Genomic DNA, 72,089 nt, shown 5'->3' with positions numbered 1-72,089 from the left:
ACGGGTCACTGTTTCTGGACTATAAAAATAAACTGTTTCTAGATTTTAAGTAACAATGTGTCTGGAATCTAAATCACTGTTTTTGGAATCTAAGTCACTATTTCTGGATTTAAGTGAAATAGACACACTATTTCTTAAATGTAAGCTATAAAAGAAATAGTGAAATTCACTGTATTTGAATTCAGAGAAAAATAAGCATCATGTTTCTTAAATATAATCAATTGATGCATGAAAGAAATGAAACAGTCAAAGGTTAAAACATAGACTATTTCTGGAACTAAGTCACTGTTTCTGGAATCTAAGTTATTGTTTCTGGGATTTAAGTCACTGTTTCTAGAATTTAAGTCACTGTTTCTGGATTTTAGTTCTGCTCTTTCCTGATACATTGTTTGTAAACAAACACTATATCTGATTTTTTTTTTCTTTCCAGAAACAGTGTTATGTTGTGGGTTATCCAGAAACAATTTTATGTTTTGGTTCTTTTTTGTTTCCAGACACTTTTTCACTAGTTTATGCCATTAAACTTCTTTGAACTTGTTTCGGCGGCTTTGTTCCGATGAATGCTTTCTTTTTCAACTTTGATTTGGTTGTTTTTGAAATGGGGGGAATTGGATTTGATAGGAAGACAGGGAGTTATTATGGCAATTTCGTGCTGGTTTGAGGTTGGTGAAGAGTAAAGACAATATCAAATTATTTAAGGGTATTTACGGAAGTTTAGATTTGTAGTGGGTTGGGCTTGTAAGTTTGACCCATGGACAATAGTTTTGGATGATATTTTTATTAAATTTTGAGCCATTTTGATTAAATAACATTTTGGGATGGTTTTTTATTAAATATTTGTTGGCTCAAGCCCTTTTCATTAAAGCTCCCTATAATAAAATATATGTCAAAACATTTTAGACAAAAATCAAAAAATAAGTACACAATGACAAGTACCCAAATATTATACCTCACAAAAACCCACTAAAATTTCAAAGCACCAATTACTGAAAAAGACTTATAGCTTCTTTGTTGGGCCGTTTCCCCAACTCAATCAATGAAGAAATATACAAAACTTTTTTTTTTGTTGGGCCTTTCGGACCCCATCAAACCCAATTAAAAAACGAAAAAGATTTGAGTATTTCTGAGGACCATTGACCGGGAGCAAGGTATAAAATATCGATGATATCAGAAATATCAGTAATTTAAAAATACGGAAATTTTGATGAAAATATCGGGATATTATCAATATCAATAAAAATTGAATAAAACCACGAAAATTGTAAGAAAAACTTGGAAATTTTTATTGAAACTTTGCAGGATGTTTATTTAGTCAATTATCTATTAGTTTATCACAAAAAATTGGAAGGAAATGCATTGCATGATGGAGTAAACTAATTTAAGTTGATTATATAGCGAGCTGGCAAACATTGTGAGTGTAGAAAATATGTAGTAATTAATTAAAGAAGTTTAAACACACCATAATCATTTATATATAATGAATTAGTACAATATTTTACACTTTATACATTGCATGGTAAGATACATGAGTGACTTAGTACCACATAGAGTTCCTATGAGGTTCAAAATTTTCACTATCTTCATCATCTCTATGTGTAGATTTGTTTCTCGCAAAAAGAATTCAAAACAAAACCATATATATAAATATTTTAGCATATTTTCACAAAAACATAAGTGATATGGTGGTCAAGGTGTTGAAGGAATAAAATGGGAGGGGTTTGAATCCCTTGGTGTTTTTTTTTTTAATATAGAAATTTATCCTAGATAATAAATATTAGGGTAAATTACACAAAACTACCTCAACTATTAGGGTTTTATTTATTTATTTATTTCTGGGTTGCAGGTAGTGGGTGCGGCGTGTAACACCCCAACCCCCAATTATATGTATAATTTCGTAAGTCCCCTAAAGTTTTATTGAGATTTCATTTTGCCCCCCTCCCCTATTTTGATTAAATCTGGACCCTTTATCTAGATTCCTAAACATTCCCAAACTGCCACGTGGCAGCACCATATCACTCCTTACTTTTCTCTCTTTCCGTCCCCTACCCCGTGACCCTCTTTCCTTTCTCTTTCTTCTTCTTCTTTCTCTGCACTCTATCTCTCTCTCTCGAAACCCTCTATCTCTTCCCTCTCTGTCGTCGAGACACACACACGGCAGCACCATCATGCAAACATCATTACCCTCATCATCATCGTCATCAAACATCGTCTTTCTCCCTCTCCTTCTCGTCTCTGCAACTCGGCGAACGTAGGAACTCTCTGGCAAGCTTCTTAATCTTCTCCAGTTAGGTAAGCTTCGGGTTTACCTCTTTCTATTCTAGATTGAAGCTTAGATGTGAATTTTTAAGTTCTATCTCGTGTTTTTCCAAGGTTTTTGGGACGAAATCGGCTTGAGATTAGGCACACCCATCTCCGGCGAGGTCGTGAGTGTCTAGAGGTGTTTCGACCACCACAGGTCATTTCACGGCAAACGAAAATGGTTCGAGTGGGTCCCGCTGTCGAATGAATGGGATCCGATGACTGCCACATCGTCGGGAGTCGTTCACCACCACAGAGAACGACGCAGCGGCGGCCGAGGGTCTTCAAGTCACCGATCTTGTTGAAGACGAGGAGGAGGAAGGAGTCCAGGAGGCAATCGAATAGGTCGTCGTCAATGGGGGAGTAGGGTTCCAGAAGACAACAACGAATTCCTCCGATAATATCGATAATATCGCGATATATTGACGATAATTAAGTGGATACTCGTGAAAATATCGCCCTCTCACAAAAACGATATTATCGACGAAATATCGCCGATAATATTGATATTTTGGTCCATGACCAGGAGTAAAAAGTATTTTCAGGACAGATAGCAAGATATGTGTAGAAGTATGATTCCCTATTTTATAAACGAGCCCTATAAGATTAGAAAAAATTTATATGTGGTAAGATTCTTAGCTTAATTATATTTGGTATTTCTTAACGTACAATACAGGTAAACTTAATCTAAAGATAGAAATCCAGAGACGAGAAGATTCGTCTCACTAACAATGGAATGCTGGGCAAAGTGACTCTGGAGGCACCCCCAAATTTCCGAGGCAGTTTCATAGCCGATAGTAAGAGTGGATATTCTCAGAAATCGCACTGCTATTATACGTACCTAACAAGAAGATGATCTTGTTGAATCCATAAAGGGTGATCGGGTTGTGTTTGGGATCGGGTATGTGAGAAGGAGGTAGCGGATGAGTTTCGTCATCGAACTTTTACAGATCATGGCCAGCGAGAAAGAGCTTGATCTGACAAAGCCAAACTGAGTAATTGGATTTGGTGAGTTAATCATGTTTTCGAATGAGATGTCTAAATTCACATAAGCAATAACAACAATTGTGTTTTTTAACCAAATTTTCAATTCTTACGTGGCATGACGTCAATTGACATCAAAAATAGTAGTTGCCAAAATTGACAGCAACTTCAAATTCATTTTTAATTTATTAAAAAAAATTTTACCCATTATTATCATTATTATTATGTTTTGTTCTAAAAACGTTTATTACAATTATAAATAAATAAATAAATAATCAATTTAACATATCAAGTTGAGAGCAAAATTTTTTTTTAAAAAAATTGTCAACTGATCTTTTTGATCGGACCTCCTGTATCCATGTTCCTAGTGGACAACTTACACCTGACTTTGAGGTACAACAAGCACTACTCAACGAAAAATCATTGTCCTCAATAGCAAAGGAAACTAAATAAAATAAATTTATAGTTTCTAATGGCACCATCTTTTTATAATACCATTTCTCAATGCCTCCTCACCAGTGAACCCATAAGGCAGTCTGGCCACAACATCCTGAATCATCAACTCTTTCACGCTCGAGATGCTGGCATGGTAAACTTGTAGCCCTAGGCCTTTGAGTGCATTCATCAACTTAGCATATGGGTAGCCTTGATCCGGACACTGAACATGTATTATGGCTTCTGACCCCAGAATCTTTACATCCACTTCCACAACCGCAGCAGCTCCCCTATCACTATTAATATTATTATTATTATTGTTATTACTATTAATAATATTACCATCATTATTATTAGAACAATGACGCTGTTCGACTTTGGAGCTGGTGCTTTGGCCGGAGTGGTGGTCAAGACTGTTACTTGCATTATTGCCCGCTTTAGGTTTTTGTGGTTGTTCTTGGACTTTGGCCTCCAATTCCTCTACTTTTGATTTGAGTTGATTGATGTACGCCACGGCATCGGCAAGCAAAGAGGACCTGTCCATTTTAGACACATTGGGAACAACTGACCGGAGGACATAGAATCGGTGGTTGAGCTTCTCCCTCCTCTGTCTCTCTGCCTCAACGTGGTTCAACAATTGTGATTCTCTACTTGCAGATCCATGGTTTGATGATCTCCCTCGCTTTTTTGTCCGAGTCATGCTCTCCGTATTCTCGGAGGTGAAATTGTCAACGGAGTCAGAAGGTGATTCCGGTGACGACCGTCCTAGATTGATAGGTGCAGCTTCGTTTATACCACCTCGATCTGGAAAAAGAAAAAAAAAAAAAGTATTGCACCTCGATGTTAAATTAGGTACATTATTAAGATTATACACGTAGGCAAACGCAGTATAATGCACTAATAGACCTACGCAACTAATATGTACTTAGTGAATGACCAAAAGGGAAAAATTGTTTGGTAAGTTGTATTCGAAATCATTGACCATACCATTTTTAGAGCTTGATCAATATTTGGTAATATCGACAAATAACCAATCAAGTTCGAACACTGTGCAAATTAAGTACTGTAATTTTGTATTTGGTAAGTACCAAAAAACGAATTACTCTCGAATTTAACATAGTTTTTGGTGCATACCTTGTCGGGTGAGTTCCTTTTGAGCTGCTGAAAACAGTCCATTTTCTAGGATAGGAGCAATTACATTGCCGTCATGGTTGGTCTGCTGTGAGAGCGTCTTGTTGATGTTGCCGTCTGATCCGAACAGCGACTTTGATAACTGCACTAGACCCCAATCTTCTTTGATCACATCCAAAGAGGCCAGTTCAAGTACCCCACAAGGAGTTGCAATGCAAACCAAAGTTTGGATCCCATGCATTCTTGCTTCTTTCACTCTCTCACACTCATAAAATTGAAATTCATGGTCAGCTGCAAGCCAAACAAACCCACCAGAACCAAATGCCCTGCCGAGAATATTGTCACTATTATTACCGTGGCTTGCAGAGAATGACTGGGTTAAAGAAACGGTGTAAAAGTAAAACCACTCGGTGTCAGTATCCACCAACCTCATGTCCAAATCCACCATGTCATCATGCAAAAGAGCCTCAACTTCCCGGTTAATCATCTTCTTTCTCCCCACATTATTGAACCCAAATTTGGGTTGGTAACTGTTGGTCACTCGGTTGCTTCTTTTCGATGCCAAGTGATCGCGAGTGTCCTGGAAATGGCCGGCAGCCCACGACAGGGAAACTTGATCACTAATGCTGTCTTTGGAGGCTTGCCAGAAAATGGAATACACCCACCACTCAGGCCTATTCTGAATTATGAACTGTAGGCTCTGTTGAAATTTGGAGGAGGTTTCTTGGCAGAAATTGGGTGGAGAACATGAGGATATGATTTCTTCCATAGTATTTGCCCTAATTTGGTTTTGCTACAGAAGGGGACTTTATGTAACAAGAGAGAGGAGGAGAGTGAGAAGCAGAGCAGTGGAAGAAGAGAGTCAAGAAACTAAAAGAGCGAGGTTTTCAGTGAGTGGTGTGGCTTTTAGGATTTGGTTATACGGGCATAAATATAGGACAACCAAAGCCTGGCTTTATGCCTTGCACAGTTTGGACTTTGGGCTAGTGGTGCCAACGTTATAAACATGGTGATATGATAGATTTTTTTTTTTTAACAAACAATATTATCTATTGAGGTGAGGGAATGAGTTAAGTCTCACGTTGGGCAGCCATAATAATATGGTTCGAATTAGCATTTGACGAGAATCGAATCTAAAACATTTTATAAGTGAAGAGGAATATCATTCGATCGTAATACTAAGTGGTGACTTTTGTGTATTAGCTTACCACATGGTAAAAATGAGCTGAGCCATTGCATGACGGTAGTTAATCTAATATCTAATTTAACAAAATCTATCATTTGACAAAAAATAAAAATAAAAATGTTTTTCATTTGGCTAATTTAATCTCATTGTTTTTATCTAGCTAATTTGATCTTTATGTGTTTTTTACTCCCTTAGCTAATGTAGACCATTCCATTAAACTACCGTTAATTAATCAATTTCTAATTATTTAATAAATATAAAAACTCATATAAACGATATGATAAAGTTCAATTTTAATAAATAAATATAAAAAAATCCCCAATCATGAGGTCGTGAAAGGGAATGGATCAAAGGGGAAAGCCTGCAGGGCCGATCTATGCGATGAATATGGTAGGTCTGTAGATGACATGGCTGGAGGCAAGGCGATTGATAAAAGTGTGAAGGTAGGGTTCATATGGAGTCAACGACGGCACAGAGAGGGGGAGGAGGTCGACGAGACGTAGCCATACAGTTGGAGAAGCAACGCGGAGAGGTAGCAGGCCGTGGGGTGAAGATTCCCAGAGAGAGAGAGAAGGGGGTGGCTATTGGGGCAGTCACGGTGGTTTTGTGTTGCGGAGGATCATTGCGTGGTTGGGTAGGCTAGGGTTTCAATTTTTATTTGTAGTACATAGTTTTTAAGGATATTTGGCCTAAAGGTTAATAAAAATTTCACTAATTAATCATATATCAATGGTCAATTTTATTTTTGGACATAATCAATGAAATTTTATAATAATTATACATAAGTCTATGAAATATGTCACATGAGTTTAAGCTAGTTATAAAATAACTATTATATCATTCTCTCAACTTTATTCTATCCTTATCTCTTCCACTTTCTCATCCGTATTTACTTTATTCTCTTCCGATTTTCTATCATGTTTCTCTCTTCCCTTCTTTCTCTTCACTTTCTCATGTTTATCTCTCCTCTCCCTGACTCTCTATCTTTCTCTCTCATCCGTCAAACCTGAATAAATATTTTGACTAAAAAAATACCCTTGTCTATTACAAATCCCGAAAGTGAAACAGAAATTCAAAAATATCCGCCCCTGCCAAAAACTCTCAGCAACCATCCACTTCCTGCCACCATGAACTCCCATCAACGACTAAACCTCTATCGATGGTGATAATTTCACTGATGACACCCCATTAATTTTCTCACTCTTGCCCTTCACTTTCTCTTCTTCGATTCTTACCTTGTTATGGAGCCCAAGGATGATCGATGACAACTCCAACTTTCTGATCTGTTGTCGCTAACTTCTAATCAAAGCCCAAGGGTGGTTGACGACAATTTATAATATCTTTCTTTGACGTAAGGGAGGATTAGAATGAAAAATAGGGAGGGAGAAGGAGATAGAAAGAGAAAGGATTGAGGGGAAGGCAAAGATGGGTGGGGGCAGAGGTCGGAGACTCTAAGAGAACTATTTATTCGAGTTTGATTGAAAAAGCCGAACCAGGAAACAGACACTGCATTCTGAATCCAAAAGTACAAATAATGTAAAAAACAGAACTAGGAAATAGACATTGCATTGCAGTGTCAAATGCAAAACTTAAGAGTTGCTGAGGTGTGAAGAATAGGAGATGTGTAAATGATGGGAAAAAAAAAACAAGAAAATGGACACTTAAGCAGCATCTGAATCCAATAAAACCAGATGCAATGTCTGCATCCAAATGTAAAACTAATGTAGAAACAAATACACAAATTAAGAGTTGCACGATGAGTGATTGAAAAAAAAACGAAATTAAGAAACGAACATTGCAACGCAGCGTCTGAATCCAAACGTAAAAAATTGAATTAGGAAACACGCACTGTGTTGCAGTGTCTAAATCCGTATTGACCTATTCTCAAATATAAAAATATAAGAAAGGGTGTGTCAGTTGAAGTGGGTGACAACTGTAATGATAGATTTTGTATTCATTTTAAATGCATTTAAGTATCATAATACATGATTGACCTATTCATAATTAACATAAATATTGTTGATATATTGTAACTTTATATTGATCTTATACAAAATCACCCTAAAAAAAACTTGACAGTTATTGAATAAAAATGATCATATTGACTAATGGTGACATGGCCCGACCTAAATCACGGCATGCTAGCCGTCACGTGAGAGTGATGTAACCATGTGCACAATGCGGAAGCAAAAATTGATATAGAGAAATATGAGTAAATAAAAATCCAACTACCAGTACTAATTACGATAAGGTGCAAGTGCGAGATTAAGTGTGAAATACACCATCAGAGCATAAATAGCCTAAGTGCAGTCTGACTGGACAAGTACTAATTATACAACACCTAAGGGTGATCCTACGTTTATGATGTTTTGTCAAAACCACCATCGAAATCCCAATGAGCCACCAAAGCACTTCTACTTAAAACCTGGAAGGGCACAAAACAGAAAGTGTGAGTGGGCAAAAACAAAGCTTTTCAAAATCATTTCATTTCTTAAAAGTTCTAACCCCTCGCCGTAAAACATGTATAATTTCCCAAAAAATATATATACCATAACAGAAATCATGCTCAAGATGAAAACCATAGAAATATACCATGCCAAAGTATCTCAATGAAATGTCATAAGTAATCTAGATAAAATATATCAATGCCATATATCATATCAGCCAGACCCCTTTAACTGAAGCTGTACGGCTAAGTCTATAGCTCATAACCAATCTCAACCATATCAAATCTTGCACACGAGTCGGGACCACCTAAAGAGGTCTGTACGACAAGATTAGGTGTAAAATAAATATGTTCTAGTACTACGATCACGTGAAGACTGTGCGAATGATCGCGGGTCACCTATGAGTCGGAACCACCTAAAGTGGTATGTACGACAAGCCTGTGCACCTAACTTGGATCCAAGGTGAGCATATGACGCGGGAGGTGAACATCACGTGAAGGACTGTGCCCTAACTCTAGGCGGGAGCACTAACACCGGGGTGCAGGTTTATGAGCTCTTAATACATCACATCATATCTCGCATAACTGAAGTAATCTCGCATCTTTAATTTATGAACTTACCTAGCACTTACCTGTGCTTCCGCAACACCAATCATAAATATATGCAACTACTAATGCATAAATAAAATAGACAGATACTTTGCATGGCATTTCAAAAAGTATAATCATTCAAATTCATTTTCTGGGAAAAATCTCAAGTATATAGGTACATACGGAAAACCAAAAGCCCACTCACTGATATGTCGAAGGGTCGTAGCCCCCGAGCCTTGATTGATGGCGCTTGTCCTCCGGATAGATCTCACCTATATGCTAAATAACTAAATAAACGTTATTTAAAGAACATATACCAAACTACGAAATAACTTATCATACATTGCTCAAATGGGGAATTTGAATATACCACCATGACCTACTTAACCTTAGGAACATCCCCATATTTTCAGAAAAATTTTCTGACCACCCATGTACCTTCACGCGCCGGCCAAGGCACGGCCAGACACACGACTCACGCGCAAGCACGTGCCTAGCACACCAAACAGATTCCCTAATGGCGTTATTCCGTTAAATATAAGCATATACAGTTAAATATACCTGACGCCGTTAATTGTCGTTAGGAATATTCCGTCAAAGTTGACGAAATATTCGTTTTCTTCTCCGGCGAGTCGCTAGATTCCGTCGCCATCGCCAGAATCTGGGAAATTTTTCTAAACTTCATATCTTTTTCATTTTTCAACCAAAATTCATGAAACTTAAACCAAAATGAAGCTTACAACGAGCAGAACAAAACCTTACCAATTTTAATCCCTAAAATCCATGGGATCTTGCCGAAAAAGGCACGATAATTTGGCCACCTCTGCAACTCGTCAAACTCGAGCTTCCCGACGTCCAAATCACTCTAAAGTTACTCTTCGAGCTTTGTGAAGATGTTTTAAGGATCCCTATGACCTTAAAACCCGCTGAAAGGTCCACATTTACGACTGCATGAACAGTAACCCAAAACTGGGTTATCTGGTTCTCGGGAAAATGAGGTCTTCACATCCAACCAAGGGTATAGATGAGCTCCTGAGCTCACATGGAACACAAAGACCACCTTCACAGCCTTGATCCACGACTTGAATGGAAGGTTTGAAGTTTGTCCATACGCTTATACGGAAAATGGAAGAAAACCGAGAGAGGCAGGAGAGAGAGACTCAACGTGTGTGTGTGTGGTCTAGATTGGTCCCCAACCAAAAACAAGAAAATAACTTAAGTTCCAAACACTTAGGAATAAAAGAAATGGGTCCAAATTCTAAACTTAGACCCCACAACCCCACAAAACGTTCAAGGGTACTTTAGTCATTTCATGCCATAAAGAAATTATTCTGGACGGGCTGTGACAAATGGAGTAAAACACCAGGACGAAATCAGCCAAATTAAAAGCACGAGGACTAAATTACCAAAGGAGTAAACACGGGGACCAATTTAACATTTAGACCTTGTTTACTTAATTAGATATAGGTTTTATTTTATTTTTCAAGGGATCAGATCTTGACATTTTTTTAATATTAAAAAGAGTAATATCACTAATGTCACAGCCCGTTCCGGATTTTTACATGTTGGGGACGTGAAATGACGGAATTACCCTTGGCGAGTATTAAGGTATGCGTGTGTGTGACATATTGGACATATTACATTCATTCCTAAGCTTTTGGAAATAATTTAGGTTGGATTAAAAATGTTGAGTTGTATGTTTTGTGTGGTTAGGGAGATTAGGAAAAAAGAAATGGATGGTGATGGGTTATGATGGACCACACACACAGAGTCAATCCTTCTCTCTCCCTCCCCCGTTCCTCTCTCTCTCCTCCCTCACGGCTTTCTCTCTCTCTCCCTCTCGAATTGTACAGACAAGGGTCAATACCCTCAAACTTTCACGGATCGACACCAAAAAGGTATGGTTCTTCATCCTTTCGACCTCCTGAATTGTTTGGTACTAGTTTTAGGACGTGAAACCTTCGAAATCACGTGAAACCCGAACCCCCATTTTATGTCACTATTCATGCAATCGTAATATGTCGATTTTCAGGGAATTCTAAGCTTATAGTGAGCTTAGTGAGGTCCCAAGGAAGCTCGGAGTGCTTCGTTTGAAGGTTTTGGACTTCGGGATCACTAGGTTCGAATTTGGCCAGTTTTCTTGGAATTTCTCCGATGAGATTTTGTAGTTTTTAGATCCTTAAAGTAGTATAACGTGAAACTACATGCTTAGGGCTTCATTTTGGTATAAAATACGAAGAAAATGGTTGAGAAACGACGGAGAATAAGGAGATTGAAAAATCTCCAGTTTTCCGGTCATCGGAAAAACCAGTCCGGCGAGCCGAGGTAGGAGACGCACTTGGGGGGCGCGTGGGTCTGTGCCCCTCTCGGCGTGTGCGGCCTCAGAATTTTTTTCTAAAAATTTCTCGACGTCCGTGACGTCGAGTAGGTCGATGTGGTATATTCATATACCCAAATTGAGCACCGTATGAGAAGTTATTTCGAATTGTCGGTTATGTGCTTAAATTAACGTTTTTATAGTTGTTTCGCATATAGGTGACACCTATCCCGAGGATGAGCGCATCCAGGGATGTCACGGGGGTTACGACCCATCGACTTACCAGTGAGTGGGCAGTTTTGTTTTCAGTATATACCTATATACTATTGCTTTTCCCAGAAATTGAATTTATATGAAAGTATGTTTTCGAACGCCATGCATGCATATTATGAATTATATGAATTGATATTGATGCATATATATATGTGAATTGGTGTTGTGGACGCACAGATAAGTATCAGGTGAGTTTTATGTTATTCATGTGAATCATTGATGATGTGAATTGTGTTAAGAGCTCATAACCTGCACTCCTGGTGTTAGTGTTTATATTATTCACCGCACCGTACGCTCACCTTGGATCCAAGTAGGTGCATGTCGTACAGACCATGAGAGGGTTCCGACATGCTAGTCGTACAGATCACTAGAGGTGGTTCCGACTAGTAGGTGACCTTAGATTACGCGCGCAGATGATTGATGAGAGAAGCACTAGAGCGTATTATTACACCATTCTTGTCGTACAGACTACTTCAGGTAGTTCCGACTTATGTGCAGAGTAGTGCCATACAGGTCACCGTGGTGACTCCGGCTGGGTTGGATATTGAGCTATGGAATTAACCGTACAGGACCAACTGCAGGGTCTCCGGTTGATTCATTATATCACCTGTTATTTTGATGCATCCATGTTTTGTTATTGACATTTATGGCATGGCATATTCTTGGATTTGTGATAGATTGGTGATTTGTGACGTATGAGGTTTTATATACTATTATGTTATTTTCTGGGAAAGTATACAGGTTTTATAGTGAGGGGTTAGAAATGTTTTTAATGAAATGTTTTGGAAAAATTTTGGTTTTGACTGACCCACTCAATTTTGTTTTTGCGCCCATCCAGGTTCTAGTTAGCAGTTGGTGGCTCACGAGGTTTTCTTCGGCGTTCTGACAGACTTCCTACATGTAGGACTTACCTGCGGGTGTTGTAATTTAATTATAGTCCTACTTGACTACACCTAGTTTTTATGCTCTGAAATTGTGTACTGCACACTTAAACTCACTCTAGCATGCTAGTTGGATATTACTGCTAGTAGTTGGTTTTTATTCCTTCGTATTTCTCATATCCTTTGCTTCCGCATCGCACTTTTGGTTACGTCACTCACGTGACGGCCAGCACGCCTTGATTCTAGGATCGGGGTGTGTCAACTAAACTAAGGCTAGTTAACACATGGTTGTATATTTGAGAATTAGACGATTGAATGCTTATTTTAGGCTAAATTGTAGCAAAGGTCCTTAAACTATACCATAAGTTTAGGTTTGGTCCCTGAACTCTATTCTATCCTCGAATTAAGGCTCGTCTTGTACTTGTGGATATATCGTTAACTTCGTCAACTTTTCTGTTAAATTAAGGGTAAAGGGGTGTTTTATCCAAAGATGAACAAAAAATATAACATGAGAGAAGATGAACAAAAAATATAACATGAGAAGATGAAACAATAAAAAAAAATATTAATCTCTGCTATTATTTATTCTTTACAGTTAACTGAATTGTATTTTGTTCACACTGAAATTTTTTTAATTTAGTTAAAAAGAGAAGAGTTTGCCTTTTCACGGTTAAGTGTTCATTTTCAAAACACTTGATGATCTATTTATAGAATTTTGAGTTTATAATCATAATCGTTCATATTATAAATCAATATGGGAAGATCAACTTTACAAAAAATAAATTAAATCTAAGACCATTTAATCAATCCTTAAGAATAATATCACTAGACTAAGATATATAGGACACAATATGACATACTAGAGATTGACAATAGCATATTCCAAAGTATGAAGATGGCTCCATTTTCCTGCGAAATACACTGGAATTGGATCTGTCCCCACGTTCACGTCCTTATTTTATTCTATTTTAATTATCTGGCAACCTAATTCTCCATTTCGAGTCTCCTCATTCGCCAAAAATTAAATCTCAGTCTCCTCAACCTCACAAGTCAGAAACCACGAGGACCACGAGGACAAAAAATTATTATAAAAATTGGAAGAGATGCCATTATTTAATCGAATTATTGTGGTTACGGCATGTGTTCTATTTGATTTTTTTTTTCTTTTGCTGTTGAGCTAATTTTAATAAGTAATGCTAGAGAAATTTAATTTTAAGATTAAATTTTAAAAATTAAAGGATATGAAAGTTGATGATTGATTTATTATTTAAGTGTTGATAAACATGCTCATTTCTATTGATAACACATTATTTAGTTTACCATTTTAATCTTTAAATTTAATTTTTCTAGTGTTACTCAATTTAAATACTTTTAGCTTTGAGCACCTGTCAAATACGCATTAGATCCCACCTCTAATAAATAATTTAGGTGAAAAATTTATTATTGAATCGATTGCATGGTGGCATTATCATCTCTTTTCTTTTGTTCTGGTCCATCTGGCACCCAATTAAGGGGCTTGCATGGTCCAATGCTTATCTGTAATCTATTAACTATATTATATTCTCTTTCTTTGTCTGACTAGTGTTAGTTTTGGAATAGGATCCCATCTGGATCCTATATTATGCGATTAAAAATTATTTTAAAATTTTTATTTAAAATTAAATATAAGCAGTACATAACGAAAATTGACCGCACGATGAACGGTTGTGGTTGATTGATCCTCTGGATCCCCACAAAGAGGATCTGAAGAGGATCCTCGTCCGTTAGTTTTAGCGCTAAACACTTTTGTTATATATTGTTTAGATAGAGGATCCTCTTTGTGAGGATCCCAATGATCCTTCAATCACATTCGTTCATCATACATGGTGCAGCCAGTTTTTGTCAGGTACTGTTTATATTCAATTTTAAATAAAATAATTTACAATAATTTCTGATCGCACGATATACAATGAACGAATATGATTAAAGAATCCGGCGAGAATCCTCATGATATTGTTCATGCCAAGAAATTTAGTTATATGATCTGTTTGGGCAGGAGAAAAAGTAAAACGTTCACTTCTTGTACAAACCGTTTGGCCCCATTCAATTGAAAGCACAAAATATACAGGTAGATTTCTCCCTCTGCAATTATTGTTGGCACCTTTCCGGACCTCAACAGACACGAAGCTAAAACCAAATGAGTCTCGCTTTGCCGCGTTCCTTCTCTCATGATCTTTCAAAAATCGAAAGAATAACTTTCTCAACCCAAAAAAAAATTATAAAAAAAAAAAAGAATAAATACATTGAATTTTCTTTTTTTTTGAAATGTCAAATGAAACTCATACCTTTTTTTTCTTTTCTATTTGTCATATGAATTAGAATTTTAAACGATTTTTAAAACTAACTTTCCAAAATTATTTATTTGTTATCCCATTCTAACTTCATTAAGTTTTCATCCAAAATAAGTATTGTGTCTTGCACATATAACTTGTGTTCAGTGTTATTTCGACATTTCAACATAAAGAATATCATCCAACTTTACCATAGATTGGAGGGTCCCCAATAACTCTATATTTTGACTCATCTTCACTTCGAAACACAAAGAGGTGAAAACTTAATCAGTTCATCGTATATAAGTCATGTGCAACTTAGTTTGGATGGAAAACTTAACAGAGTTAGCGTGAAATGACAAATTAATTATGATTTTGAAAAGTTGGTATGACAAATTGCTTTTAGTTCATATGACAAATTATAAAATGAGAATAAGTTCATATAACATTTCAAAAAAAAAAAATTTCCTATATAAATTTTATTTGGTAACAAATTAATGTATTTTTTTTAGTTTTATATTTTATAAATTCGTTGAATCCAACGGGTAAGATCTAATATGATCAATTTCAATGGTAAAAAAAAAGATTTAACAGTCCAATTTGAATCAAATGGCTAAAATAATTTAAAAAAAAAATGTTTTCATGTGTTTCATATTCTTTCATAGTGTTCCATGAGTTTCATGGTGTTGGTTCAATAATTTTTTAATATTTGTCGAAATCTAATATTTTTAGGTTAAAATGTTCATAAAGATAGTCTACATAAATTTTTTATTTTAAAGTTACTTGAGCTAAAAATTGAACCCAGAAAGGTGGAAGCAAAAAAACTGTTTATGAGTTAAAACCTAAATTTTCTAGGTTAAAAATTTTGAGTTTTAACCTAAAGGTTAGAGATGGTCTAAGGGTGGATTGTAATATTTTTCCCTTTCATGAATGAACTATAATGTTCCCTATAAAAAAAAATAAAAAAAATAGCGCTCTGCTTTGTATTTTTTGTCTAATGATAAATGTTGTTAGATTAGTTGTTAGATTAGCCACTAACGAAATTTGAACTCACATTATCATGCAAATGCTCAAGTCATTTCCACCACTGTAATAAAGACCACTTGTTATATTCTTTTGTTTGGATTGAAACAATAAAGAATTTCGCTGCTTTAATGAACAACAACAAAACTTCGATATGTCCGAATCAACGTTGAAAGGTAGGCAAATCCAGAAATCGAAACTTGCATTATTTGGAAAAAAGAGAAAACCGAAAGAAAACAGAACTTGCATAACATCTCTCCAATTTGACAGCTAAAAGAGTTTTCATCTCATGAAATTATATATTTCTGGAAAAGCTTGTTACTGTATCAAATAGCTATATGGAACGTCCGATCAGGTAAGGTCATTGATTTGGACTTAACCTTCAACCAGCCACAAGATATCTATAGATTCAATGCCTCCTGAATTTGATTACTCAACATTATACGATATCTTATAACCTGAATTTGTATACTGTTATATCAAATTGTGGGTGAATACCTAAAACGGGAGAAAGTCTTCTTGACATGGGAATATTACCATGGTAAAGTACTAAACCAATAATACAAAGTCAGGTAGAATCTTCTCTCGACATAGTTATGTATCACTGACATAGGACGTCATGGTTTTATACGTGTGTGGCTTTATATTTTTCTTTCTTTTTAATGTATCACTAGTACAATTTGTAATGGGTCATGAGTGTGATGTTGAGCGCTTGTAGTGGTGAAGGAGACTGATTTAATTAACTTTCAGTCTGTTTATTATTGGTGGATTCTTCTTTTTTTTTTTTTTTTTTAAGAAAACCTCAACTGTACGAGGGAAATTTTATTGATATAAAAAAAAAAAGATACACCTAGTAAGGGGAGATATAAACTTAACCCTTTATAATACAAGAAAAAAAGGATAAAGAAAATACATGAAAAGAAGGGGGGGACATAAACCTTACCCTTCTAGAAACATAAACAACAAAGATACAAGGAAAAAAGGGAGTACATGAAACCTAACCTTTCTAAAGCCGAACCTAAAGGTCTAAACTTGCAAAATAGAAACAAGGAACATCACAAGGTTAAGAAAACATAAAACAAGAAAGCGATTCAAACCTGTATGCCGAGGTGCACATTAATTTAAGAAGCAGAAATAGGAAAGCCAATATAGTCTGAAAATAAAGCAACATGAACAGCCATATCGAAGGGGAATCATGTCATCCCAAAGTTGAAGAAGACAAGCCCATGTTTGCAAAATGTCCACAACTATATTTCATTTGTGATATATGTGAGAGGCATAGAAAGTCATTTTTGGAATGCAGTCTAAACAAATAAACATTGCGTACGAAGAGGCAAAGAATGATCAAAATCAGTCAATTGGAGACCAAAAATAACAGTAGAAGGGCCATTTTCCAGCCAAAGACAATGTCAACCCCACTGATATGCAAACTCTACACCAATAATAAATGTTGATAATTATGCATAAAAAGAGTTGCGATGACCAATCCCTTGGCATAAACCACTAAGAAACTGACCATGGCAATCACGAAAAAAAACCCCTTCCAAAAGTAGCAGAACCAGGATTTCCTTTAAGCAAACCATCTGTATTAAGTTTAATCCAAGGAAACCAAGGAGAAGACCAAAGCACATGAAAAATAGTTGGCACCTTGCGAAGGATAGGTTGGATACCCAGAGAAGAAATGATACAAGCATAAAAAAACTAAGAATAATCAGGAATAAACTTCCCACCATGGACGATCCCAGAATTGATAGACATGCAAATACGATGAAAATAGATTGGGTGACCCTAAAAAATAAACTTATTTCAAGCTTTCCAAACAGCCGAAATAGTATAAAGACCTGTAAAAATCTAGAGATTGTGCAACTGTTGGGAAAAAGGCTTATGTACGTAAGCATCCCAAAAAGCAGCTAGGGAATCTGAAAAAGGCAAGGAGGTACCAATTGACATACTAACCACCTCCAAAGCTGCTAGATATCAGGCACCCGAGGAAAATATGAAAAATAGATTCCTCATATCTATGACATAAACAACAAAGGGATGCCAGAGAGATACCACGTTTTTGTAGTGCACCTTCGGTAAGAAGTTTGTCAAGGAAAAGCCATCAAGGTGGAATAAAATGTTTCCAAAAACCTTAGCTCAAGTACAATCATTATGTTTTTTCCGAATAAGATGATAACCAGAAGAAAAGAAAATTTTCCCAGTTGACGAAGGCTCCCAGATTAGTTTGTCATTCTCTACATTTAAAGGCAAAGGTAAACGAAGAATCTGTTGGACCACATAAAGGAATAAATCTATAAAATAATCTAGTAAAGACCACCTTTGAACTTCAATAGCATTTGAAACCCAAGGAAGAACTGTAGGAGAAATTACCGAAGATAATGAAGGGCCAATAATCAGTCCATCCAACCATTTGTCGAACCAAAAAAAGATTGACTCTCCATCACCAATAATCCAACGACTATTATTATTCAGAATAGGCAAAACACTCTTTAAACCATGCCACAAAGAAGACCGTAAATAGATATCTTGTTTTTTGTAGGGCGCAAGAGGAAAACGCTAACGAGCAAAATTACAAAGACCAAGCCCACCTTCATACTTAGGTCCACACACTATACTCCGATCAACATTGACTAACTTTCCGGAAGCCAAATCCCTGACCAAATAAAATTTCATGTACAAGCAGAAAGATGCTTTAAAAGGCAAGATGACCATTGATAAACTGAGAAGCTATGAAGAAACAAGCTTTGATAAATAGATTGCACCAATTGGAGTCGTCCAACCATTGAGAGAAGTTTACCTTTCCAACCTGAAAGACGAGCTATAGCCTTATCTACCAAACCTTGAAAATGAATTCTTATTGGCTTACCACGAAAAATGAGAACCCTAAGATAAGTGAAAGGAACAACACCCATACGAAAGACAAGATATCTCGAGATATGCACTCTACGATGGATAGAGGTTGAACCGAGATAAAAAGTACTCTTAGTTGCATTAATAAGTTGTCCCCGATGCAGAACCATATTGATCCAAAAAATTTCGAGGAGAACGAAGAGATTGAACATTCCCACGACAAAAAATAAAAAGATCATAGCATATAACACATAAGTTGGAGGGCAACAACCTCGCAGAGCTAAAATAGCAGTAATCTGTCCAGTAGAGAAAAACAAAGATAAATCTCTGCTAAGAGCTTCCTCTGCTAGACAAAAAAAAAACGGAGAAAGAGGGTTTCCCTGACAGACACCTTGTGAACAAGAGAAAACCCCATGTGGCGTGCCATTTACCAAAATTGAAAGACGAGCTAACTGTAATAAAATATGCACCCAATCTACAAAAATACGAGAAAACCCAAAGCTAGAAAGCACATGAAGAAAAAAATTCCAATTCAAAGTGTCAAAAGCTTTAACAATATCAACTTTTCTACCCACATTACCACCAAATGTTTTTTTTTTATCCATAAAATTGAACCATTCTGAAACTAGGCTAATGCAATCAGAAATACGTCAGCCCTTCAAAAATGTTGATTGATGAGGAGAAATTATGCGAGTGGCAATAAGGCCAAGTCGACCAACGAGAATCTTAGGAATAATTTTGAACATAAAGTTAGCAAGAGTAATGGGCCGACACTGAGCAATGATGGTAGCTCTTTCTACTTTAGGGATAAAGACCACAAAATTGCAATTAGCATTTGGATAAAGTCAGCCTCGCTTAAAAAAATCTTGTACAAATGAAATAACATCTAAACCAAGAATATCCCAGCATGATTGATAGAAAGAACCTGGAAAGCCATTAGGTCCCGAAGCACTCAACGGATCCATGGAAAAAAAAAACAGCATTTTTAATTTCATCAGCTGAATGTAAAGTAGAAGGAGAAAGATTTTCCTCTTCACTAACCATAGGTGGAATTACACCACAAACATCCTCGATTCTACTTGGAGTGAATAGAGAGTTATATAAAGACTGATAAAAGTTTACCACATGACCAGCAATATCAATTGGGGATGAGAGCACATTTTCACCATCCAAAAAAGTAACAATCCTAGAAGAAGAAAGCCTACTTTGAGCATAAGCATGGAAAAAAGTAGTATTACGATCACTTTTAGTAAGCCAATTAACACGAGCACGATCGTGCCAAAAGGCTTCTTGCATACGAAGAGCATCTAGGACAATTGCCTTAGCCATAACTTCCTTATTAAACCTCTCTTGAGAATTCCCATTAGAAGATATAATATTTTGGATATTATAAAGTCTTTCCTTAGCAATAGTGACATTTCTATGGATATCACCAAAGACATTAGAGTAATCTCGAAGACAACACTAAAGAACCTTGAGCTATGCAATAGTTGACTGCCAGCACTTAGCAACCAAATTAGAAAAGCATGAATGTAAAGTCCACATAAATTGAAACCGAAAAGGTTGGGATCCTCCAAGAAAAGTAGCAGAAGCCGAGAAAACAAGACAATTGTGATAATAAAACTACCCTGAGCAAAGCTGAACAACTCGTATGAGGCCAAGTCTGTCTCTAGCGTGTGTCACCAAGAGAGCGTCAAGATGCCTCTCCATGTAACCATGGACACTCTAACCATTACTCTAAGTATAAAAAGCACCAATAGTATCCATAAGAGTAAAATCACAAAGTACAATTATATGTATATTAACCTTCAACGATAGAGGAATTTGAGTTGAAAAAAGAATGCGCCACACGCGCCAATGAAAAAGACATTTTTGGGAATTCAACCACACCCCTAGGGTTCTGACGCGCGCTACCTCTTTGCTGGCGTCGTCCTTCTTAATTGTTGTCGGTGTCACACTATTCTCAAGGGTGTATGGGAGATAAAAAAAAATTTAAAACAAAAACCTATATATGATGGGCCAGCTCCACTAATCCGAAGGGAATCCTAGCCTAAATTGATCTCAGAAATAAGTTTTGAGGTAAAACTTATATTTGCCCATAAATAAGTCTTGGTATGTATCCTACGTCCCATCTTTTTGTGCAATTATTTTTCTGGTAATATTGTAAGGCCTCCTCCAACCTTGGGCTAAATGTCAAATTACCCCATTTATTCCCCCTCCCAAACACCACCTAACCTAAGCTAAAACATTGGGCTAAAAGCCAAATGCTAAAGTTGGGCCAAATACCCCTCCCCCCCTAAACGCGTGGACTCGCCTGCATTTGGGCCGCTCTCGGCCCGCCCACTCGCCGACGCGCCCCATGCGGCCCGCATCAATTCAGCTCCCGACAGCGAGGGGCCCACTGTCAGGGCTCCTGTCGACCACTTCCCCGAGCCCAACGACTCTTTTCCGCATCGAACAGCCACAATTTAAGGACCGTTGGTTGATCCAACGGTCCAGATTCAAATTTTATTTTTTTCAAAATATGTTATTTTAAAATACATTGAATCCAATGACTGAGATCATATATAATCAAATCCGACGGTAAAAACAAAAAGAAAAAAGATTTAACTGCCCAAATTTAAATCCAATGGCTAAAATAATTAAAAAAATTATTTAACTCAAAATTCACCCAAAAACTCTATAAATACCTATGTATTTGTTCAAACATCCACACAAAACTCAATTTTCTCCTACAATTCTTCCAATTTATCTTTCTACCATTTCTTTCCATTTCCAAATTGTTCAACATGGCAAGAGAGCATATTAGAGGTCGAAATTGGACATGTAAGGAAGATGTTGCTTTATGTTTGGCATGAGTTTCTGTTAGCGAAGATGGTGCAGTTGGCACAAATCAAAATAAAAAGGTTTTGTGGGATAAATCATTGCAAAGTTTCAAGTTCAGCTTCAGCGTTGATCAATTCTGCATCCTCAATGTCAAGCCTTGCTTGGTATTGTGTCATCTGCATTGCCCTATTTTGCCTTCTTCTATTACCCATTGATAAGATATTGAGGATTTTTAGGAAACAAAAACTCTTTCAAAGTTGAAAGATTGGTGAATATAGAGGATGATTAAAGGTTGCAAGATTGTGTGATCAACTAATATTGGACCTTTGTTTATATAAAGGATGATTGGTGAAAGTTGAACAGTTGGTAAAAATTGAAAGTTTGGTGTTGAACGGTTGGTAGAAGTTGAAAGATTGGTGAAAGTTGAAGGCTTGTTTTTTGGAAAATTGAGTGATTTTTCAATATTTATTGGAATTTAAATATTTTTAGATTAAAATGTTTATAAAATCAATTTACGATAGTCTACATATTTATTTATTTTTTAAAATTTAATTTAAGAAAAAAATTAGTCTAAATTCATTTTTTAATAATCACGGGTTAAAATTTTAGACCAGAATGATTGGAGCAAATAAGCTGTTTCTAGGCTAAAAGCTAAATTTTCCAGGCTTAAAATTTTGATTTTTAGTCCAAAGATTGAAGATGGTCTAAGGACTCAATCAGGAGGTGTAAACATCGTGTGTTATTATTTATTTATTTTTTCTAGGCAACCAGAACCACGTTACTAATTTAGGGATTGACAAAATTGGAAAACGTTGCATAATATTGTGTAGTAGTTAGTACAACAAATCACATGCACGGATAGCAGGTGACCATTAGTAATCAGCAAGTAACCTACTAACCTCGGGAAATGGCTTGCACCGACCTCAACATAAAAGAATGACCCGGTCTGTCGATTTGGATACATTGGTTGAACTCACTGCTAAAGCTCCTAGACACGCTTACTTTTTTTTGGTTTTTTAGAATTGGCTTTTGGTAAGCGCACATTTTGGTGACATCAATCTTATGAATTTTTTTTTTTTTTTTTCGAATTCTTTGGCTGTGAACTCTAGCTCAAGCGTGGATTCTAATTCAAATCCTAATTCCAATAAATTAGAGTACATGTAGGATATACTGATGCTAAAATATTTTCTTAAGATATCTTTCAAACTATTGGGATCGTTATTCCGAATGTTGCTCACTGAGGGTGGATGGTTTTACCCGTGGTGCTGTATTGCTCGATTTGCTATTAATTACTAAATATTTACTCATTGATGACTGCATTTGCATGTCGGCCGTCTGGCCAAACACTCTTCCAATTACAAAATGTAGATGTAGTTATTAAAGAAAGAGTATCATAAAATTTTTAGGTGACTAATTTGATGGGGCGGTTCGAGAGCATATTGGAAGAGTCTAGGGTTTGAACAGGGACCACATGGGAGCATGCTTGGGTTGGATTTGGTAACAAGGGCATGCCAGCTGTTATTTTATATTTTGTATAGACTTAGAGTACACACCCGAAGGTCATAGTTTCTTGTTTCTTGATAGCTGTGCATGGCTGATATGAACTTCACACACACACACACACACACACATATATATATATATATATATATATATATATATATATTTCTTGGTAGCTGTGCATGGCTGATATGAACTTCACACACATATATATATATATATATATATATGGCTGATATGAACTTCACACACGCATACATACATACATACATATATATATATATATATATATATATATATATATATATAGTGAAACGTTGAGGAAGATTCGTATTAAATGTAACCCATTTCGAATGAGTAATGACGCTAAATTATGTACAGAGTATGGAGCTTTTCCAACGAAAAATGAAAGACTTGTAGCTGGTTGTTAGATCGAGGGTCTACGTTTGATTTCTTGTTGGATTGCTTGAAAATAACAATGGCCGGCGGGTTACTAGCATGAAGATTTCAAATAATGACCTTAAGAGTTCGGTCACCCATGATTTGATTCAATATTAAAAGTTGAGATTAAAATGTGGTAAAATGGCAACTTGCTTGAGTAAGCTAATTTAACCTTCATCATTTGGAGCCATTCTATGGTGACAAATATTTCATGTTATGGTCCACGTATAATTTGATGAGATTTTAAAGGAGGAGTATATGTACGCATATGCATGTTCTACATGTGTACTGTTGGACTTTGAATGTGTGAATGTGGCATATATATATATATATATATATATATATATATATATATATATATATCCACAAATCAAGCTATCTTAAATATCCTTACTATAGTTTCTTTGGATTAAATTTAATACCGATAGTTTGTCTAAAGGAAATCATGGTCATGCCACTAGTGGAGGAGTTTTCAGAGATTATCATGGTCAGTTTTAATTAATGTGGGTGAAGATCGTTACATCAGTATATAACTATTGTACAACGGTAACTAACTATGCTGAGATGGCAATCCAACTCATCTCTATCAAACTAACTCATTACACCATAACAAACATATCTAACCAAACCAATCAACAAATGACACATGTACTTTTAGCTATATTGGTTGTTAATTAGAACTGATACTTATTAATTGACTCATTTTACATAACGTTCCTTATTTAGAATTTTGTGTTGATTTACTCACCTGAACTTGTACCACTTTACCATTTCCACCTTGAACTGTTAGTTTAGCCAATTCCTTAGACTTTTATAAAGGAATGTGATTTTCACACATTTTTTTTAGCTTCTCACACACCACTCTTTAATTTTTTTCATCGGATTGAATAAATCAAATGAAAACAACAGACATGATTAAATAAGAGTGTGTGAAAGGCTAAGGTGGATGTGTGTTTGTCATTCCTCTTTGTAAACATTGGTCAATTGCCTTTCCACTGTTAGATTACTCAATATTACATCTATAATTCTTTCGAATTAGTCAAGTTCTTGTCATGTAATCCCAATTATCCCTTAGTCTAAGGTAAATACGACTTTTTGCCTTACTTAAAAGTCTAAAACCCACGACCCGAACCCAATTCTCTCTCAAGCAAATCTAATTTACCGACCTCTGTGTAGCAAGAACTCGGCTAAATGCTGTAAAATTATGTTTTTACCAATGTCTCTAACACTATTATATTACTCTACCTTAAGATAAAGCCATTATTATATTACTTTACCTTTTGTATAACACATGCACCTTCCAACTTATAACTTGTAAGTAGCAAATCGCCATCTCATCAATGCCCTTTAATTTGGACCAAAAGTTAAAGTAGAGTTTGGCCTCCCTTGTAGCTAGGCTTCAAGAAGGTTTTGACTGAAGGATCCTGTGTGGCTTTGGCCTGTAGAAACTACAAAGATGTTTACAGGATAAAGCTCGTTGAGAAACTGTTCAGAACACATGGCAAGCAGTTTCCAGTTGTATACTGTTATTGGGTAAATGATAGTCAAGTATGGCATGAAATGTAGTCCAGTTGGGTGTGTGGTTCAAAATGCGAAGCATTCCTATTGCATTGTTTATATGTTGATCGAATTCCACTCTGTAAGGCCCAACTCATTTTTTTATCCCAAACATGGGATTGGTCCGCTACAAATCCTTCCCAACATTTCCGGCCTCCTAGGCAACTCAACATTATGCATACCAACACAATATTTGTTAAAGAATGCCATCTGACATCGGGTAATTTGCAGAATAAATTATAACTAATTGTACTTAGGTCTTTTGTAATGAAAAAAATTAATACATGTTCGATTGTATAAGTGGTTAAGTTTGGGACAATATTGATATGATTAGCAGTGGATCGTTGGCCTGACTCTTAAATATTGACATGATATCAGAGTGGATTCTCAAACTTGATCCCACATGATGATGATTCCGATTTCTTAACAAGACCCCAATTCAACCCGACATGAAAATTATTCTAATTGTGAACAGGACCCTGACTCTTTTGCACGCGTAGCCCACTAAATGACGTGATTTTACGTTGAGTGAGTGTTGAATAATGCAAATCCCATATGGGATACTTCAGAGAATTAATTATAACTTATTGTAAAGGGTTTGACACTTAATAACACCGAGGTCTTTTGTGATAGCTTAATATACTTGTTGAGTTATGCATATGATTAATTTGATAAAATGTCATTGCACTTAGTTGTGCATATGTGGTTGAGTTAGGATAATATCAATGTCATTAATAGTGAACTGTTGGCTTGACTCAGTATTTGTTTATTGTTTTTTCGACAAATGCAACGAATGACTCTTTGACCATTTTATGAAACACAAAGTGGTACACTCGTGTCCTAATATAAGTGGAGTGATATTGAAAAATGTAGCATAAAAGTGGAACATATATTAATCATATCGTCCGCTTATATTCTAATACGTGAGGCATCACCTTATTGTATTATGAGTACACATAAAAATTTATCCATTTTATGACCAGCACACTCTCAAGTTAGACACACGTTCAACTCGGTTCAACTCTAAACCCTACGTTTGCAGATCCCATCTTCTCCACTAGCTCCATCGAATTTCCATGACCCTTCTTCACTCCCACAACTTGCAGATCTACACTCTTATTTGGTTAATTTGTGTACAAATCATCTGCCGACAATTGCACATCATCATTATCCTTGTTGAATATCTGATGGTAAGTTTATATAGTTTAACTGTACTTGTTATATATTATGTTCATCAAGCATTCTGTCATACAAAAGGAGGAACAAACATGAAACCTAATGTGGAGGGTAAAGGATCCCACCACTAGTACAAAAACATGTTTGCGCGACGGAAACTTGCGCGACGCAGAAAATTTCGTCGCGCAAAGTATGTTTGCGCGACGAAATGCACAAGACGTTGCGCAAGTAGTCTTTGCACGACGGCACTTTGCGCGACGAAGGAGTGCGTCGCGCAAAACATCTTTGCGCGACGTAGTTGTACCTTCGTCGCGCAAAACAGCTTTGCGCGACTCACTCCTTCGTCACGCAAAGTGCCGTCGTGCAAAGACTACTTGCGCAACGTCTTGTGCGTCGCGCAAGAGTTTGGCGCCAAACCACGTTTATTTACCGCTTTTTTCCAACTTGCGCGACGCCTGGCTTCGTCGCGCAAAGTCAACACGAAAATCTGCTTTTTATCTTTCTTTCCAGTGTTCTAATACAATTCATAAACTCCATAGCAGCCTTCCCCTGTTCCTCACCTGCAAACCTTCATAGTCGCCTGATCACAATTTTCTTGGAATTATCTTATTCAGTTTTGTAAGGTAGAGGTCCTATCTAGCTGTCCTTATTCAGTTTTGTGTTCGATTGTAATAGTTTTACAGTTTTGTGGAGGCTAGATGTTTCCCCTGTCATTAATATTTTTACAGTTCTTTGTTTGTATGTGATGTACTGATATGTGCTTTTGTATTTTGCTTCATTCAGGCTGAATTCACCCCAGAAGATCTTGATTCCCGAAAACCTCTATTGAACATTGAAGTATGTTTAACCATTCTTTTGTTCATTTGCATTGTTCTCACGTGTTTGAAAATTGGATTTGCTGAATCTCCACCTGTCCATATAATCTTTTCATGTGTGTTTATTACTAAATGTTTTTGGGAGTTGTGACCAAGAAACTATTGTACCAACTACCAGATGAAAGTTTAGATTGTGCTTTGATTATACTTGAACTCATTAACTGAGTGAGGTGATTTAAAAACTTCTATGTTATTCATCCATTTTTATATATGATTGTATTGAAATTTTGGTGGATATTACCCAATATATTGAAAAATTTGATCTTTTTTGTTCTTATCATGCATATATGATTGAGGGTAAATACTTAGTTTGGTAAATACCCAATATATTGAAAAATTTGGTCTCCTATTGATGATGGCAGTGTAGCACAAAGGGACTCTTTCTCTAACGTGAGGGTAAATACACGAAAATCTACATTTCACTATCGCTTGAACAAAAAAAATGAACTAAAAAGAGATAAAAATGATACTTTAGAAAAAATAACGTTGATTAAGTGGATATATAGTCCAAACTAAAAGGGATTGTAAAAGATATTTAGAAAGAAAAGAAAAAATTGATAAGTTTCTATCTATAAATATCAAAAAGTTCAGCCACATATTTGCTATAAATATTGGAATGGCACACTATTACAACCAGTCTTGTAACTAGTTTAGTTCGATATATGAAACAAGAAGGGTAGACAAACAGGACACTCTTTGGAAATTTATGAACAATCCTTTCATCTTTACAGTTTATAACATATCATATCATGCTCTCTATGAAGATTTACTGAATCTATTAATGGTGCAAAGGAGCTTTTAATCCTCATGGATAGGAATTTTTTAAAATTAGCATAAAAAAATAAAAGCAAAATTTTAAGGAAGATTGTAAAGATCTAAATTTTCGGTCAAGAGTTTGGTTTTCATTTTAACCTATTTTATATAGCTATATTATTTCCCCTGATCACGTATGAACACCAATTTTTGAGCAACTTCAGATTCCTTATACTTGTTATTGTGTACCTTTGTCTACGTGCTATGCCCTTTTTTTGTCATGTTGGAGTTTTTTGGGATTGAATTTGTAATTGATCTTTATTAATTTTATCTATTTTATTTAGCTTTAGTAATTATTGTGATTTAATACTACTTAACTTTGTACATTTTTTTCAAGAAAAAGCTTAGTTTCCCGTTTGAGAATTAGTTGGATTTCGTGTATGGATGCGAAAGCATGACTGCGGTCCAATTAATTCTTGAATTGTCCCATTTTATGGACAGTTTGGGAATGCATAGTTATGTGTTGTAGTTTGCGGTTCATGGATTAGGTTTCGATAGTGGAAATTTTGGTAACATTTCCTGTTGTTCTTCGAGTACACGGTGGATATTATGTATCTACGGCGTGCACTTGAAGAACTGTAAGGAGATGCTGCCGAAATTAGCCCACGCCGAAATTTTGGTAACATTTCCTGTTGTTCTTCGAGTACACGGTGGATATTATGGTTGGAAAGTTGTTCAGAAGATTGAGCGAAGAGGGCTATATGATATTCCGGAACTAGATCATGATGACAACGACGACGTCGCTGACCAACAGTTATCATCTTCGATAGAAATTGGTGAAGAAACACTCCGAGATACTAATATTGTCCAAGAACCGTTTGACATACCTGGAGTACCCGAATTCGAAATATCAATTGACCTTGGTGATTTGCCTCAATACAATGCACCAAAAGAGGCAAACGAAGATGAGGACGAATGGGAATCCGGAAATGATAGTAGTGAGGATAGCGACAGTTATTATTGTAGTTCGGATGAGGATTAATATAAACTTGTAAAGGCAAAAGCAGGAGGCTGAGGGTTTAACACCGCTTCTCATCTACCCACACTAATATTCCCAACAAATCGTCCGATCGTCTCCATTCTATAAAGATAAAGATATCATGTAAGTTTTATGTTTTATGTTAGTCTCATGGAAGGTTGTGATATCTTTTCATTTGAGTTGTTTTTATTATATCTTTGATTACCTACTACCAAAGGTCTGTTTACCTCTCTGTTGGAATTATTGAAATTTATGAAGAATAAAAAACTGGTAGCTAGAGTAGAGAGCCGGAGTAGAAAGAGAGAAGGGTGTGAGATATGGAACCAGTGTGGATAATTTTTTTTAGTTGTTTTATTATGTACTGTGGGATATTTATAATGGTTTGATGTAAAATTGCAGTTACGAATTACTTTTCTATCCAAGATATCATCTTGATCAGAGCTCGCTACTTTGTCAAAAACCATTGCTGGCTAAACCAATGGTGATGGATGTCTATCAAGAATATATACTTGTCACATATCGCCCATTTGATGTACACATATTCCATGTCAAGTTATTTGGTGAATTCACTACAAATTTACAGGTAATGGAATGTTTGCTAGCTTTTTTTGTAATGATTCTAATTTTATAGAATATGGTACTATTTACAGATAGTTGAGCACTTGTGATTTCATTTGCACGCTAAATGAGAATAATTTAGTGAAAAATATTCTTCATACGTTGTAAGTGATAAAATGACAAACATCTTTCTACAGTACGAGAACTCTCAATTGTGACTGCAAAGAGCCATGTTGCAGCAATGCGTTTTGTACCTGATCAGCTTCCAAGAGAGGGCATTTCAAACAATCACATTTCTTATTTATCAGGGTGTAATGAATTTACATATTTTTTAATTGCTTTTTAATTATATGAGTCGAGCTTGAGCGAGCTTAAAATGTACAAGCTTGGTAGATAACTTGAGTCGTTTTGAGTATACAATAAATAGCTTAAGTTAACTTGGTAGATAACTTGAGCTATTTTGCGTGACGCACGTGTACCTACGTCGCGCAAGTATTTTTTCTTTTCTTTCATTACCTTTTTCTTTTTTAAGTAAGATGTGTTATGCTCGACTATTGTAGATGACCAATTGGAACTTTTTCACGTCATTGAAATGTTACTCTTTCAAGTAGCGTCATCTCAAATCTTAGCCTCTCCTCTATTTCCTCCCTGAAGAGGTTCTTATTCCATACCTTTGTTTGATCGGCCTTCACAAACCTCCTGACATTCCACTCCAATCACCAAACAGTATTATTGTAATAACAAAAACTTGAATCGGATACACTACTAATTAAGGCAATCTTCAAAAACAAAATAAAGTATTTATTTTGTACTCATAAGCCCAAAAAAAAAAAAAAAACCTTTGCGCGACGTAGGTACATCCGTCGCGCAAAATATCTTTGCGCAACGTAGATGCACCTACGTTGCGCAAAATAGCTTCGCGCGACGCATGTACCTACGTCGCGCAAGTTTTTTTTTTTTTTTTTTTTTGGCTTATGAGTACAAAATAAAAACTTTATTTTGTTTTTGAAGATTTTGTGTTATATAATTTATGTTGAATTTATTCTGGTATATGAAATCTACTTGCAAATATTTGTTTTAAGTAAGATGTGTTAAGCTTGACTCTTGTAGATGACCAATTGGAACTTTTTCACGTCATCGAAATGTTACTATTTCAAGTAGCATCATTTCAAATCTCTTAGCCTCTCCTCTATTTCCTCCTTCAAGAGGTTCTTATTCCATACCTTTGTTTGACCGGCCTTCACAAACCTCCTGACATTCTACTCCAACCACTATACAGTATTACTAATAACGAAAACTTGAATCGGATACACTACTAATTAAGGCAATCTCCAACTATGGAGTGCTACATAGGCCTAAAAAAAATATAATTTTTTAAGGAATAATAACAAACTAAATTTATATATTTTCAAACACAAAATATATTCAACATAAAGTATATAACACAAAATCTTCAAAAACAAAATAAAGTATTTATTTTGTACTCATAAGCCCAAAAAAAAAAAAAAAAAAAAAAAAAACTTTGCGCGACGTAGGTACATGCGTCGCGCTAAGCTATTTTGCGCAACGCATGTACCTACGTCGCGCAAGTTTTTTTTTTTTTTTGGCTTATGAGTACAAAATAAATACTTTATTTTGTTTTTGAAGATTTTGTGTTATATACTTTATGTTGAATTAGTTTATTGATGATCGAATTAGTTTATTGTATTCATATAGGATTAAGGAGTGTAGCTATAAAAAATCATCAAAATCGGAGTTAAATTAACCGTTAAATCGTGCTTTTTCGTTTATAATTGTCGAAAAGTTTTGTCCCGTTACTTGATCTCTATATGTTATTTTTTTTAGATTTTTGGCGTACCTGATCTCGAAGCATATACAAACAACTTTGACGGTTGGATCGTTGAAACTAGTTTCGTACAATGCGTATCACATCAAAACATTAGATTCACTAACATTTGAAGTTTATTTATATTGTCATTAAGTATAACATAAGATATTGTGGTATCCACTTGTGTCAATATTTTAAATTGACGATCGAATTAGTTTATTGTATTCATATAGGATTAAGGAGTGTAGCTGTAAAAAATCATCAAAATCGGAGTTAAATTAACCGTTAAATCGTGCTTTTTCGTTTATAATCGTCGAAAAGTTTTGTCCCGTTACTTGATCTCTATATGTTATTTTTTTGCGATTTTTGGCGTACCTGATCTCGAAGCATATACAAACAACTTTGACGGTTGGATCGTTGAAACTAGTTTCGTACAATGCGTATCACATCAAAACATTAGATTCACTAACATTTGAAGTTTATTTATATTGTCATTAAGTATAACATAAGATATTGTGGTATCCACTTGTGTCAATATTTTAAATTGACGATCGAATTAGTTTATTGTATTCATATAGGATTAAGGAGTGTAGCTGTAAAAAATCATCAAAATCGGAGTTAAATTAACCGTTAAATCGTGCTTTTTCGTTTATAATCGTCGAAAAGTTTTGTCCCGTTACTTGATCTCTATATGTTATTTTTTTGCGATTTTTGGCGTACCTGATCTCGAAGCATATACAAACAACTTTGACGGTTGGATCGTTGAAACTAGTTTCGTACAATGCGTATCACATCAAAACATTAGATTCACTAACATTTGAAGTTTATTTATATTGTCATTAAGTATAACATAAGATATTGTGGTATCCACTTGTGTCAATATTTTAAATTGACGATCGAATTAGTTTATTGTATTCATATAGGATTAAGGAATGTAGCTGTAAAAAATAATCAAAATCGGAGTTAAATTAACCGTTAAATCGTGCTTTTTCGTTTATAATCGTCGAAAAGTTTTGTCCCGTTACTTGATCTCTATATGTTATTTTTTTGCGATTTTTGGCGTACCTGATCTCGAAGCATATACAAACAACTTTGACGGTTGGATCGTTGAAACTAGTTTCGTACAATGCGTATCACATCAAAACATTAGATTCACTAACATTTGAAGTTTATTTATATTGTCATTAAGTATAACATAAGATATTGTGGTATCCACTTGTGTCAATATTTTAAATTGACGATCGAATTAATTTATTGTATTCATATAGGATTAAGGAATGTAGCTGTAAAAAATAATCAAAATCGGAGTTAAATTAACCGTTAAATCGTGCTTTTTCGTTTATAATCGTCGAAAAGTTTTGTCCCGTTACTTGATCTCTATATGTTATTTTTTTGCGATTTTTGGCGTACCTGATCTCGAAGCATATACAAACAACTTTGACGGTTGGATCGTTGAAACTAGTTTCGTACAATGCGTATCACATCAAAACATTAGATTCACTAACATTTGAAGTTTATTTATATTGTCATTAAGTATAACATAAGATATTGTGGTATCCACTTGTGTCAATATTTTAAATTGACGATCGAATTAGTTTATTGTATTCATATAGGATTAAGGAGTGTAGCTGTAAAAAATAATCAAAATCGGAGTTAAATTAACCGTTAAATCGTGCTTTTTCGTTTATAATCGTCGAAAAGTTTTGTCCCGTTACTTGATCTCTATATGTTTGTTTTTTACGATTTTTGGCGTACATGATCTCGAAGCATATACAAACAACTTTGACGGTTGGATCGTTGAAACTAGTTTCGTACAATGCATATCACATCAAAACATTAGATTCACTAAATTTGAAGTTTATTTATAGTCATTAAGTATAACATAAGATATTGTGGTATCCACTTGTGTCAATATTTTAAATTGACGATCGAATTAGTTTATTGTATTCATATAGGATTAAGGAGTGTAGCTGTAAAAAATAATCAAAATCGGAGTTAAATTAACCGTTAAATCGTGCTTTTTTGTTTATAATGGCGAAAAGTTTTGTCCCGTTACTTGATCTCTATATGTTTTTTTTTTGCGATTTTTGGCGTACCTGATCTCGAAGCATATACAAACAACTTCGACGGTTGGATCGTTGAAACTAGTTTCGTACAATGCGTATCACATCAAAACATTAGATTCACTAACATTTGAAGTTTATTTATATTGTCATTAAGTATAACATAAGATATTGTGGTATCCACTTGTGTCAATATTTTAAATTGACGATCGAATTAGTTTATTGTATTCATATAGGATTAAGGAGTGTAGCTGTAAAAAATCATCAAAATCGGAGTTAAATTAACCGTTAAATCGTGCTTTTTCGTTTATAATCGTCGAAAAGTTTTGTCCCGCTACTTGATCTCTATATGTTATTTTTTTGAGATTTTTGGCGTACATGATCTCGAAGCATATACAAACAACTTTGACGGTTGGATCGTTGAAACTAATTTCGTACAATGCGTATCACATCAAAACATTAGATTCACTAAATTTGAAGTTTATTTATATTGTCATTAAGTATAACATAAGATATTGTGGTATCCACTTGTGTCAATATTTTAAACTGACGATCGAATTAGTTTATTGTATTCATATAGGATTAAGGAGTGTAGCTGTAAAAAATCATCAAAATTGGAGTTAAATTAGCCGTTAAATCGTGCTTTTTCGTTTATAATCGTCAAAAAGTTTTGTCCCGTTACTTGATCTCTATATGTTTTTTTTTTGCGATTTTTGGCGTACCTGATCTCGAAGCATATACAAACAACTTTGACGGTTGGATCGTTGAAACTAGTTTCGTACAATGCGTATCACATCAAAACATTAGATTCACTAACATTTGAAGTTTATTTATATTGTCATTAAGTATAACATAAGATATTGTGGTATCCACTTGTGTCAATATTTTAAATTGACGATCGAATTAGTTTATTGTATTCATATAGGATTAAGGAGTGTAGCTGTAAAAAATAATCAAAATCGGAGTTAAATTAACCGTTAAATCGTGTTTTTTCGTTTATATTCGTCGAAAAGTTTTGTCCCGTTACTTGATCTCTATATGTTTGTTTTTTGCGATTTTTGGCTGATGCGATCTCAAAGCATATACAAACAAGTTTGACGGTTTGATCTTTGAAACTAGTTAATTTCATACGATGCTTTTCCCATGAAGTTCAACGGTATATATATTTACTAAGTATATTTTAATTTATTTATTTCGTACTTATAATACTTAAGAAATTGACTGATAAATATGAAAAAAATAATTTATAGTGGGTTTTTGTTAGAAAAATATATTATTGTGGGGGATGTTAAAAAAATTTGAATTTGAAAGGAGGAAAGTCACATTTTCAGTAATTTTTATAATAATTGTTTTTTCCAAATAAATACTTTGCGTGACGCCTTAGTATGATCGTCGTGCAAGGTCTGATAATTTTGGCGGTACAATAATGAAAAATAGGCGCTTTTTTTTTCAATTTTTCCAAATTTTTTCAGTTTGCCGTTCTTCATCTTTCTCTTGAACACAGAAACCTCCTACTTATATTCGAACCTAACCCAACCGTCCCTCTTTATCTTCCTCTCTCCTCTTCACAAATCTTCAACCCCAAATCTTTTCTCTTCACAATCTCGAACCCAAACGACAGACCTTCACGCAAATCTCGAAGCCGACGCGAATCAAGTCCCAAAATCAAGGTAAGGGTTTCTAACTTTCGATGGGTTTTTGTTATTTAGGGTTTAGGCTCAAATTGCATGTTGATTTCTGAGTATTTTGTTGATGTATGTGTGTTTTGTGATTCTCTTCCTCCGCTGACAAGTTTATGAAATCGCACGGGTTGGAACGCCGCTATTGGTGTTTAGGGTTTAGGGCTGCTGAGAAGTTGATTCTCTTCCTCCATATAAAGATTATCAGTGATCAATTTCTGTCATGGAAATGTTATAGCTGCTACTTTTGTTCATCGATGCACCAAATTGTTTTCAATGTATATTGTGTGTTGATATGCAAATGCTTTGCAAGTGATTTGGCCTCGATCGTTGGGTTTCACATTGTTTTATTTAGTCGGAGGGCTGAATACTGAATCACGGATTCAGCTTGTGCTCCATATCTATCTTTATTTAAGAGAGTAAGGTTTTTAGTTTGCATACAGGGAGCTTTTGTAGTTGAATCTGGAATTTCCCTTGTGTAGCGATAACCCTTTGGTATTATGAGCGAGTGTTCTGATGATTAGAATTGGATCATGTGTTGTAGTTGATTGCATTTGAGTTCTGTAGATTTCATTCTCTCTCTGCACCCCGATATCTTAAGCTGCTCTGTACGAAGTGTATGGTGCTGATTAACGTTGTGTGTTGTCATTTTCGTCTATCCTTAACATACTGCACTTGCGATCCTTGTTACTCGGGCAAGTACCGGAATAAATCTTGCAACCTTTGTGTATGAATGTCTCTCAAATTGCATTGGATTGGCATCTTGTTCTTGATGAATTTAGGTTTTCTGTTTCTGTTAAAGAGCTTTGAGATTTACAGGCAATTGCGATACAATATTTTGTTTGCAGATTTTATGGTTTCGTTGCGACAGTCCTTCCTGCATGTAACTAATCATTTGCCGGATTTGTGTGTTTACCTACTTGCTGGTGGGTTTTAGATCTCTTCGTAAATTTAGAGTAATTTAGGATATCGTTGTACCAAAAAAGAAATGTCCTTCCATTCAATCAATCTCTCTCTGTGGTGTTTTGTGTGTGAGGACACATGCTTATTCTCAGTGGTATTCTAATTTGTTTAGTTGGCTATAGAATAAGTTCTTTTTTAATCAATTATCCTGAAATTAACTGTCCAACAAGTGATGTATGAAAAGAATTGGTGTATTATTTTATATGGAATGACATGAAGACTGAATTGGAGTTATGTAATTTGTGATTTTTGTTGTTCGTCTTGCTGAGATTTTTGTTAATTTTGTACCACTCTGTGTTGCAGCGGTATCACGATTGCCACCCAACAGACCCAATTGGCTGTAGTTCAATTACTGTTCTTGGAAGGAGGTAAAGCTATTATCTTTTTGTACAAAGTGTTGGTTTTTTTTATTTGGCTGATATATTTTGTGTTTTTTTATCTGTTGGTTTAGCCTATGTCGAATTCCGCTATGTCTTAATGTTCACGTATGCCTTATAAGTGGTGATTTGTTCAGTGTGACTGTCTATAACATTACATGGTGTTCACACGCCATCATTTTGTTATTGGTATTGTGTATTCGTTGCTGGGTTTCATTCCGCTTTGATAGTGTTTAATAGATAACACTAAAATTCTGCCAATTATGTTGGTTCACCATAAGTTCTATGCTTTACAATAAACTGAACACTTGCAGTAAAAATGTTGATTATCTTACATAATTGCAGTGGATTCATGGGTATGCATCGTGTGTGTTCAATACAGAGAGTTTGTTTCTTTTTTGTTTTTCTTTGAGGCACAAAAAAGGCAATCTGCTTTGCCTTTTTTTTTCTTTTTTCTTTTCTCTTTCACTTTTTATTGGTTCAAATAATAAAGTTACGATTGAAAATACCTTATTTTGATTATTCTTCATCAAACTTAACCATGTCAACCCCTCTATTGCTTTTACAATATAAGGTACGTTAGTAGAAGGAGTTTTGCCCTCTTTTTCTCATTTTTAAACACGTAAGAAGATAATGTCTTTGTGTTTTTTCTTTTTTTCAATAGCTTTGCACTGAATGGTGTTTTTTCTTTTTTTTTACTTTGTTTTGCACTCAAAGGAAAAGAGTGGCTCAGTGATTTGGTTAGCGTTTGAACGCTTATAGGGATCAAATATAGAGTCAAGGGATTTCAATGCAGTGTTTTGGTTTGCTATTAGGTTTAGTTGAAATAGTATTTCTCTTTATCACTGTTGTTTTCTCATTTAGCTACCAGTCTGTTTCTATTTATCCCAATTTTAATATGTATTTAGAATTGTTGGATTAAAAGGGGTTTCTGATTTGTTAAAAAACATGAATCAAATGACTCCAATTTGTTAAAGTTTTCTGGTTTTGGTTTCTATTGAAAACATAAAAAACTGAGAGGGAAATTTCGATATAAAGTATTAAGTTTAATTGTGATTTAAATTTTTTTTTATGCTGTTGGTGGATGAACCCATGTGTTGGTCGAATTGATGGATGTAAAAAATAAATATGGCAAGGTGTAAATAGTTGAGGTTTATGGTATTTTGCAACTTTTCAGTTGGTTTGTTAATGTATGTGCTGTTGTAATCTGTTTCTGCATTTCTTTTAGATTATTAATCTGTTTCTACATTTCTTTGTTGATGATTTCTATTATTACCAATTGTCCATCTTTGCCAAGTAGGTTTTTGTGAAGAGTTATTATGATTAACTTCATTTCTACAATTTTTGTCTTCTATTATTTTCTATTATGTAATTAAAATATCATGTCCTGCTGAAAAAATGATGTCACTGTTGATGACCCGCAACATCGCGCGGGCATTACTGCTAGTGTGTTTCTGTACATTTGGTTTTCCTGTGTCTTTACTTCATGGCACAAGAATATATTCACTTTTATTAGTCCAAGTGGTGATTCGTTTCAAATGCAAGAAATGATTAGTTTCTAATGTTATATTTTTATGGTTCAAAAAGTGTATAGATGTCGCAGTTGATCACTCGTCGTCGGAGTGTGACCAATGCGTCTCCCGCATTGTCAGCATCTACTGCTCCACCCATGAGTGCTCCATTGATTCAAGAGCCTACACCCCTTGCTGAGGCTACTTCTACGGCGTCTCAGGTGCCCGTCTCATCGACATCATCAGTGTCGGTTCAGCCGCTCAGTGCACGGCGGCCTCACCGGCGCCGCCGCGAGCCGGAGCCTTCTGATCACACTTCCTCGGCATCCAGAGTCGAGGGTGAGGCCTCCCAGCCAGGTACATTTTTTTCTAATTCTCACTACGTTGTATTTTTTTTTCATTTTAAAACTATTATTTTTATGATGGTGAAAATAAGTTGGATTGTGAAAATGTGTTGCAAGTTGTGAATTACTGTTATTTTATTGTTTTAAGGTTTTGGGAAATGCTATATTATTATGGGAGGTTGTGTTGAATTTTTTGTACAAATTTAAGCTTAGGGTTTTCACCATTTAAGTATTTTTGGCTAGCTAAAAAAAACACCAGGGGGCCTAGTCGAATGCTGAAGCAGAAACAGAACGTACGTCAGACCGGCACCAAGATCAAGATTGTGTATGACCCGCGACATCGTGGAGCGTCTACCTCACAGCAGAATAGCTCCATCGTTAGTAGCTGTGGTGCTGTTATTCGAGACAATTGTCCTTTTCAGTGTCAGTCTTGGGCAGAAATTCCCGAGGACAAGAAGGAACTGGTGCGACACGAGTTGTCGGTTAGTATATTAATTTTTAGCCTTTATCATTTTTTTTAATTTTGTTTACAAATATTAAAAACCAAAATATATTATCTTTAATATTATTAAATTTCTTACTATTATTTTATTATTTTTCATATTCGTAGTTCATTTATGATCTTGATGACGCATCCCCCGAGGTCATGGCCTACTTAGAGGGGACCTTAGCAAGCCGGTACAAAAATTGGAAGCACAATTTTCACAATCATTTTAAGATATGGGATAATCTGGAGATTGCTCGCTTACATGTTCCAAGCGAATTGAATGACCGGCCAGAGGATTGGGAGTGGCTCTGCAAGCATTTTACGGACCCAAACTTTGTGGTATGTGCATAATATTTTAATAAAAATTTATTATTGTTTTAGTAATTTTTAAAGCTTTTTTTATTAATTTATTTCAAATAGTTGCACTAACATGTATATTGTGTGTTTAACAGAAGAAATCTGTTGCTGGCCAGATAGCTCGAGAGTCAAAGACACTTCTCCACCATTCTGGTTCGAAGCCCTTTTCGTATAGGCTTGAGGAACGACGTCAGGTAATACTATATTAACTTTGAAATTTTATACAATTTATTTATTATTATTAATAAAATTTTCTTATTGTTTTTTTTCTTCAGGAGGGTTCTAAGTTCCCAGCGATCGACATGTTCAAGGACGTTTACGTTCGACCTGGTAATGAAATCGCTGGGCAGTTTTATGTAAGTATATGTAATTATTATTATTCTTATATGTATGAATCGTTCAAATATTATTTATATTTTGTTATTAAACATTATATGTTTTTTCTTTATTATTACAGGATACTATGGTGGAAAAGAGCACTGCTGTTCTCCAAGAAGCAGCATCGCAGCTTCCCCCGGAGACTTCGATCAAGGATGTCATGGTACCAGAGGATGTAGGTTTTCAGATCATGACTGAAGTCCTGGATGAGAACCTTGGTCGTCGTCATGGCCAGGTTGTTCGGGGTATGGGGAAATCACGGGTTCGTGAGACGGGTACCTCTTCTTCCAGATTGAACACATCATTGATGGATGAAGTGACAACCTTAAGGGGTAAGCTTGCGATCCAGGAAGAGCAGATGAGGGTCCAAGGCGAGCAGATGAAGGAGCAGATGAGGGCCCAGGGCGAGCAGATGAGGGCCCAGGGCGAGCAGATGGAAGCGCAGCTGAGGGTCCAGAGCGAGGAGGTGAGGACCTATGCTGCAACGGTGAGAGACCTTGTACGAGCCATACAGACTGCCGGCCTACAAGTCTCGCTACCAGCACCTCATCTTGATCCACCTTCGATCTTAGAGCCACCTCACCCTCCCGATACTCAGTAGCTTGATGTTTTAAACCTAGTTCACTTGTATTTTTTTCCTTTTTTGTTTGGACATCTTGTATGTATATATTTTTATATATTTTATAATTAAATACTTTTGCTTGGTTAATTAATTATTCTTTACAATATTTATCAAAAATTAAAAAAAAAAAATTAGTTTTGACCAAAACATTTAAAAAAAAAAAAAAAGGGTTTGCGCGACGTAGGTCGCGTCACGCAAGGAAACTTTGCACGACATAGGCCCTACGTCGAGCAAAGTGGCCTTGCGCGACGCAGGACCTACGTCGTGCAAAGTTTCCTTGCGCGACGCAGGGCCTACGTCGTGCAAAGTGGCCTTGCGCGACGCAGGACCTACGTCGTGCAAAGTTTCCTTGCGTGACGCAGGTTATACCTTGGTCGAGCAAACTCTAGCGTTACCAACTTGGCGCGACTGGTTTTGCACGACGAAGGTACGTCGCGCAAACCCTTGCGCAACGACTTTGGACTTTGCACGACGAAGGTACCTACGTCGCGCAAAGTGTTTTTTCTACTAGTGCACACACTTAAGATACAAGGCCTTTGCGTTCATCATATATCCATTAGACGAGAAAAATTTATCTTAAGGACTCAACGTGTGAATCAATCTCTCGCGTACGAAATGCTTGTGTGACTGCTAGTGTACAATATTTTTTTTATTTTTTATTTAAAGGGGTTACCCTAGATAGCCCTTCACGAACAAGAAAATTGTATATCGACCGTTACACTGTGAACTGTCAACCTACAAGGTCAGAATATTGACAAGAATTTTTTTTACTTTGATCTATTTGGAACTTAGTGCGCGTATCATATTTAAGGAAATACATGGAACCCATTTCAATTTATCCTAGGGTTTTCTTCCTTGTTAATTCCATCCTCATCCTCCTCAACAGTACACTAATGCATGCTTCTTGTAAGTTTTTCAAAATTCAAATAATCTAGGTACCCTTTCTCTTAATTACGTGTGATACTTACAAATGCTATGCATAATTAAAACAATAGATGATGACCCATAAACTAAGAATTTGTAATTTTAGAAAACACTGATAAATATATAAATAAATAAAACGAATGAAAACCTGACTCATGATTATATAATGTGCAAGAACAAAAAAAGAACAAAAAGAGAAGCGAAAACAAAAACTTACGGCGAAAACTGACAAATTCCCAAGGATCTAAACTAGAGATAACTAACTAAGGTGAAGCGAAAAAACATAAGAAGAAACGATCAACAAACTAATAACAAACAAGCGTGGATTAAATTTAAAGGGATTGAATCCGCTTTGATATCATGTTAACAAATCAAAGGACAAAAGATGAGAAAATGATTGCGAACCATGCCTGACATGTATTACATAGCCACAAAAGTAAGAACACTAGGAAAATTTGAAATTTGTACCACAAAATTTCCAAAACAAACTGTACTACGAAAAGACTACATCTTGCTAAGGCCTAATTCCTACAGAGTTACAAGAGGTGTATTTGTAGATATTTAATCTTGAAACAAACAGGAAAGCAATATTAAACTCTACTTACAAAAATAGGAAAGTAATAAAAATTATTTGCGTAATAGAAAACCCTAATACATAGAATACAACAAATAACTTAACATAAAAATACTAAATTGCCAACTTTTTCAACAAGGAATGCTGATATTAAGACTTAAGAATGAAGGTAATTGCTCGCTACTGTTGAACCTACAGGTCTTTCACAACAAAAATACTTTATAAAGTCCTTAATTCCTTTTCCATCTGGTGGGTTTTCTTTTTCTTTTTCTTTTTCTTATTAAAATGCATGAAAATAGAGAGACATGCATGGCCGTGGTTAGTATTGTAATCATGACTAAAAAAAAGCAGTCTTGTCATCGATCCCAACTCAGTTATTTCTTTGTCTATGAGGAACTTAGACACAAGAACAAGAAAGCTCGTATAGCTTCCTTGAAGATCGAAAGAAACGAATAATATAAAATTTAATTAGTTCCATAAATGGTCTAAATATATTAACAGAACCAAAATCTGAAAATGCAGCTTCCCTTCGTTTCTTCCTGCATGAATCAGATGATGAGGTTTGTATGCGAACCACGGGTTGCACCATTTAAGCCGACATTTCTTTTGTACTCGAGTAGTTCTAATTACAAAGTTTTTCAAATGGTCTCTTTAGGTGTGGGGCTCACTCCACATCGAACTTCAATAATCAAAACCGTCTATTTTGTAAGTTTCATTTCGTAGATCATCTTTGCAAAAATTCAATTCAATTCGAAACCATTTGTCTATTTAATTATCAATATAAATTTAAATTATTTCTTATATAACAAAGTATTCATTAATTTCTTTGAACTCAATTAAATGTCTTAAACATTTTCAATTTGGCTAATACTTTGCAAGAATGATTTATGAGGTACAACTTGAAAAATAGACGGTTTGGATCATTAAAGTTTGATGTGGTATGGACTCCACAACTAATTCTCATTTTTATTATAAAATATAAAATATAAAATATATATATAAAAAAAGGATTCCTTCCCTTAAAGGTTTCATATATAGAACATGGTGGCATTGGGTTTTGGTTACCGTGGAAACACAAACAGTTGTGCGAAATTGAAACATCACAGTCCGAGTAATTAGTACACGGACAATGCCATATATCAGAGTCAGGGAAAAGGAGGAATCCATGGCGTAACTGCTGATGTTGACTGTACTTTGTAATTATGGCAAAATGATTCAGATTTCTGGAAAAGTCAGGGAAGCCATTAAAGGCATTTAGTGTTGCATATGCAACCATGTTCAGAAATTGATGACAGAAAATATATTGCATGAGAGAGAGAGAGAGAGAGTCATACAATGCACTACACACCAGACCATCACGGCTGGTCATCATAAAACTTTGATTATGTTCGGGTATCCTATATTTCAGGTTTTTTGTGCCGTTAATTCTTGATAATCAATGACCTAACGGCCAAAACTCCCGGAGTATAAAATACCCGAGACAGGGAGCATGCTAGAAAATCCCCCAACATTGATTCAATTTTGACTCGTTGCCCTTCGCCACTTAATGTTACGGTCTAGTGATATTCCTCTTTATTTGTAAGTGAGAGGTCTTAAGTTTGGTTATCGTCAAAAATGAATTTGAACCATATTATTGCTAGCCCATTATGAGGCTAATTTTATCCCCTACCTTTTAGTGTAGATAATATTGTTTGTTAAAAAAAAAAAATAAATAAAATTCATTGCCCTTCCCTTCCAAAATTTCCAATCACTTTTTTAATTTCATCATCCTCTGTTCCTTTTTTGTAACAATTTTCTGTGCCCTGATATAAGTCCTGTATGACAGCAAACTAGAGGAAATCATACACGAAATCATCACAACCCTATACAGGCCGCCCCACCTTTCCCTTTCACACTGTCACACATTTTGAGAGCAATGAGTTACAATGTGCCATGAAATCCTAAGCAAATTAAGAAGAGGAAGATTAAGAAAATATTATACATTAGCGAAACACTTGTTAATTTAGTGCTGGTACCATTCTACACAAGTTGTTACATTGTTGATATGAAGTTAATATTATATGTTTAAAATCTTAAGCGCATTAGACACCTTGTTAATTTAGTGACAATGCCACTCTACACAAGTAGTTCCATTGTTGATACATATATTTGGCCGATATTTACTAAGTTAATATATTGTTTGAAACCTTAAATTTCTTAAGAAGACGATGAAGATTAAGCACATATTACGTCAAAAGGTTGTTAATTTAGTGCCGATACCATTCTACACAAGGAGTCCAACTATTGACATTTGGCCGATATGTACTAAGTTAATACAAAGTTTGAAAGTCTTAATTTTCTTTAGAAGATGATAAAGATTAAGCAGATATTATAAACAAGGCAAAAGCTTGTTAATTTAGTGCCAATACCATTCTACACAAGTAGTTGCATAATGTCGATATATATGGTCGATCCTCAGTATGTCCTGATCATAATTATGTATCAGCTAAATATGGATAATACGTAAAGATTGTAGATTGATGATAATCAATATCAGCCAATTCATTAGTGTTATGTGTGAAGCACGTATGTACAATGTTCCTTTAACCCTTCGAATTTTCCAAAAGATATTCATGGTCTAGAAAAACAATTTTATTAATTCATAGTTTGTATGTATGTATAATAACACCAGGACAATTGAAGTATGAAACTCAAGCTACTAGTTAACAACTTATGAGCAAGAGGAGTTAATTTAGGGTCCTGAATCAAGCCAGAGTCAGATAGGTCCAATTTATCACATATTTTTTTCCTTTAATTCTTTTACATGGCATTTTCTTCCTGGTAGCACAGTCAAAATCACATTGTGTTTGAAGACAACTCAAAGTTTAAAGAGGGTAATTTCAACAGTGTTAGCAACTGGATTGCTTCTCAGATACAACTTTGGCATACATCTCACTCACATCTGTCACCCTTGATATATTATTCCTTTCTTTACATTTTGCGTGATATGATCAGAGTGATCCACATCTTTCACAGCTACTGTAAAAACATCAAAGCAAACTGAATACACATACACAAATATAAAATAACATAATCAAGAAAGAATCTGGTCTTTAAGATCACTCCGATCTGAAAAAAAATCCAATATAATCTGACAAATAAATGTTAATTAATGGATGTTAAGATAAAGTAGAAACAAGACAAAGCTCTGGATATTACAAAGCTCTAAAGCTGAATTAATCCACCAAACCCACTACAGCTAACAACGAAACAAGCAAATTTAAAAGAACAAAGATCAAACGCATGTTTTGCAGCATTATGCGGTATAAGAAATATTAATCAGAAGGAAACTTAAATTAAAATGTTTAAGGTGACTGAACAACGTTCTTCAATCAAGAGAGAGACAGTGATAGCAGTGTGAAAAGTGGAAGCCCTACGGGAAGGCTATGGTGCTATAATGCAAAAGTAAAATTAGGGTTGTCGTAGCCAAATAGAAAGAAGCCAATTAAAAGTTAGTGTGGTGGGATTAGAGAGAGAGCAGAAGTAGACAGAGAAGATTCTTGAAGCCATCATGGAAAAAAACCAGCCCAATGATATGAAAACCTGTTGAAAGAGTTAAAAACTGACAAAGAAAACGCAACCCTGCATAGGTGCTGCTCATATTCATGAAATTTAGAGATAAAAATAAAAGAGTAATCATGATCTTTCCCCACATTCGTCAGAGTTAAATGGAAAAAAAAAACATAAAATAGCAGTCAAAACCCTTCATCATTACACCAATCTGCTTCTGCCTGCCCAACAACCCATGTACAATTTCTTCAACAAAATTAAAAAGCCGTCAGAAAATGAAAAGGTAAATAAAGTTCATAAAAATAGACAAATATAAAGGCTGGGAAAAAGCAGCTTAAATCTAAAAAGATCTCACCTTTGGATGATCGGGGTAAAAATATGAGATGGGTAGTGAAGATCTGAGTGATTGGAAGCGGTAATTGGGGGGAATGAAGCCTGGTCCGACGTCACTAAACGTAGAATCAATGATCTTTCTCAACTGGGACTATAATTTTTTAAGATTGGTGGATAAAATTGTCACCAATTGAGATGAAGATCATAGATCTAGTTAAGGGGCCTCGAGCCAGACAACATTCCCCTCAAAAAAACAAATTTGCTTCCTCTTCTTCGATCTATCTGCCTCCATTTTCACAAAGCGCTTTGCCCTAACGATGAACTAGAGAGAGAGAGAGAGAGAGAGAGAGAGAGAGAGAGGGGCGGGGGGAGTGGTGTGTGTGTGATCATGGTGAATGCGAGAAATGAAATGGGTGGTACGAGAGGTGAGGAGAAGGGAAGGATAGGGATAAAAAGGCCGAGTCTTGAGAGTGAGATGGGGGAAGGTAAAAAGGACGAAGTAAATTAAAGTCGCAGAGACCCCACCAACTGGGTCTTGGGTTACAGAAATGACCACGACCCTGACCAAAAAAAAAAAAAATACACAAACAAAAGAAATGACCCCTACTAAACAAAAACCCTTCTCTCTCTGTGTACTCGCTCGCTCGCTCGCTCTCTCTCTCACTCTTGTCCCATCGTCTCCACCACGCAATCTATATATACACACAGCCTCACCAAAAACACACAAACTTTACACGTTAATTTCAAATCATCCCCCCCCCCCACCCCCCCCCCCCCCCCCCGGGGTGCCCCTCTCTCTGCTGCTAAATCATCATGACCTAATTATATCATCGCCTAAAACACTAATTCCATCATCAATCTCTACCCAAAGATTTTAACATTAACAAAAACGCATTTCAGCCAAGCTTAAACAAACCAGCCTTTCTCTACATATTATATGTGTGTGTATATATTAATGAGGATGAATAGTAGTTATCAAAACTCTAAAAATGAAACCCCATTGTGAGCCGTACGATGGTGATGACGAACATGATAAAGATGAGACGCAAAAACAAGCAACCAAAAGGATGAGTCAGTGGTTTAGTTGAGCTAATTCAGCAACCCCTATATAGGAAATTTTGGGATTTTGGGGTCTTCCACTTTTCCTTTGCTTGCATACATTGTTCTCATTCTTTTAATTAATTTGATTAAAGCAGAGTTTGGTAAAACATTTAATATATTCACGAAAAGGGGAATCCCTCGTTCAGTGGGTTCTCACTCCTTTTTACTACGGTCGCGGGGGATTCAAGATGACGACAGAGAGTGACTGACAAATAAAAAGTTGTGGAGAGAGAGGGAGAGAGAGAAGAGTCAGCATTACAGATACATACAGGCTTACAGCTCATTATTATTCAGGTGCTTGCTGGTCTAGTTTTCATAGTATGGTCCTCCCATTCCCACTCCAACATTACCTATGTCATGTTTTGTACTTAGCTTAATTGAAAGCAAATCTACCTTGCATTCTGTTACTAATTATAAATTTTATATCTTCTGTTATCTTATCATCATTATTTGGTTATACTTTTTTGTTTGATCAATTGAATTTAGTTAAATGAAGTTTTAGCTCACTTAATCATCGTCTTTTAACCATTAATCGTTCTAAGGTCAATTATCATCAATAATTATAAACACACGGACTAGTAATGCTAGAATTGCTGTCGGTTATTATTGACACATAACTTCTCTCTTGTCTCTATTATACTTATTAAAAAAAAAAACCATTAGTAACTAAAAGCATTGATCTACCCCATTGTTATTGATACGCTTTTGTTTAGTTAAAGTAAATCTTAATTAAATGAGTGTACAGATTGTAGAATCCATTCTTATGTAATTTAGGGAAAACTCTAGCCGTTAGAGAGAAAAACAGAGAAAAAAAATTATCTAAATCCTTTCCTTTGGCATTGGGGTCGACTCAGTCTCTCTTGGTATCTTCCCTATTTTCACATATTTCTCTTATGTTGTAATTGTCTTTTAACTCCTACTTGTGGCTGCTTTAGGCAAGAAAAGCCTTCGTGATAGACGAGAAGAGTCATCATGATTATCACTGATCTCTCACAATGTTGAGTAGAGCCCTTGTAGCATTTATACTCAAACTTGGATTTTTGAGTGGTAAATGTTGTTTAGATATGAGATGATGTTTTTGGTATTTCTTATGGTTTTGTGGGCATGGCAAAAGACTATGATGAGGAAGCTTGACGTTTGTTGGTGAATCAGAGCAATACTTCTTTGTCGACCATTGCATTCATCAAATGAATAGTGCAATCTTTTTTAGTGATGCCTTTATGGTAGGTTGTTCAACAATTTGCAAGATTTAGTTCTCATGAGTGTTATCTTTCATGTTGGATGTGGCCAATGAATTGTAACGAATTCCTGATGAGCAATTGTAAAGTTGTGGTGTTTCTTTCAACTGGGTGTTGCCTCTTGGTTTCATTGGTATGTATGCTCTATGTACGTTTATTGTTGTTAATAAAGTTTTATTTGATCTAAACAAAAATCTTATGTATTTTTTTTAACTCAATGTGTGTTCTGGATTCAAACCCTCTTTCTACCATTTATGATATTTCTTTGCTTATGAATTTATAAGGCATGAGTTGTCAAATCCATGCCAACTACAAATTGACGTTTATTTATCATGTAGCACATCTGACAAAATATAAGGCGATGGCCTTTCAAGTTATAGATCAACTATCATTTGGCTACAAGCTAGCGTTCAAACTTTGTCAAGGAACCCGCAGCAACGACAGAAACATAATTTTGAAAATGCAGGATCGAAATCTAGCTAACTGCAAATTAGGGGCTTAATTGGTGACCAAGTTGATTGAATAAGATAAACAAGTTTGAGGAAAATCAGAAATCAAGTTTACGTACACATCTTTACAAGTAACAACCATATTATGTATATAATGCATAGCTACAAAACTATTGGACAGTATAAATTTAAACAACATATAAGAGTTTTGTAAGTCGATTAATTAAGAACATTCTTCATGCACTTGAAGTCTTGAATTCAATTCTCCTTTCTCCAATTCACCATTACAACTATTGTTTTCTCAGGATTAGGCAATCCAAAGAATAAAAGTTAAGAGAACACAATTAATAGGAAGCATGCCAACATTTTGGTTGGATTCAGGACCACATAAACAAGGTGTCCATTGACCTGAAGTCACCTCTTTGACCCTATCTCATGAGATTTGCATTTCTCTTTTCCCGAGCTCCCTAAATTCATGGTGATTGACCTTAAAAGCATCTTTAGTCGGACACCAAACTTCACCTAGATTTTTGTTCTTTCCCAATTCCCACCACACATATTAACGGCATTGTCTCCTCTCTCTCTCTCTCTCTCTCTCTCTCCATTTCCTCTCCAAAAATTCACTTACACACCTCAATACCTGCTGTGGCCAATTTGTAATCTCAACTTATATCTTTTCTATCATTCGTGCAATTTTATGATGGAAATTGAGGATTTAATGTATAGTTTCTCTCTAAACTTATGATGCACTCGAGGTGTCTCCTGACTTTATTCGTAATGTTGTTGTTGTTCGGACTAAGTTTATGTATCCGCTCTCTCTAAGTGGAATTATAATTTTGTTGCTCAACACTGCACCAGACACTAATACAACTACGTGAAGTCATAACACAGAAGCAAACGCCACCTAACATTTCGTTAGTGGCCGGCGTGTTTCTTGAGTTACCCCAATCACAAAAACCTAGTGTATTGTGTATAGATTGAGACTTGTAGTTTTATTTTTTACTCATTCCATACTGGGCAGGAAATCATTGGATAACACTTCTAAATATGGGTCCCACTAATCATCAAATCATAAACATTTACAAAGTTTTTTTCAAATCAAATACTTATTAAGCTGAATTTGAAAGCACTTTGTAAGCAGAAAAGCTTTAAAGTAATTCCCCTTGATTAAAATAATCTCGTTTGCTTTTAAAGAATGAAGCAATTGGCCTCGTTCTCATACAAATTAAACATTAAGAAAATGAATGTGCAAGAGTAGTTGTAATTTGTTAAAAAAGGTGAAAAAGGTGACGGCCCTTTTGCACTCGCTGTTTTTCTCCCACCCCAAACCAAGAAATTTTTAGTTATGACCGGAACATAAATAGTATATCAAGAAATTTTTAGTTATGACGGGAACATAATTAGTATATCACGTGTTTTAATATGAATGGTGAAAAATTTTATTTTTTAAGCTATTAACTTTTTTGCACACATATCCCACTATTTGTTTAATGACATGTGATATACTACCCTGTGTACCAATCACACTAAAAAATCTCTCCAAACGAATTAGCTGGCCTGACATTGATTGAGCAAACAAGATTCTTTGCGAACTACACAACGTAGAAAATAAAACCAAAATATTTGGGTGGGGGTCTCTATTTTATTTTTAATATATAATATATATGAGTTGGATTCGTGGCACTACATTTTTTCCATAAATTTTGACATAAGTCCTAGATAATTAATTTATATATGGGTTGGATCATAATTATTTAAATTAAAAATTAAATTGACAAATAACATTCCATCGCAACCATTGAAAACGTATGAATCTAATTGCCTATAACTTGTGTCAAAACTTGTGGAAGAAATATGGTGCCACCACTCCGCCCCCAACACACACACACACACACACACACACATTTATTTTTAGCGATGCCTCATGAAACTCCACTTTAATCTCACTTTGCTCCCTATAATTCAAAAGTCACAATTTTACTCCTTAAAACTCAAAATTCGTTCCACTTTGACTTGTGGATTCTCTCTTCTCCCTAAAACTTATAGGCCATCTCTGGAAACATATGTGGAACTGAACACCCAATAAGACTATGCCACATGTACAATAAATTTGATTATAAATCTCTATTATGCATTAACATCCAACATCAGATCATATTAAGTTTTTTTTTTTTTTAAATTGAAGAGATGAAAAAAATAAAAAAAAATAAATTGATTAGACTAGTGCACCGAAATCAAATCCACATAAGAAATTAAAAAATCTAAGGCAATGTGGAGAATTTGAGTGTTATACATACGATTTTCAAGTTTCAAGGGGCAAAATATGATCAAAATCGAGTTCCAAGAGATAAAATGGAATCAAGAGTTCTAGGGGACAAAGTGAAGCAAACTTGAGTTTCAAGAAATAAAGTAAGAACTTTTGAGTTACAGAGAGTAAAATAAGATTAAAATCAAGTTCTAAAAGGCGTAGTTAAAAATAAGATATATATATATATACATACATATATATATATATATATATATATATATATATATATATATATATATATATGTGTGTGTGTGTGTGTGTGTGTGTGTGTGTGTGTGTGTGAATATACTTTCAAACTTTGCAAATTTCAAACTCAGACATACACATCACGACGGATTAAGTTTCGAATTTGATTTTTATATAAATGGTCCAATGAAACATCTGAGAGAGGCAGATGCTGCTGAAGACAGATTACTGGCAAAACATTTGGCAATATTGTTGTTTAAAAAAACTACCAGTCCCAATGTGTCAGTTTGGACTTTTATTTTAATTTCCAAATTTTGTTTGGTTTGTGGGCAAGTTTTCAGAAAATGATCCTCTTCGGATCCTTTTCCAAAGGATCCTAGAAATTCTATAATCATGATCGTTTATCGTACATCGTGCGATCAGTTTTCGTTAGGTATTATTCATATTTAATTTAAAATTTAAAATTTTAAAATAATTTATAACTGCACAATTTACAATGAACAGTCACAATTACGAGATCCTTAGGATCCCAAGAAAAGAATCCGACCAGAATCATTTTCCCAAGTTTTCACTACCAGATTATTTTGTTGGATTTTTTGGTTTCCAAAATTGAGGAGTGCAGAATAGCTGATTAATTTGAAGGCCCAAATCATAAACCCTTCTGAATTTAGGCTCAAACTTTATATTTGACGGTATAAATGTTAAGCAAGTCCAATTAGTTTCTTATACAAGCGATGCTAGAGATGGAGGATTCAAACTCGAAATCTCAGGTACAAAGATGGATGCTGTTGACCAATTGAGCGACAAACTTCTTCCAAAACATATCCACTTTAAATACCAAATCAGTAACTAAACGGACTTTTTAGTTATAGACCTAAACCGAACCAAATTGGACTGTATCTCATTAGTTTGTTGCCAGTTGAAAGCCTGAACCTAACCTAACCAACAGACAACTATTTAAATTGTACTCAATTCTCAAAAGACCAACACATTCTCCTGTCTAATTTGGAATTAAGTAACATCATGCACCCAAACGAGTAAACTTCACAAACGATAAACAAGACGACACAATAACATGATTTTTACAAACTTCGTTACTATATTACAATGTAAATTGACAAAGTCTCAGGCAAATAGGTGTAGACACAAATGATCTTTATCACTAGAGTCATGAAAAGTTGAACAGTAATTAAAAGCATGCCAAAATGTGGACGGTAAGAACATGATACATAAACTTATCATACACTTAAAGCTCCGGCTTGACCTTCACATCTCCATTTGGTAGTGTGCTCTGTGCTTGTGCAAGCCGTTTTGTTTCCTGTATCATATAAAAAGATTTTAAACCATATGAGGATGATAATTAAACACACGGAGATGGTAATATGGATGATTCCAAAGAAGGCTCCGGTTTTCTCAGAGAATGAGAATGAAATATCAACAAAACAAGCTGGCTTCTGCTGAGTTTTTGTTAACACATCGGTAGCAGATTTAATTGAAAATAGGTAAACCTTCAGAGAAAGGTTGTTTGATATGGACGAATGACCAAAGGGATGAAAGGGTCCATTGAAGACTATCTTCACTTAACTTAGACAAAAACAATATGCTTAAGCAAAGGACATTTACGAAGATATTTCTGGGCGAATTCAAAGTATCTTACAGCAGCAGATGCAGCACGTATGTCTCTGTAAGATTCAACTTCATCTGGAAATGCCTGTTCAAGTTCCTCCAGAAGATGTTTGCGTAAACTCTGACAAAATGTGGATAGTATGTTGAATCATGACAAACTTCAAACACCAAAATGGAACTAAACAATAATTTTCACGCGGGAAAACCTACCTTGAAGGTATCAGTTTTTCCTTTAGTGATCTGATTCTTAGCAATGCAGCTATTAATGACATCCCTCGTGAATTCATCAGGATTCTTCCCGTCATCGATCAAACTAGGCAAAACAAATAAGTCAAAAGTCAGAACTTCTCCACAGAAAAGGAATTGTCAGTTGTTAAAAGCAAATGACAGGAGAAGCCTCACTTAAAAACTTCCATAGGAACCTGGATATTGCATTTTTCTGACAGCTTAGCCATGTTGTCAAGCTCCATAACAAGGGCATTTCTAATAGGTCAAACCCAATGTGAGAAGGTCACCAAGAAACAATAAAATATATTGAGAAAAAAAGGTTTGAATAAACATCGAATAAGCTCAGACAGAGAAATTACAGGCGTTGGAGGAGGGGAAGCTGAGACGCGGCATTGAACGAAGACACTGTGAGGTAGAGCTGGTGAATGAGGCCTAAAGTTTTCTGAATAGAGTTAATGACCTGATTCAGGTTTTGCTTTGGATCATCAACCACTGCCGATCCAGTTGTATCATTGGTTTGAGGAACCAATGTTCCGTTTCCGCCACTCCCACCGATTCCAGTTGTGTTCTGTGATGCATCCATCTCAGACCACTCTAACACTCTTCAAAGGTGAATCTGATAAACAGAAATCAGGCTATTTAAATGTCTGTTTCTTCGTAAAATTCACATTTAGAACTTCCCGCAAGATAAACGGGATAATAGAAGTACAGCTGATGCAAATATTTCTGCATCACAATATAATGAACCAGGGATCACTTCAGTATAAAATTGAAAAAAACTTTCATCCATTATTCTTTTTTTCAAGTTTACAAACCTAAGAACAACAGAATGCAGAACATGAGAGACTCCACACTTATCTTTATCGAAACCGAAAAGGTATTCTTACTTTCATAACAAGAAATACAACATACACCTTTCAATTCATCTGCAAGTGCAATATCAACCTGTCTGCTTAAAACCCATATGTTTCCTAACCCTAACACCAATTCACTGATAAAATTTCAGTTTTAATGGGTAAAATTTCAGTTTCTTTGATCACATTTAGAGGTAAACTTCAGTTTCAGTTAATAAAGCAATCAAATTTCAGAAATATGGATTGGATGACAATTTAGAGGTAAATTTCAGTTTCAGTTAATAAAGCAATCAAATTTCAGAATTATGGATTGAAACCTTTAATTTCCAATTCCAAAGGCTCCAACTTCCCAACTAAATTTGCAAAAAGATTGAATTCCGTTCCTAAAATTGATTCAATCCCAATATTCACAGTACCCAAACATATCCATCGAACCCTAATTGAAATTTATGCCCTAATCAGCCGAACAAAGGACTCCCCAATTTCATTTTACTTCCCAATTTAAAAATCGTAACTTTGAATAAATAAAAAATGCGATTACCTTGGTGTGTGAATTGCTCGTTGAGGTTGAGGAAGCTGCTCTGCTCTCCGAACGGAAAGAGAAGGAGGTTTCTGGCTCTACGAAGCGACGTCGCTTTGTGTTTATGTTGGATTAGATTGGACTTTTAGTTTCTGGGCCCGGCCTATTTTCACATGGCATTGTTGGTGAGGGCTGACCTCCATCGAGCCCAATGAAAAGCCCAACAAGAGTGCACATCCTTTCTTACAAGGCAAAGCTTTGCTTGGTTTTAAAGTCATGTTCAATTTTTACACTCTCTTATACAGAATATTTGTGCTACAGCCTTAGAAGATTGGATTGGAATGAATAATCCTCTGAATTTTACAGTTTTTGAAGATAGAGGAGAATAATTTTTAATTTTGAGGGATTAGGAGAATATTATAATTAGATATGAAGGAAACGTTTTCCTTCTAATCCTCTCATTTGGGCAGGATTTGAATGAATAATTTTTCTTATTGAGTAGTCCATCTATTATCTTCAAGTGCTCCACAAATTTTTAATTTCTCATTTCAACCTACCTTGAAAATAAGACTTATCACCATCCTACTAGAAGTGGGTCGAGACTATCATTAATACGATCAATTATATGTGTATACATAATATTACTCACAAATTAATTGAAATTCTCGTAAAAATGTCATTTTCTGGAGGCCATTTTAAAATATTTTTTTTTGTCATCTTTGTACTTGTCCAAACACTTTATTGACACTATAGTTTTAGTTGAATCAAAACCTTTGTTTTGCCTAATTCCTATTGTTCGAGACATTTTGAGAAAAAAAAACTCACACTCTTCACCACCCTCTCGAGTAATATATGTTACAAGCAATATATCACTCAAGATAAAAGAGATTACTTGACAAGAACTCGAAATTGGCTTGAGTGATTGGAAGGGAAAGGCTTGAATGCAATTAAAACTAAGTGGCCAGTTAAGTCCAATAACAAGTACAAAGAAAAGGAAAATTTCTAAAAATTCTGAAAAAGGGGAGCGTGTAAAACATCTTTATGGCTTGCTTCTTTTTTTTGTTGGTCTGAATAGATAAATGCATTAATCCGATACTAGGTTATAAGCTAACTCAAAGGAAAACGAAATAACCCAAATACATTGGGGGGAAACATATACATAAAAGCCCAGTCCAATTAAATAAACTAAACCGGAAACCCAAATCCCTAATTTCTGACCGTAGAAAACAGCGTTTCCCGGCATCATCGCCACAAAAGTCTTGCTAGTAGCTATCGAAACAGCAACACTAGAGAAAATGACCTTGTGGTGAAAACGAACAAGACATCGCCGCACAAAAGTACCAAACCAGCAACAAGAAGCACACCACATCTAGATTTCTTCACCAAAGACACAGAACTAAAAGATAGTCACCATATCCAAATCCCATTCACGAATCCCAGCAAATATATACAAACACAGTAACACATGGATAAAAGGTGAGGCTAAGAGGGTATGTAAAATACCCTTACTTTGGCCGAAGCCGAATTACACTTGGCTTTGATGGAAATCCAGCAAGCCGTTTGGGGGGAGGGGGACAGTGAGGGAGAGAAATAAAGCTGGCAACCATATTCGACCAGAGTCTACAGATCAGAGCAAAGGATGGGGTGGGATGGTTTATGGGGAATGGAGGCAGAGGGAAAAAGTGAGGGGAGATGGAGTTTTGGGTTTGGAAAAGAACGGCCAGAAGAAAGGGAGAGGTGGACATAAGGGACATGAAGTCCAAAAGTAAGCCAAACTCATGGGAAATTTTGAGACAAAGCTCAAGGAAATGGAGAAAAATCTTAGGGGAAAAATGAAAAAGAAAGAAAATGATCAGGAGAAAAAGGGGAATATGAGAACAAGAAACTTGGACAAGTACAACCACCGGCACCCAAGCGAAATGTTGGGGTCGACAACAAAAAAGTTTGCAAGGTTAAGAAACCAGAATGAGTCTCACGTGTTTTCTGCTCTTTATCTTTATGGGCCTTTTAAAACAGATATTTTTTTTTTACCAATTCTCTATCTCCGAGTCACATCCCTCTTTCCTCCTCAAAGAAAAACCTTAGATTCAAAATATCACTGTCGTTGACCCTATGCTATGGCTTGAAGTCAGTGACAACCAACTTTTTTTTCTTCTCTTCTCCCTTTATCGTCTTCCTTCCCCATTCACCCCTTCTTTTCTTCCCTCTCATCTCACACATCTCGCTGACTTGCCTCACGCCTTACCTTGCCTCCCTTTTTCTCTTCTGTAATAGCTTATCCAACATCTCTTTCTAGTTTTGTTCCATCATGCGATGATGTATCTTAATGATTTTGGCCTAATTTTGTTGGTTTTAAACTATTGAGTGTGTTGTTTGTGTTTCACAATGGTGGTTGTTCGAGTATTCGTGTCGGTACCATTTGCAAATTTAAAGTCATTGCAACTCCCTCTCAAGTAGTTGGGGTTCCTAGGCCTTACCCTTTGAGGCTAGAGTTCGGTCCGTTGGTATTTTACGTCTTATGATGGTGGTGGGCAACGATATCATTATGGTGCCGTTAATGGCTTTGGCATGCATTCCTTCATTTCGCTCCACTCTTTGTTCCCTTTGTCAAGCTATGACCCACGCGACATTGGTGTTCTAAAACGTCATCTTCCACTTCTAGTTGGCGGATACCCTTGACGGCTTCTGGTGCTAACTATTTATGTAGGTTATGGGTTCGTGGTGCGGTAACGACAGTGTCCTTGGCATGCAACTCCTTTGCCACCCAAGCCACTATTTGTTGTTAACCCACACCCGACCTATATATCCCTGCTATGCTTGCCTCATGCCACATTTGTACTCAAGACTTCGTTGTGGAAAAGTTATTGGCTTTAATTAGCTTAGTTTTTATTTTTTTTTCATATACTTTGCTTGTAGTGCTTAAACCAGGTTAGCTTAGTAGCTTTTGTGTTGCTTCAACGATTTGTTTATGTCGCTTCGGCGATTGTGGTGATCTCGTGTTTGTGATGGCTTCATATGAAGGAGTCATTGCATGCTGCCGTTTTTTGTGACAAATTCACTTTGCGATCCTTGGTTGTGTTGATCTATTTTAGTGGCGGATATCCTTAAATGTATATTCTCATCCCTACCTAGCACGAGGTCTTTTGGGAGCTCACTGGCTTTGGGTTCCGTAGGAACTTCGAAGTTAAACGAGTAGGAGGCCAGAGCACTCCTAGGATGGGTGACCCACTAGGAAGTTGCTCGTGAGTTCCCAAAAACAAAACCGTGAAGGAATGCTAAGCCCAAAGCGAACAATATCGTGTTACAGTGGTGGAATGGGCCGGGGATGTGGTGGACCCGAGCCAGGATGTGACAAATGGTATCAGAGCCAATCCCTGGTCGGAAGTGTGCTGACGAGGATGTCGGGCCCCTAAGGGGGGTGGATTGTAACATCCCACATCGCCCTGGGGAGTGATCCTTAAATGTATATTCTCATCCTTACCTAGCACGAGGCCTTTTGGGAGCTCATTGGCTTCGGGTTCCGTAGGAACTCCGAAGTTAAGCGAGTAGAAGGCCTGAGCACTCCCAGGATGGGTGACCTACTGGGAAGTTGTTCGTGAGTTCCCAAAAACAAAACCGTGAAGGAATGGTAAGCCCAAAGCGGACAATACCGTGCTACGGTGGTGGAACAGGCCCGGGAAGTGGTGGACCCGGGCTGGGATGTGACAAGATACATACATGGGATGACTAATGTTCATCTCTAAGAACTTTGCGCGACAACATGTTATTCTTGCATGATGAAAACGGATTAGTCGAAAAAAATTATGCAAGACGAAGATATTCGTCGAGCAAATAATAAAATATATATTTTTTAAATTTATTTTTTTGTTCTGGTTTTAATTTTGCAATAAAATAATGAAATTAAATTGCAATAAAAAATGTAATGAAGAGAAAAATAATTTATTGAAAATAAAAAGGAAATGTATGTACAAGGAAAAAGTTTAAAAAGTAAGGGAGTTAAAAGCTAAGAAAAGAAGGTGGAATAATCTAAGGGGGTCGTCGTTCGCAGGCGACTGGAAATATTGGGACAAGAAGACCTCGAGGATAAGGACGGGTTCAAAGGTCAAAGGGGCGGAGTTCTAGGCATACTCGGGTTGGAGGGACTTGGACATCGACAGGATACGAATATCTGGGAGACGAATGCCGGACTCACTGAGGGCCTTTACAATCAGTGACATTTGGCTCTTATACGAGGCAAGCTCACTCTTAAGGCCGGCTACCTCTTCTGTCAAAGCTGTCACCTCGCCTTTCGACTGGGAGGATGAAGAGGCTCTAGGTTCCTGCTTCCCCATCCCCCTACAATACGTCCCCAGCCTCCGCTCGAGAGTCTAATCCAAGGTATTTGTAAGGATTTGAAACCTCGCATCCTCGAGGGGATCCACATACTCGATCAGAGTTTCGGGAGAAAGTTGGGAGGCCAATTCCTGAAGAACCAACTGCCTCTTCTCCATCATCATCGCATGTGTAATATAACATAAAATATTAATAATAACATTGAAATAATAACCATGATACTTTAATGTGTAAGATAGTAATTACAATTGAAGAATACTTACATGAAGTGACATACCCTGACTCAGGATGTCCACCTGGACTTCGAATCGAGTTATGCTAGCCAACACCAGAAAGGTGATGAAGCTATAAAGTGTAGTGATGTGGAAAATGTGAGTAAATGTAAACCTAAAATGCCTAAATGTAAGAGTGCGCATGTGAGCAGGAATGAACCCATTCCACTCGTGATATCAAAGCATAAGTAAAGTACAATAAAGGTAAAAGAAGAATTATACCATCGGTAGTATTCCCAACACAACAGTTTGCTAGAAATCCTTGTCGACATGGAAGCTCAGCCACTAAAACCTAGAGAGGCGAAAAATAAGGGTGAGTGGGCCTGAAAATAAAGCTTTGTAAAAACCTTTTTGAAAATATAATAACCCCTCGCTGTAAAACAAACATAGTTTCCAAAATATACATACTACATATAGTATGAAAATACTTACCAGAGCCTGCAATATCTCAAGAATGCAATACGTCACAAATTTTCATAAATAAACACATGACGTTCGTAATCACATATTCTCTCATAAATGAACATATCATATTGAGTGCTCATCGACATATGCTGACACACGAGTTCATGTAGAGATATTCTGACATGAACAGGACTAGGTGTGATAATTACTTACGTTCTAGTACTACAATCACGTGAAGACTGGTGTTATGCGCATCACATATGAGTCTTAATTGCGTATAGTAATCTACGACAGGACTGGCACCTACAATGAATCCAAAATGAGTGTACGGTGTGATGTGAACATACACGTGAAAGACTGGCCTTGGTCCGGGCAAGTACTAACACCAGTGCAACACATGATGAGTAGATAACGTAAATATGATCATGCAATGGTAAATCGATAATTCGATAATTCAATAACCCTAGTCAATGAAATACTATTCATAACCGTAAATACCATTAAAGCATCCATACTAATACCCATACATGTGTATCCCATAGGACAAAGAATAATTGCATGAATTCCGTCAATACGTTAATTTTTATATACGTTACCCTAATCTAGGTGTAACGTAGAAAATTATTTATCAAATATATAAATGGAAACTAACAAATATATACACACACACACACACACTATATAAAAGAAAAAACCCACTCACAGATATTTGCGATGTCACATCCTTTCAAACTAAGAAAGTCAAAGTCTCCGATAGTAATTGCACCTAAGCATAATATTGGGATCCATTAGTAAAATTCAACTTAAATGATCAAATTTGAGAAAACGGAGTGCAGATTTGGAATCAGAATGTCGAGATACGCCAAGAATGGTCCTAGACAAATTTTATAAAAAGTCAACGGTCAACCCTGAAAAGTCAACCAAGCCGCCTCGACAGTCGATTACGTTAAAACTTTGGAATTTTACTAAATAGATGTAAAAAAATGGACTCAAGACATCGGAATTAGCCTAGGAGGGTTTCCGAGAAAATTTCGTAAAAGTCAACATAAAGAATATTCTAAAGAATATTCTAGGGGATATTCCATATGCATTTTAGAACTAGATCCCAGGTTCGGTTTCTGATCCGGGTCGCAGATCTGGGCTTCCCTTTTCTTGTCATTTTTTTTCCTTCTTCTTTTCCGGTCGATTACCGCTGCAACCGCCGAAATTTAGAAATGAGATGGCTGGGATAAATTCTAGCTCTGACCAATAAAAAAAAAACTTCACTAAACCTAGCCTTCCAACATATCAAATTGAAGCTCAGAGAACAAGGAATTGGAATATACCTTTGGTTTCCTCGACCGTGGCTATAGTTGGTCCGAAAACGACTCGACTGACACTGGACCTCCGCCGGAAAAATGGGTTTGTTACTCTGGGGGTATTTATGCGTCCAAAAAACACAAAAACATCTCAAAAACATCTTAATCGTACTTCTAAACACAATCTATGAAGATCTTAAGGGTTTTCGAACTTACCCACACTGAAATTCTTGAGGTTCTCATCGGGAAACATGGAGGTCACACGGCGTCCTGGTTCGATGGTGGTGGTTCGTTTACAGAGGAGAAATGGTATGATGTTTGGGGGAGTTGAGTTCGCACTAAGTTGGTGATGGGTATGGAGGTGGTGCTCTGGTCTCGGCGTCGATAGTTGTAAAGGTGGGACGAGAGGGATGAGAAAGCGAGAGAGATAAGAACAGGAGTAGGGTGAGGTGGCAGCAAATAAATGGTGGTTTAGGAGAAATGGGAACACATGATAATGGGTGTGGGCCCCATTGACATAAAAAAAATCTCAACAGAAATTAATAAAATAATGAGGGACAATTCATCGAAAAATAGTGAATTTACTAAATTACCTTTCACCTTTGTACATTCATAATCTTTGTCATAATTCTTAATTCGATTCTGCTTGTGTCTAAGCATTTGTACTGTCGAGAACTTCAAGAATACGGTAAAATAGTAGCTCGTATGTGTCACGAATTGATGGTCAATGAAAGTCAACAATTCGGCCTCTAGGGTTATTTTCGTCGATTCACTCTTTTACATTTTTACAATCGTAAAATTAGGGGCGGGTTGTTACATGAAGGGACTCGACCAACTCATCCCCCGGTCGAACATAAACGTCTGCAAAGACATTGATCTTTGGGAATTTTGAACCACCTGAATATAACAAGATAAGAAAAATGTTTGTACGAAAAAAAAAATTTACTGATATATTAAAAATTGAATATGAAAAGCTTTATTATTACCTGCCATTGTGCCTTCATCCTATATGAGAAGGGCCTCGAACCCGAATGGTGGAGAAGAGTCTTCTTCTCCAGATTGATCTTGTTGGCTTTCACCTTCATCTGTTATACACAAAATAAACATATTAGTTGTAATTTAAATGGAATATAAAAAAAATCAATAAACATTAGTAAGAAACATATAAAATTTTTAGACTTAATATACAAAACGTACCACATAGTCGGACTCCTAAAAATGACTGCAGAGCCACACCCAATTTTCTTCTTGATCCTCAAACTCCTTCGCGCAACCTTCCTCCAAAGCAACATGTGGATCAGCAAACGTCTCAAAATATTAGTGTAGGTTGCTCTTCCACTGCTTGTATTGTTCAGCGAAGAGCCTGTTGAGGTACGCCAACATATTGTCGTTGATATCGTCGAAATTGTAGTTCGTCTATAATGTAACAAATTAATTACATACATTAATTAATATAAATATATAAACTTTAAAGGAGAAGCAATAAAAAGCCAGGATACTTACCGACAAATAATCGCGCACCTTCGTCCTCACCTTGTCCGATATCGCCTTCCAAGACTTCCATCGGACCGAACGACGTGACCAATGTCATGGTCCAATGCGCTATGCTGCTCCGTTGTTGGTGCAGCCTGATGCTGATCGTCGTATTCAATCATGATACGTTCGTTGGTCACCCGGGTGACCTTTGCCACCTTTAACTAGCGACAAGGTCCCTGTGTATTTTTCTTTGCTAAAAAAAAAAATAAAAAAAGTCAAACAAACACTACAAATTATACCAAAATTTTGGCAAAACCTCCCCTAAAATTATAACATTTCCCAAACCCTGGACGTTATAATGAATAATATATGATATCCAACAACAATCACAATAGTTGAATAAGCCAAATTTGGATCAAACGCACAATTGCAATATGTAACAATTTTGATTGAACTTAATATATGAATAACTAAATTCACAAGGAAATAAAGGGAGTTATTTAACTTTACTTGGTTGTGACCCCGAGATATTAGTAGTGGATGCCGATGTCATGTCAGGCGTGTAGGGGTGACGGTGAGCACGCCTGGCGCTAACAGGTAGCACCACTGAAGAGGCCGATGATGCCGATGCCTAGGAAACCGGGGACCAACCGGATTAACCAGCTTCAGGTCCATTTTTGCCAGAGCAGTGGCGGCTAAAGTAGGAGGTGGGAGAATCAAACGGGGTGCAGTTGTCATTGCCTTACGACTTCTAATACGATGCGACATTTGCACAATTAGAAGAAAAAAAATTCAGTGCATATATATGTTGTGATAAGGCAGCAACATAAAACCTTTTTTTTTTTTTTAATCATAAAACTGCAGCAGCCTTTAGAAATCCTATCTAAGGCCTACATATAGGCTTCCAATAAATCAATAGAAACATGCTGACTTAGGAAAACTGTTTTCAACAAAATCAGATATGCACGACACTAACGCGGCCGTCAATCATCTTCTTCTTGAACTTTGCAAGATACTAATGTGATCATGTAGAATGAATGAATGGTGTGATTTTTGAAAAACAATCAATTATGAAAATCACAAGGCACATTTTCATAATTGATTTCTAATTAAAGCTCATAAAAAATAGTGATTAAAATAATTTAAAACACTTGAGTTCAAACACTGAATTTTCTGAAATACAAGACACTGGTTTCGGGGCTATTCAAAATACCAATGCACATAAGATTTTTTTTCTTTCAAAAATATGATGTCGATTAGCTTGAAGAAAAACTCTCTGCTGCAATATAAGTGCACTTGGTGTCTTAGTGTTGCCACAAATGCTAACTACTATATGTTATATATAACTTCAAAACATGCTCGCTCTCGAACTGAAATATATAAAAGACATGCAATGCTGCTAACCAATTTCTTTCTCAATGCACTGTGCTTACGATGCTTTTCTCTTTTTCTTTAACTTTAGGCTCTCAATGCATAATTCCTATATCAACAGCCAAAATCAAAACTCGTAATCTAATGCGACACATGAGAGAAAAACAAAGGTAAGAGTTATGATGCTGATATGTGAAAATGCATGCAGTAATGTCTCTCAAGAATTAATGGTTGCTCTCATATGTGTGTGAATGTGATACGGCAGCAGCAACAACGAAAACGTAATCTAATGCATATATATATATATATATATATATATATATATATATATGTATATGTTATGTATATGTATATGTATATGTATAGGCAACCAATGCTAGCAATAAAAACGTGGATCAGATATGCAATCAAGATAGATATGCATGCAAAGCAGATATGCATGTTATTAGGAAATAATCTTAAAATTACAAAAATTACAAATTCTTAAAATTTTCTAGAACTCTAATTTCTAAAATTACAAATTCCTAAAATTTTCTGAACCTTAATTCCTAACTTTACTAAATCCTAAAATTACAAATTCCTATCCCTAATTTGAAATTAAGAAATAATCCTACAATTGCTACTTCCTAGAACCCTAACTACAAGTATAACACTAGAGTTAAGTAAATTGAAAAATTACCTCAGAGAGAGTGTGACAGAGATTGACTGAGAGATAGGGCTGTCGGAGGAGGAAAAGAGAGTGTGAGGGGGTCTGATGGCAAGAGGGCGAGAGGGTGAGGGTGACAGAGATTGAGTGAGAGAGAGGGTTGTCGGAAGGAGAGAGGAGAGAAAGGTTGAGAGAGAGAGTTTGCAGCGTCGAGAAAAACATAGAGGAAGAACTAAGGGGAAAAGGTGTTTGGCATTTTAATTAAATTCCGAGATTCTTGCACAACGAAGAGAAAGGTATTCGTCGCGTAAAAAATTCAAATTTTCAAGAAATTATTTTGGTGCCCGCCCAGAAAGTCAAATTTTCAACTCCTTGAGCGATGAAAAGGAATGTAGTCGTTGCGCAAATAACATTTGCGCAACGAATACCTTCATGTTCGTCACACAATAAGCTGAAAATTTAATTTACCCGGGTCAAATAATTTTAAATTTAAATTTATTCAAATAAAAACAATTTATTTATAACATAAGATAAATAAATTACAAAAAATATCATTTAATATGTTTTACAAAGCAAGTCACAAATAAATTGCATTATTCATCATCCAAACTATAATAACTTTCACTATCGTCGCTATCATCATTTTCAGTCTCCCATTCCTCCTCGTCGATAGGTACGTCATCGTCGTCATTCAGGCCCACTGCAACATCGTAGCACAGAAGATTACCAAGGTCAATTGTATTTGACTGAATCGGTATTTCGATTGAAGCCACTCCTTGTATCTAAAACAATTCTTAGATAAGATTTGTATCTCAGAGTGTTTCCGCATCATTTTCCATTGAAGATTCTAAACGTGAGTCAGCGATGTTGTCGACGTCATCGTCAGTAAGGTCTTGTTCTAGTATAGCATATACATTCATCTGATCCATCTTTTGAACAACTTTCCAACCTCTCATAGCTTTAGGGTCATCTAGATACAAAATATGTTTTGCCATGTTTGCCAAAATGTAAGGGTTGCCATCGTACCAAGTTATGTTAGTGTTCACAAATAGTAAGCCATGGTCGATTTGAACACTTCCCTGCCTACTTGGGTTTGTATCAAACCATCAACACTTAAACATAATCACTTAGCATCGGTCTTTGTAAAGCAATTGCATGACACTTGTTAGTTTGCATAGAAATCAATGTCTGTACTTTTGCCTCCACTTGGGACATGGACATCACTGTTTTGCATACACAACTTGTCATTTTGTGCAGCCCCCAAAAACTTGACGCCATTAACATGGCAACCTGAGAACAATTCATCACGATCGTTCCGAACGCCAGGTTATATAACTCTTCACTGTAAGTGGGGGAATTCAATGCTTTCAATTGATTCATCTAACATTATACAAAAACATACAACTGTTAGTTTGAGAAAATTAAATACTACAATATATATATATATATATATATATATATATATATCAAATACAAAACATTTATAACTTACATATTCGAGAAACCACTGTGGAAACAATTCACGATGTTTCTTGGCATACAAATGTGATGATGTTCTTGCTTCATCATCTCTTCATGCTTATCTAGGTATGCCATTGTCTTGTCACAATTGTTCAGTATGAACCAATGCGCTACCTCCATGTCATTTTTGGAAAACAACTCGCCTCGTACAGGATCTCCAAAGGGTCGTGCGCTTTGGGCAAAAATAGAAAGTTTCTCATTTCTCACACCCCTGTCATTATCGCACTAAAGACAATTAAAAATCTTCACCACATCTTTTAAATACATTCCACAAAATATAAACGACTCATATTGAACCCAAACTTTATAATTGATCATTCGGGCTTCGCCATGTTGCGTACACTTTTTTTCAACTCCCCGAGAAGCCTGCCAAAATAAAACGATACGATACAAATTAGTAAGCGTCAGTTAATGATGAATAAATAAATGATGAGGATTATATAACTTTCTATTAGATACATCTAGCGATAGTTGGCAGAACCAACAAGCAATGCCTCTTCCGGCAAGTGAACCATCACATGGATCACACTTGTGAAGAAAGCTAGAGGAAATATCATTCAAACTTGCATAAGACTTGGACAATGTCATGACACAACTGATTAACGTCCGCCTTCCGCAACATTTTTGACGTTAGTTGGGAAAAAAATCTGGACAATAAACATGATTGGCTTCACTACATCTTATAGCAATAGGTGTCGAATACCCACTTGAAGTAAGTGTTGCATAACCACATGGCAGTCATGGCTTTTCAGTCCAACAAATTTACCCATGTTAACATTCACACAACGCGCCATATTAGAAGTATACCCATCGGAAAACTTTACAGACAACAAAAACTTTAAAAACTCTTTTTGTCATTCGGTTTCATGGAAAAAAAAACGCAAGATCCCTTCTGGCTTTATCACTATCCCTATTCATCCATAAACCCCACCGTATTCCCATTTATTCCAAACCAAGATGAGCTTTGATCGTGTCCTTTGTCTTGCCCTCAATATCTAGAATGGTGCCCACCAATGTTCAAATACATTTTTTCTCAACATGCATATCGTCGAGGTTGTGTTACAATTTTAGTTTTGACCAATACGGGAACTCAACTCATTGTTTTCCCAAACGAAGCAAAATCCAAACGGTTAAGCTGTTTCAAAATCTAATCAGCAGACCATTCTCTAGGTTTGAAGCAAGACTCTATTTTCCTGTCGAACTCTTTATCCTTTTCCCACCATTTGTGGTCCCATGGCAACCATATCTGATGACCAAGGTAACAAACTTTTTCCGGCATGCCAACTAGATATTACATCATCCTTGCAGACAGGGCATGCTATATAACCCCTAATGCTCCACCCATAAACCATTGCATATGCGGAAAAATCGTTCACTGTCCACATAACTGTTGCTCGCAAAGTGAATATCTTCTCAATACACTTATCATGTGTGTGTATACTGTTTATCTATAAATCCTTTAGCTCATCAACCAACGGCCTTAAGTAAACATCGATTAACCTACCAATATCCTTAGTTATCAAAAGAGTCATCATCATGTATTCTTTCTTCATACATTTCCAAGGCGGAAAATTATATGAAAAATACAAAAATCGGCCCAGTGTTGTGGTGTTGGTTTAGAACCCCGTACATATTGAATCTATCAAAGGCAAGTCCCAATCTAACATTTCGGGGATTAGCAGCAAACTCGGGGAACGTTCGATCGAACTCTTTCCATGTCTCCCCATCTGCAGGATGCCTCATCACATTGTCGACTACCCGTTTTTCCTTATGCCATCTCATGTTGGTGGCAGTATGCGTTGACATATAAAATTGCTGCAACTTAGGTTTCAAAGGGAGATAACACATGACTTTTTGTGGGATCTTAGTCATTCTATTATGAGATGTCATTGTGAACCTCGACTCATTGCATATAGGGCATTTGCTTTATTCTCTTTATAGAATAAAATACTTGTTGCAAGCATGAATTTTTTCATAACCCAATCTGAGACCATTCAACACCTTTGGCGCGTTTCTATGATCTTTCGACAAACAATTGTCATTTGGTAGCATTCTCTTGAAAAGCCCTAAAAAGTAATCGAAACACTGGTTCGACATACGATACTTTAATTTTTATTGCATTAGTTCCACAATGGTCGTGAGAAACAAAAAGCCCTCGCACCCCGAGTATAATTCTTAGTTCACATTTTTTATTAGTTTTTCATATTGTTCGAATTATGCATTGTCCATTGGTGTAGGCACGTCATCTTCCCCTTCCTGATTGGTGTTTATCGATGCAAATGAAAAAACATCATTTAAAATATCCATGACTTGTTCATTAGGATCCATATTAGGTTCAACATTGCCCATTTTTGTGGCGTTTGACGACGAAGCATTGTCTAATTGTTCCCCATGATAGTTCCAAGTATTATTATAGGTCTCTACCATTCTATTCCTTACTAAATGAAATTGAACATTTTCAATTGTGTCCCTTAACGTGTTGTTACACCTCCTACAAGGACACCGGATTTGAGTTGCACCCGGGTTATGTGTACGTGCAAAGTCAATAAAATCCGCGATTCCATCCAAGTATTCGTCCGCGCATCTGTTCGAATTTTGTAACCACGTTATGTCCATAATTCATGCAACCACAATAATAGTACAACAATCACAACAACTTCATCATGATATTGTCACCTTATGCCTCCGGTAAAGGCCCTATCCCATTTAGGAATGCAAAGTTATGTCACGTAATTTACGGCTACATCAAATTAGATTTCGATGTGAAGGAATTTCAACAGCATCTCTGTACAGTTCTTCAGATGGACGACGTAGATATGAAATACTTATGTGCCACGCAAAGAACGTACAAAGATGACACCGAATTTCCCATAACCAAAACCTAATCCTTGAACCATAAACTACGCGTCATAATTGTGCATTCCCAAACTATCCAAATAATGAGACAATTCAAGAATCAATTGGACCGCAGTCATGCTTCGTATCCATGCGCGAAATCGAACTAATCCTCGAACGGGAAACTAAGTTATACTAAAAAAAAACAAAGGTACGAAGTTAATTACAATTAACTCCATACATCACAACACATATTTGTATGTCACGTACAAATTTAACAACATAATATAAATATAATTTCACAACATAATATAAACATAACAACATAATTTCAACATAATTTAATTAATTTTATATTTTTTAAAAATAAAACGAATAAAATACCTTCCAAATCGTTCTCCACCAATCGCTAATCACACACAATATCCCTATAGACAATGAATTTCATGGCGTTAGTATAAATTGACATTAAACTTTTACCCTAAACAAAAAAATGCTTACCAGACACATTGAGATAGCTCGATCAACCTAGAAAAGAAGATGGAGGGAGTATTAGATGATGAAATTAAGAGAAAATGGAAGTGACGAAGGCCGGATTGAAGAAAAACGAAGGGGGAAGAGGTGCATAGGCGGATTCTGCAGTTTTACTGCAGTTTCTGCCTCTGTAGCTAAAGTCACATTATAAAGATTACTTTTACATTTGCATAACGAATATAGTGTTCGTTGCGCAAAGTACATTTGCGCGACAAACCTATATATTTGTCGCGCAAGTCTAAATATATATATATATATATATTTTTTTTTTCGTTTTCTTTATAATTAATTAAGGGTAAATTACATAGTAACTCCTCAGGTTTAAGGTCTATTACAATCGCATACAACAACTTCAAAACATTTCACTTTCATACCTCAACTACTATTTTATTTCAATATAGTACCTCCGTTACATTTTACATCCATTAATCCGTTAAATACTGACGTGGCTGCCACATATATGCCATGTGACTGCCACGTGGCAAATAAAATAAAATTTTCATTTTTTAAAAAACCTGAATTTTCTCAACAAAAAAAAAAAAAAAAAAAATTGAAACCCATATCCCTTATCCCTCACCCACACCCTAACGACCTCCCCAGAAGAAGAAGAAGAAACCCACTATCCCTCACCCACCCCCCCAGCGACCTCCCCCAGAAATCTGTACTATCCCTCACCCACCCCAACGACCTCCCCTAGAAACTTGCAACAGAAGAAGAAGAAAAAGGGAAAAAAAAGCCCAGAACCCTTCCCCCCCCCCCGCCCCGTTGTGACGTACGACCCACCTCCCTTCCTCCCCCTGGTGACCACCCCTCTGCGCCGCCAGGATCTCAACCTCCCCCAGAAACCTGCAACAAAAGAAGAAGAAAAAGAAAAGGGGGAAAAGGGGGGAAAAAAAACCCATAACCCTTCCCTCCTCCCCGCCCCTCCACGACCCGCAACCAACCTCCCTTCCTCTCCCCGGCTACCTTCCGGCGACCACCCCCTTGGGCCGCTAGGATCTCGTGATTTTCAGTGTGAGTGAGTTTTGAAAATACTTTGAGTTTGAGATGATGTTTGGACTACTTTTGTGGTAGATCCACCTAATCTCGGGTGGAATTTTTGGGGGTGTCGCTAGGGGATTGAGGGATATGGGTTTCAATTTTTTTTTTGAGAAAATTCAGGTTTTTAAAAAAAAAAAATTAAAAATGATTTTATTTGCCACGTGGCAGACATTTGGCAGCCACGTGACATATATATGGCAGCCACGTCAGTATTTAACAGATTAATGGATGGAAAATGTAACGGAGGTACTATATTGAAATAAAATAGTAGTTGAGGTATGAAAGTGAAATGTTTTGAAGTTGTTGTATGCGATTGTAATAGACCTCAAACTTAATAGGCTTCTATATAATTTACCCATTAATTAATGTAAGCAAGTTGCGCGAAGAATATTCTGTTGGTTGTGCTCAACATACATATTTAAAAAGAAAATCATTTTTTCCATTTTCTTTTTAACTAATATAAAATTTTATTTTAATCTAAATAAAAAACTCAAACCTAATTAAACATTACCAAAATAATTAATAAAATTAATTTATTAACCCCAAATACATATTATAACTAATGTAAATATTAATAGTCATCCATATAACATAAATTTATTAAATAAAGTCAAACATAACTTCCAAATTTCATTAAAAAAATAAAATAAATCCTTTAATCCTCCTCCTCCGGGGTATCGCGAACTTCCCCACGCTCCACAGCCCGCTTATCGAACTTCCATTGCCGGAAATGCATCTTGAAAATGTCATCCAAGTACTTCCGCTGCTTCTCATTAGTTTCATCAACATCCCAATGAACTTGTATTGATGCCAATAAAAATAAATTAGTAATTTAAAAAATGCTACTTTTTAACAAAAAAATGATACATTCTTTAATACAAACTTACCGATAACTCCCCCACCATGGACTTCTGCAACTCCTCAGGCACCATTTTCCAAGACTTAAATTCAGTAGAACATTGGTTCTGCACCAAACCCCCAATATCATACCTAAGTTTGGCGTACACATCAACCTACTTTTGTCTTCCAAGGAGGGCAATCGCTTATGATGATACCTCTCTATTCACAAGACAACTTTCCTCATTTCTTTTTCTACCACAAAATTTGTAAAGTAATAGACTATTAAGAAAAATAATTTCAACCATATCAAATATATAAGACAACTAATTCAACAATAAATTTCTTTTTTACCTTTCCCTTTGCGAGAGCCTTCTCTCTCGCAACTTTTCGTTGAATCAAGAACCGAATCGGCCATTGCCTTTGAAACAAAACCTTCGAAAACTAGGGTTCTGAAATTGTGTTTATATAGAACCCGTAACACTTTGCACGATGAACCACTTGGTCGCGTAAATGCTTTATAAATTTGCACTAAATGAGAGCGGCTAAGGGCATCTGACCGTTTTTAGTGAAACTTTGCAAGATGAATATTTTCGTCACATAAAGTTTTTTTTTTTTTTTTTTTTTTTTGTATCCTGCCATTTTTGCACGACCAATCTATGTTTTCGTTGCGCAAGAGCCACATAGGCGAAATTTTTTTTTTCGTCGTGCAAGCTATTTTTTCTACTAGTGGATACTACTAAAACATTATATACACACTAAATAAAAGACTTTCAAAATGATACGTTTCAGCATATACAACATGTTATTTTCAACGTCCCTCATTTTTTTTTTTCCCTATAGTATGTCCTAACTCATTCAGCCTAAATTCGATGGAATTTCAGTCCGTCGTCCAATCTGGTAATTTGACTCCAACTTATATGTGGAATCATTATCTTCCGATGCATTCGAGTCATCTTTAGTTATAAGAGAACGAGCTTAGGTTGTTGCAGACTTGCAGGGAGTTTGTGCCGTAAATTTGTTATCCTTGGGAAGAAATAAAAACTATGAATTCCGGCTTCTTACTTGCAAATAGAGCTGATTTTAGGCTATAATTCCCATGATAAACTTCTAAAGTTGTCCGGTTTTGAAATGGCCATCTTCTGCCTGTGCCAGTTTGGATTTTAGTCAGGATACGGGGACCAAATCCAAATACCAAAATCTAACACATAAATAGACAGAGAAAGAGCACGTTAAGTAAAGCAAAATGAAGCATCAACCATCCCATTAGTGTTACTTTTGCTCACTAGCGGAGGGAAAGGGGGGTCAATGAGATCACATGCACAACAACTCTATATTACTCCACAGAATTTTTGCTATTCATCCCAATACCACGATAAGAACTTCCAATAAGGCAATAATTAAGTTCAGTTTATGTCTGCATGCTTTTAATTTTCATTATTTATGAAAACACTATTAATCAACAGTATTTCATAGTGAGTTCAATCAATTGAAAGGATTGATCAATAATCTTTCAAAAAAATCTAATATTATAATCATTATATGGTTATAACTTGATTGTTTACGTCGA

At 35.9% G+C, this 72,089-nt stretch overlaps 3 protein-coding genes and 2 long non-coding RNA genes across 10 annotated transcripts; 1 reads left to right on the top strand and 4 right to left on the bottom strand.

The window, feature by feature from the left end:
- Positions 1-3,575: 3,575 nt before the first annotated feature.
- Positions 3,576-5,797, bottom strand: LOC126625151 (transcription factor MYC2-like). The gene is made up of 2 exons (XM_050294235.1): positions 4,852-5,797; positions 3,576-4,521 (listed from the first exon to the last, which is right to left on the bottom strand). The coding sequence occupies exons 1-2, from the start codon at positions 5,615-5,617 to the stop codon at positions 3,752-3,754; spliced, it is 1,536 nt and encodes a 511-aa protein (XP_050150192.1). The 5' UTR covers positions 5,618-5,797; the 3' UTR covers positions 3,576-3,751.
- A 29,114-nt stretch (positions 5,798-34,911) lies between these two features.
- LOC126625149 (uncharacterized) lies at positions 34,912-40,148 on the top strand. 5 transcript variants are annotated; one of them, XM_050294231.1, is made up of 8 exons: positions 34,912-35,013; positions 36,289-36,353; positions 37,950-38,230; positions 38,461-38,699; positions 38,828-39,043; positions 39,157-39,255; positions 39,337-39,417; positions 39,519-40,148. In XM_050294231.1, the coding sequence occupies exons 3-8, from the start codon at positions 37,957-37,959 to the stop codon at positions 40,038-40,040; spliced, it is 1,431 nt and encodes a 476-aa protein (XP_050150188.1). In that variant the 5' UTR covers positions 34,912-35,013; positions 36,289-36,353; positions 37,950-37,956; the 3' UTR covers positions 40,041-40,148. The 5 variants fall into 5 exon arrangements, with proteins under 5 accessions (XP_050150188.1, XP_050150190.1, XP_050150189.1 ...); XM_050294233.1 differs by lacking the exon at positions 34,912-35,013 and having other exon boundaries at positions 36,041-36,353; positions 37,950-38,212; XM_050294232.1 differs by lacking the exon at positions 34,912-35,013 and having other exon boundaries at positions 36,048-36,353; positions 39,160-39,255.
- A 4,020-nt stretch (positions 40,149-44,168) lies between these two features.
- LOC126625148 (uncharacterized) lies at positions 44,169-46,184 on the bottom strand. Its single transcript, XR_007624343.1, has 2 exons — positions 45,464-46,184; positions 44,169-45,354 (listed from the first exon to the last, which is right to left on the bottom strand). It is a non-coding gene; the product is annotated as an uncharacterized LOC126625148 (long non-coding RNA).
- A 5,577-nt stretch (positions 46,185-51,761) lies between these two features.
- Positions 51,762-54,090, bottom strand: LOC126625147 (mediator of RNA polymerase II transcription subunit 10b-like). Of its 2 annotated transcripts, none has more exons than XM_050294227.1 (6): positions 53,973-54,090; positions 52,937-53,193; positions 52,752-52,832; positions 52,560-52,662; positions 52,381-52,470; positions 51,762-52,041 (listed from the first exon to the last, which is right to left on the bottom strand). In XM_050294227.1, the coding sequence occupies exons 2-6, from the start codon at positions 53,158-53,160 to the stop codon at positions 51,970-51,972; spliced, it is 570 nt and encodes a 189-aa protein (XP_050150184.1). In that variant the 5' UTR covers positions 53,161-53,193; positions 53,973-54,090; the 3' UTR covers positions 51,762-51,969. The 2 variants fall into 2 exon arrangements, with proteins under 2 accessions (XP_050150184.1, XP_050150185.1); XM_050294228.1 differs by having other exon boundaries at positions 52,937-53,303; positions 53,973-54,055.
- Positions 54,091-58,776: 4,686 nt separating this feature from the next.
- Positions 58,777-61,962, bottom strand: LOC126625146 (uncharacterized). Its single transcript, XR_007624342.1, has 7 exons — positions 61,762-61,962; positions 61,456-61,674; positions 61,245-61,343; positions 60,475-61,119; positions 60,286-60,371; positions 59,664-59,726; positions 58,777-58,847 (listed from the first exon to the last, which is right to left on the bottom strand). It is a non-coding gene; the product is annotated as an uncharacterized LOC126625146 (long non-coding RNA).
- Between the last annotated feature and the right edge of the window lie 10,127 nt (positions 61,963-72,089).

This window comes from Malus sylvestris, chromosome 6 (assembly GCF_916048215.2).
Source record: "Malus sylvestris chromosome 6, drMalSylv7.2, whole genome shotgun sequence".
NCBI classification, from domain to species: Eukaryota; Viridiplantae; Streptophyta; class Magnoliopsida; order Rosales; family Rosaceae; genus Malus; species Malus sylvestris.
The sequence above is the reverse complement of the archived record's forward strand: the minus strand, read 5'-3'. Positions and strand labels throughout refer to the sequence as shown.

Bases quoted from the DNA above. Each gene is read 5' to 3' on its own strand.
- LOC126625151 (XM_050294235.1), bottom strand. From the start codon at position 5,617: ATGGAAGAAATCATATCCTCATGTTCTCCACCCAATTTCTGCCAAGAA. The intron at 4,522-4,851 runs GTATGCACCAAA...TTCTTTTTCCAG, and splicing joins AAAGGAACTCACCCGACAAG to ATCGAGGTGGTATAAACGAA.
- LOC126625149 (XM_050294231.1), top strand. From the start codon at position 37,957: ATGTCGCAGTTGATCACTCGTCGTCGGAGTGTGACCAATGCGTCTCCC. The intron at 38,231-38,460 runs GTACATTTTTTT...ATTTTTGGCTAG, and splicing joins GGGTGAGGCCTCCCAGCCAG to CTAAAAAAAACACCAGGGGG. The intron at 39,418-39,518 runs GTAAGTATATGT...TTATTATTACAG, and splicing joins AAATCGCTGGGCAGTTTTAT to GATACTATGGTGGAAAAGAG.
- LOC126625147 (XM_050294227.1), bottom strand. From the start codon at position 53,160: ATGGATGCATCACAGAACACAACTGGAATCGGTGGGAGTGGCGGAAAC. The intron at 52,663-52,751 runs GTGAGGCTTCTC...TGTTTTGCCTAG, and splicing joins GTTCCTATGGAAGTTTTTAA to TTTGATCGATGACGGGAAGA. The intron at 52,471-52,559 runs GTAGGTTTTCCC...ACATTTTGTCAG, and splicing joins GAAAAACTGATACCTTCAAG to AGTTTACGCAAACATCTTCT.